General features: G+C 33.4%; 1 long non-coding RNA gene across 1 annotated transcript; it reads left to right on the top strand.

The window, feature by feature from the left end:
• The first annotated feature begins 14,965 nt into the window (after positions 1-14,965).
• On the top strand, positions 14,966-45,435 carry LOC145267333 (uncharacterized). The gene is made up of 2 exons (XR_013864840.1): positions 14,966-16,249; positions 43,931-45,435. It is a non-coding gene; the product is annotated as an uncharacterized LOC145267333 (long non-coding RNA).
• Positions 45,436-72,089: the final 26,654 nt, after the last annotated feature.

Genomic DNA, 72,089 nt, shown 5'->3' with positions numbered 1-72,089 from the left:
ATGTTTTTCAGCATCGCAATCTGTGTAAGATTATAAACAAGAGAGAAGCCGTGACAAAACCTTCCTTCACAATCTGTCTATTTATGTGAACTAAATATTTAACATTGAAAACATTAAAATGCCCACAAATGTGAATGTCCATAGAAGAAGGAGTATACCGAATATGGTCAATTTTATTAGAAATAATCTCTAAGGTAGAAACTGTGTTATTGTTAGAACGATAAAAGGCATGTATGAATGCTGTTTTGTAAGTAAGTGCTACTTGCAAACAGATCAAAGACAATGTTGGTCTTCTTTGGCGAGATCCGCGTCACATGAAAAACATGCATAATGTAGACAGATACTCCATGTGTAACGTTACACACGGGTTAACATATGGACACCGTCGCAAGGAAACCAAGACAAGGAATAACTCGACACACTTTTTTTCTGTTAAACCCCCCCCAAACAGACAATTATTTCCAAGTACTTTCAAAACGTCTTGTCTTTTGTTCAAACCTATCGCTCTCGGCCCATGTGTGTAACACGTCTATCTCTGTCCTCTCTCTAACGTCATCCCCGATATGCGCACACGTTCTTTTTTTCATAATCTTTTTCCTTCTTCCTTGCCGTGACGTCACCTCGCACACGGCTCACTTATTTGCATAAAGCTGCGATACGCGCGTCCGCACTCCGTTAAACATGTCCACGACGATCTTGAGAGTCAGATTTTTATTTTATAATCGAGGAAATTTTATTCATGAAGCCATCTACAGAAAAGATGGATAAATGCCAATCTCGCACATGAATAAAAGGTCGGGGTTTGTTTCTGGAAGGTTGGAACGTAAATCCCTGATGTTAGAAAAAAGTCAATAGCGAGGGTCGACCTTAGAATTTGGTATACTTTTGCTGTTTTGCGTTGCTTCTCATGTTAACCGTCTAGGACCGCCCGTGTCATATACGGCAGAATCCTAATCAGTAAGATTAGAGCTTAAGGGGACAGATAACTTTCAAGTTTTTAAATGAATTCACTTTTTTTTTGTTCAGATTAATAATTCCAATAAAATCTATAATTTCAAATTTCAGAACTTTTATTAATATGTATTAATAAGTATTAATATGTTCAGGCCCTAGAGGGTTAGGGTTGGACGATTTTTCGAAAAGAGATTAACAGCAAGGCAAGGAGAGTACATGAGTTTGAAAAGGAGATATGCTTTAAATATCACCGAAGCAAAAGAAGCCGTAGCAGTTCCTAATAAAATAACATGGAGAGGTCCCATTGAAAACGGCTTCATTGTTCAAACCTAATTCACCAAGGGGCCTTACAGCAGCCTTGGTATTATGGACTTACTGATAGGACAGCGAGAAGACATCCTACCTTTCTTTATTAGTCAGAAATATCGCTCATGGAAAATGAAGACAACGACGCAAAATAGGGGAATATGGAGTTATGCAGCTCCCGAAAATGGATCCATAATGCGGTTTCTCTCTTTATTTTATATAAATATTCTACCAACTAGACAAAAAAGGATTATTCTCACAGCATCAAACATGTTTTTATCTCTGGAAAGCGCATTACGTGGGAAGCATTTTACCAATAAAAACGCCGTAATCGCAACTGTGAAAAATACTGTCTCGAAAAGGGATGACTAATACGACCGACGCATCAATCACCATGCTCATCGTTGACAAAAAGTGCATTGAGAATTGTGGTAACTATGTAGAAAAATAAATTCTGGGACACAGAAGATGGCTTATTTTAATTGCACCACTCCTTTCGTCGTAACTCTTCAACTTTTTGAGGGATTACTTTTAGACCGACTCTTGAAGTACATATTTTATTGACCATGACTTATGATAAAAAATGCAGAATGTAAAGGTTCGGTTAGACTTGATTGTTTCTCTTATATATTTATCTTTTTCTTTATACTTGACTTTAATCATAAATTGGAGAGCTGAAGAATATGGTGTTTACATATCTATCTAAAATTCCACAGTATGTTAGTTATATATTGGAGTGAGGATTCGTTTCTCGCATCTGAAAATAAATATTTGAGCTGTCTCAAAAATAAAAAAAAGCAGCCTTCATGCGAGGAAAATCGAAAATGAAAATTAATATATTTTAGGATATTAATATGAAAAGATGAGAAAGAAACAGGGATTGGAGTGCGAGAAAGCGGGCGTCAAAAAGTAGAGATTAACGACTACTTTTTTTCGGATTTAGAATGCAGATGTCCATGTATATTATACACAATTGGTGATAGTTGTTACCTTCAACCATACTGTCTTTACTATATATAGATTACTATATTTGGGCATCAGTTTTCTCTTATGCATGTTTCGTTGAATAGCAGGAATAGTGTAAAAAGAATCACCATCGCCACGAACGTGTTTACTGAATTTGTTTTAAAAAAAGTCGATAAAATAACATAAAAGCACTTAAGCATACATTCTCCTTTATACTGAGTTTGCTTGATCGTCGGTTTGTGAATGTGAATATATAGGACTTCTATGATGAATAGGCGCAGGTTAAATCGACTTTTTCAATATATTCACTAAACGCAGTGTATTTTAATTCATTAAGCGCCTGAAGACATCTCATGGGAGTTGAAAACGTTCGCGACCATGGCGTATTTCTTTTTACGCTCGAACAGAACGTTCGAACATTGACCCGCAAAACAGAAAGGACGGATCTCAAGAGAAACAAACAGGAATTAGCCCTGGAATTCAATGAAACTATATATATATATATATATATATATATATATATATATATATATATATATATATATATATATATATATTCTTAAACTACATCATAAAATTTATTTGGTTATATATATATATATATTCTTAAACTACATTATAAATTTATTTGGTTATATATATATATATATGTATAGCCAAAAAAATTTATAATGTAGTTTATATATATATATATATATATATATATATATATATATAACACTAATGTATGTAGGTATTAAATAATAATTATAGTAAATAATTATATATATATATATATATATATATATATATATAAGTTAAATAACTAAAAGTTCAGTAACTTATATTATTACAAGTTCAAAGTAGACGTACTCGAGCCGACCTATTTCGTTTTCTTCTGCAATGTTCAATATTAAGGAAAAATAAAGATGGAAGATTACATTAATTCCAGGACTCCCTTTTTGAAGAAGAAACACCTGTTGTGTTTTCGCTCTCATGGGGAGGTTAATAAATCGAGACACTGACTTTATTTCTGCTTTTGTTGTTTAGTTCCCATTTGTAAACAGGTATTTAGGTTAAATATTATCAGTAATTCCATTCTCAAATTAAAGTAAAGACTAACATATATTCTTCATTTCTTAATTTGAGATTTAGGCCATGCGTTATCTTTATATTCTGAAATTAAAACCGAGCATCGTACAGTTTTACATGTATCTATTATTATACTAAATGTGAGTTAATCAAAATGTTTCCCTAAGGTGGTTTTTGTAACATTCATCATAAAATATACTTTAGTTATGGGATTGCGGTATGCTGAAAATATTTTCTTTTATTATAATTGACTAAAAGAGGCCTTTTTTATAAGTTTCTTTGGAATATCATCACATATTCCTGCCTTGATAGAGTATATAATCGATTCGCAATCTAAAGCGTGACGAGCTCTGTTTCCCTAAAACCGATTTTCACGCAAAAAATATAGTGCTAACACATCTCTAATGTTATGCTCATAGCCGTAATCCCTGTTTTCTTTACTGTAAGATATTAGCAGCAAGAACTTTTTTAGTTGCTATAACCATAGCAATTCACTTCTTTTCTCCCCCACTCCTCTCTCAATAACATAAACAGTTCGAACTTCATTAAAAAAAGTTACTTTCGTAGCATTTCTGTCTTTTTTACAAGTACTTTACTGATAACTGCTCCCATGCCATGCTTGTATACCGCCGACGTAAATACCCCACGAGTAGTTAAATTCCACCCCTACACATGAGCATATATATATATATATATATATATATATATATATATATATATATATATATATATATATACACACATATATATATATACATATATATATATGTATATACAGGGTGTGTCGTAAGTCGCGCTCCAAAGGATTTTAAATAATTCTGATAGTAATAAACGTTATTTATTAAAACCAAACTTAACCAATAAACTTAAAAAGCACGTTGAACCTACTGATACAATCATAAAAGAAGATGAACCTGATACCCAAAGAAAATACAATATATTTTCCCCCGCAGATTTGACAGTTTCACATCACTTAATTCTTTGGTGCGTGACTTGTGACACACCCTATATATATATATATATATATATATATATATATATATATATATATATACGTGTATGTATATATGCATACATCTCTTCATATGGGTGTATATGTGTGTATATGTATATATATATATGCATATATATATATGAATATGTATACATATATATATATATATGTATGTATATGTATATATATGTACACATTTATATGTTCAGTTTCATTATACAAAAAAGAGCTCCGTAAATTCTTTCTCTCTCTTTACACACACACACACACACACACACACACACACACACACACACACACACACACACACACACACACACACACACACGCACACATACACACAATATATATATATACATATATGTATTTATACATATATATATATGTATATATATATATCTGTATGTATATATGCATACATCTCTACATATGTATATTTGTGTATATGTGTATATATGCATATATATGCATATGTATACACACACATGATACCTTGGTATGTGTCTAAAAATGCGTTCACTTATCAATATTTATAAATATTATATACTAGCATTTCAGCCCGGAGTTGCCCAGATATTTGGAGGTGTATGTTGAGCAACAAAAAAATGGTGTAGTAAGAAGGCAGGCTCGAACCTGTACCGTAAAGGGGGAAAGGAGCGGGAAAAAACCCTGACGTGTTTACTGTACGACCAATGCCAAACCGGAAGTTACGTAGGTTTAAATTAAGGGAAGACAATAAAAAGGAGAGCATGACTTTTGAAAATATCGGCGAAAAAAGCGACACCCATGTAGAAAAGTGGCCAGTTGAAGGTAAACATACTTACTTACATACATATGTTTGTATGCTGGAAACTAAAATTTTTCGACCCAAACCGATTAAAATGCTTGCCCTATCTCTGAATACCCTTTATGTCAAATTTCAAATGTTTAGACCAGGAAGTAATTTTGTAGAAACGGCAGAGATAATTTTTTTTTAACTTTGATCCCTATTATGACCCCTTAACATGTATTGTTTTGGGCTCAAATCAAGTTATTAAGATCCATGTCCAAAGAACATATATCTAAAATTTAAAGTGTTTAGACCCAAAATTGGCGGAGGAGTTTGGTAGAGTTCTCAAAGGGCAAATCGTTAAACTTTGACCCCCTAATCGCCAAATTTCTGGCCGAAAACTAATTACCCATATTTCTCCAAATTTCAGTACTCTGTATATCAAATTTCGCGTCTCTAAACTAAAAATTGACAGAGTTATTGCGTAGGAGAATGTACATATACACACACACACAGACACACACACAGACACCTTCACTTTTATAGATATACTATCATTTCAGCCCAGCGTTGCCCGGGTGTTTAGACGTGTGTGCTGAGCAATAAAAGAAAAAACGGCCAATTTTTTCAACTTTGATCCCTATTATGACCCCTTAAAGTTTATTGCTTTGGTTTCAAATTGCATTATTAAGTTAGATCCATGTCGAATGGACCTATATCTAAAAGTTCAAGTTTTTAGACTCAACATTTTCGGAGGAGTTTGGTAGAGTTCTCAAAAGTCAAATCGTTGAATTTTGACCTTTTAACAGCTCAATTTCTGGGCGAAAATGGATCACGTAGGTTTTCCCAAATCTCAGTACTCTGTATCTCAAATTTTGAGTCTGTAGACCGCAAATTAACAGCGTTATTGCGAATGAAAATGTACACAGACACACAGACAGACACACACACAGACACGTTCACTTTTATATATATATATATATATATATATATATATATATATATATATATATATATATATATAGATAGATATATAGATAGATAGATGGATAGATAGATTAAGCAAAAATATATACGTACACATACATATATATGTAAACAATTTTGTGTTTACTATAAACTTTTTACGCAAATATTATGCAAGTATAAATCATGTAGAATATCTGCATGGATATAATTACACGTAATAGTTAACTAAAGATGATCATCCCATAAGAAAACCGAAAAAACTAATAGGGAATTAATTGAAATGAATGTTTAAAAGAATATGCAAATTAGCTAGATCTTTTGCTAGTGAATGCAATCCTACAACCCATATATAAGAAAATTGTACAGAAAAGAGGCTCGCCTTTTTTCTATTGTTCCTGATATTTGGGCTGGGATCAAAGTGTAGTATCTGTTCCGGCAGATACTGCACTTAAGATAATTTGTACCAGTCAATGGAGGGGAAACCCTCTATACTGGGACAATTATTATTTTTGGTAACCAGAGTGCCCCCTTTTTGCCTACTTTTAGGGGAGCTGGTTTTACCTTACATTAAAAACGGCCTTGTGCCTAATTTGCTCAGTGGGGGAGCAAATAAATACCATCTGTTCCGGCAGATACTGCAAGCTATGACTAGCAAAGACCAGATGTGGGGGCAACCCCACATGCCTGACCTTTAACCAGCTCCCATTTCCCACCTCTCGGGAGCTGGTCCCCTTTTTTCCCCTTCCCCCTCACTTCACTCCTCACATTAAAAATTGGTCTTGTGCCTAATTTGCTCGGTGGGGGAGCAAATAAATACCATATGTTCCGGCAGATACTGCAAGCAAAGACCATATGTGGGTTGCCCCCACATATAAGTAGGGCAACCCTTCATACCAATTGTTACTATCCAGCTCCCCTACTCCCCCGGGAGTTGGTCCCCATTTCCCCTTCACTCCTCACATTAAAAATCGGTCTTGTGCCTAATTTGCTTGCTGGGGGAGCAAATAAATACCTTGCCGTTTTTTCAGTTGTTCCTGGCCTTGGGACGAGGTTAAAGTGTAGTATCTGTTCCGGCAGATACTGCAAGCAAAGACCATATGTGGGGGCGAACTCACATATAAGACCTTAGTCAATGTAGGGGCAACCCTTCATACCAATTGTCACTATCCATCATCCCTAATCCTCGGGGAGTTGGTCCCCATTACTCCTTCACTCCTCACTTTAAAAATCGGCCTTGTGCCTAATTTGCTCGGTGGGGGAGCAAATAAATACCTTGCCTTTTTTCTGTTGTTCTCGGCCTTCGGGCTGGGATGAAAGTGTAGTATCTGTTCCGGCAGATACTGCAAGCTATGACTAGCTATGACTAGCAAAGACCAGATGTGGGGGCAACCCCACATGCCTGACCTTTAACCAGCTCCCATTTTCCACCTCTCGGGAGCTGGTCCCCTTTTTCCCTTCCCCCTCCCTTCACTCCTCACATTAAAAATCGGCCTTGTGCCTAATTTGCTCGGTGGGGGAGCAAATAAATACCATCTGTTCCGGCAGATACTGCAAGTAAAGACTAGCTATGACTAGCAAAGACCATATGTGGGTGTAACCCCACATATCTTAACTTGGTCAATGTAGGGATCACCCTACATACCACAGTTACTATCCAGCTCCCATTTCCCACCTCTCGGGAGCTGGATCCCCCTTTCCCTCCCCCTCCCTCTCTATCTCCACATTAAAAAACGGCCTTGTGCCTAATTTGCTCAGTGGGGAAGCAAATAAACAAATATTGCAAGTAAAGACAATATGTGAGTGTAACCCCACAAATAAGACCTTGGTCTCCATTTCCCCCTCACTCCTCACATTAAAAATCGGCCGTGTGCCTAATTTGCTCAGTGGGGGAGCAAATAAATACCTCAAAGTGTAGTATCTGTTCCGACAGATACTGCAAGCAAAAACCATATGTGGGGGCAACCCCACATATAAGACCTTGGTCAATGTAGGGGCAACCCTTCATACCAATTGTCACTATCCAGCTCCCCTACTCGCCGGGGAGTTGGTCTCCATTTCCCCCTCACTCCTCACTTTAAAAATCGGCCTTGTGCCTAATTTGCTCGGTGGGGGAGCAAATAAATACCTTCTTAGCCTTCGGACCGAGATCAAAGTGTAGCATCTGTTCTGCAGATGCTGCACTTACGGTAATTTGTCGCAGTCAATGGAGGGGAAACCCTCTATACTGGGACAATTACTATTTTTGGACCCAACCTGAGTCCCTCTTTTGCCTTTTTTTCGGGGAGCTGGTTTATCCCCACTTTAAAAACGACCTCCTGTCACATTTTGCTTTGGTGGGAAAGCAAATAAATACTAATAAAATAGAGGGTTGCCCTTTTTCTGTTGTTCTTGGCCTTCGGGCCGGATCAAATTTTAGTATCTGTTCCGGCAGATACTGCAAGCAAAGACCATATGTGGGGGCAACCCCGCATATAAGACCTTGGTCAATGTAAGGGCAACCCTGCATACCAATTGTCACTATCCAGCTCCCCTACTCCCCAGGGATTTCGTCCCATTTCCCCTTCACTCCTCACTTTAAAAATCCATTTGTGCCTAATTTGCCCGGTGGGGGAGCAAATAAATACCCTGTTGTTATTGGCCTTCGGGACGGGATGAAAGTGTAGTATCTGTTCTGCAGATGCTGCATTTAAGATAAGTTGTTCCAGTCAATGGGGGGGGGGGCTCTACACTGGGACAATTACTATTTTTGGACCCAAGCAGAGTGCCCCTTTTGCCATTTTTTCGGGGAGCTGTTTTAACCCCGCATAAAAACGACCTCGTGTCACATTTTGCTTTGGATGGAAACCAAATAAATACTAATAGAAAAGAGAGTTTATGAATATCTTGTATGAATATCAATGCACACAAAAGAAAAACGAATTTATAGGAGTATAGATTATTTAATTATTTTAATCTGTATATGCGTGCTCTATTGAATTTAATTATGTAATTTGCCATAAACGCACCGACTCTATTTTAAAAGAATATCTTATGTATGAGGAACCTATATGATAAATCAGAAATTAGCATTCAGATAAACGCCATGAGTGTACGTTGTCCAAAGTGCAACGAGAAATTTGATCTACAGTTGATAAGTCGGACCATCCCGTACCAGTGTTAGAATGCTTTTTTTTTTCAGATACGTTAGTGGCTGTGTCAAGAGAAAATGTGCCTGTTGGTTGTAAATACTTTAAAAAATAAGCATCGCTTACTAACAATTTATTTGTCGCGAGGGAAGTCAATATTATATACGGCGGAAATTATATAAAAATATAAATTAAAATGAAGTAAAGAAATTGATACATTGCTAAACTTGTCCACGGCGACACACAGTTCAAGATTTCTGAGTTACCTTCTATGCTAATTGTAAGTACTTTCATAATTATTTTTTTATATAGATATTCGAAATCGAACTTTCATAAACGTTATAATTTTTAATTAATTTTTGGTAAATTTTTACTTCAACAGTAACTCAACACTCACCTGCGTAATGACGACTTTTTTTTTTTTAGGTTTTCGGGTTTGCTAAAAACGAATATCACATCAAAACTTGGGACAGATAAGTAGTGTTCTGGATATCAAGTAATTTTTCTAATGCATTAATTAAGGAATGTATATAGCGATGGCCATACTTAACATAGGGGGAAGAGGTGTTTTATAACACGCATGCGCATTAATACTTGTTCAGTTGGAAAAACATGACCGCCAATGAAAACATAATGATTTACATTCGATAATAAATGCTTATCATCCAAAAAACTGCTTGTCTGCCCCAGATTTGAATGCGATATTCGTTTTCAGCATACGGGAAAACCTACGAAAGTCGTCAAATTAAAGGTAAATTCTGAATCGTCCGTTAAAGTAAATTAAAAAAAAAACTAGTTTTTAAACAGTCCTTTATGCTTTTAACTAATATAACAATCAAATGATCTTCTTTTATTTGTGTAATCACTAGGATTATGACAACAGCATATTCTTTTCATTGCTTTGACTCTCGAGTCTATATCCGACACAATTAGACACAGTTAATCAACTGAGAACCACATCACTTTATATAAAAACATATAAAATATCAACGGATACACACTCGAGAGTCAGAACAATGAAAAGATTATTCCGTTGTTATAGCCATAGTCATCACATCACTTTCTTAATCGGTCGATCGGTCACACTAGAATTAGAAATTACATTTTCTTTAGTCTAAAACGCATTAGCTAGTTAGAAATATATTTTATTTGGTCGCTAATGCTTTAGTTCCAAAAGACATTTTTGGTCTGTATAATTTTAGTTAGAATTAGCGTTTTACCTGGTCAATAAGTCAGGAGAAAAATAACATTTTCTTTGCACTGTAACTCCTTAGTTAGAAATATATTTTTGGTCTGTAATGCTTTGGTTATAAGTGGCGTTTTTTTTTGGGGGGGGGGGCTCTAACGTTTTAGTTTGAAATGTAATATTTTGGATAGTAACGCTTGATTTTGCAATAGCAATTTCTGTGGTTTGTAACGCTTAGAAATATAATTTTTGGTATGTAACGCTTTAGTAAAAAATAACACTTTTTTATGTTTGTTACACTACAATTCAAAATAGTTTTTTTTTATATAACACTTCATTTTGAATATAAAAATAACATTTTGTTATGTCTGTACTAATTCAATTTGAAAAGGCACATTTCTATATTCGATAATTTTTAATTTGAAATAGAATGTTTTAAAAATTTATAAAAATATTTAGTTAGAAATAACATTTTGGGGGAGGGGGTAAAAAACATTTTCTATCGTCTGTGACGACACAATTTGGAATAGCATTTACATCTCTAACGTGTCAATTTGAAGTATCGTTTTTATTTTATCTTTCTTCCGTCACTTTGAAATAGCGTTTTTAGTGGGTTGTATTGCTTAAGTCAGAAACATCGTTTTGAATAGTTTGTCTTACTTCAGTTTAATAAAAGATTTTCTTTCGTTTGTCACATCTTATCATATTTTTTGACTATATAACCTTGTCCACATACTTTTTGACTATATAACCTTGTCCACATACTTTTTGACTATATGACCTTGTTCACATACTTTTTGACTATATAACCTTGCTCACATACTTTTTGACTATATAACCTTGTCCACATACTTTTTGACTATATGACCTTGTTCACATACTTTTTGACTATATAACCTTGTTCACATACTTTTTGACTATATAACCTTGTTCACATACTTTTTGACTATATAACCTTGTCCACATACTTTTTGACTATATAACCTGGTTCACATACTTTTTGACTATATAACCTTGTTCACATACTTTTTGACTATATAACCTTGTCCACATACTTTTTGACTATATGACCTTGTTCACATACTTTTTGACTATATAACCTTGTTAACATACTTTTTGACTATATAACCTTGTCCACATACTTTTTGACTATATAACCTTGTTCACATACTTTTTGACTATATAACCTTGTCCACATACTTTTTGACTATATAACCTTGTTCACATACTTTTTGACTATATAACCTTGTTCACATACTTTTTGACTATATAACCTTGTTCACATACTTTTTGACTATATAACCTTGTTCACATACTTTTTGACTATATAACCTTGTCCACATACTTTTTGACTATATAACCTTGTTCACATACTTTTTGACTATATAACCTTGTTCACATACTTTTTGACTATATAACCTTGTTCACATACTTTTTGACTATATAACCTTGTTCACATACTTTTTGACTATATAACCTTGTTCACATACTTTTTGACTATATAACCTTGTTCACATACTTTTTGACTATATAACCTTGTTCACATACTTTTTGACTATATAACCTTGTCCACATACTTTTTGACTATATAACCTTGTTCACATACTTTTTGACTATATAACCTTGTTCACATACTTTTTGACTATATAACCTTGTTCACATACTTTTTGACTATATAACCTTGTTCACATACTTTTTGACTATATAACCTTGTTCACATACTTTTTGACTATATAACCTTGTTCACATACTTTTTGACTATATAACCTTGTCCACATACTTTTTGACTATATAACCTTGTTCACATACTTTTTGACTATATAACCTTGTTCACATACTTTTTGACTATATAACCTTGTTCACATACTTTTTGACTATATAACCTTGTTCACATACTTTTTGACTATATAACTTTGTTCACATACTTTTTGACTATATAACCTTGTCCACATACTTTTTGACTATATAACCTTGTTCACATACTTTTTGACTATATAACCTTGTCCACATACTTTTTGACTATATAACCTTGTTCACATACTTTTTTACTATATAACCTTGTTCACATACTTTTTGACTATATAACCTTGTTCACATACTTTTTGACTATATAACCTTGTCCACATACTTTTTGACTATATAACCTTGTTCACATACTTTTTGACTATATAACCTTGTCCACATACTTTTTGACTATATGACCTTGTTCACATACTTTTTGACTATATCACCTTGTTCACAGACTTTTTGACTATATAACCTTGTTCACATACTTTTTGACTATATGACCTTGTCCACATACTTTTTGACTATATAACCTTGTTCACATACTTTTTTACTATATAACCTTGTCCACATACTTTTTGACTATATGACCTTGTTCACATACTTTTTGACTATATCACCTTGTCCACATACTTTTTGACTATATGACCTTGTTCACATACTTTTTGACTATATAACCTTGTTCACATACTTTTTGACTATATAACCTTGTCCACATACTTTTTGACTATATAACCCTGTTCACATACTTTTTGACTATATGACCTTGTTCACATACTTTTTGACTATATGACCTTGTCCACATACTTTTTGACTGTATAACCTTGTTCACATACTTTTTGACTATATAACCTTGTCCACATACTTTTTGACTATATGACCTTGTTCACATACTTTTTGACTATATAACCTTGTTCACATACTTTTTGACTATATAACCTTGTTCACATACTTTTTGACTATATAACCTTGTCCACATACTTTTTGACTATATAACCTTGTTCACATATTTTTTGACTATATAACCTTGCTCACATACTTTTTGACTATATAACCTTTTCCACATACTTTTTGACTATATAACCTTGTTCACATACTTTTTGACTATATAACCTTGTCCACATACTTTTTGACTATATCACCTTGTCCACATACTTTTTGACTATATCACCTTGTCCACATACTTTTTGACTATATAACCTTGTTCACATACTTTTTGACTATATAACCTTGTCCACATACTTTTTGACTATATAACCTTGTCACATACTTTTTGACTATATAACCTTGTCCACATACTTTTTGACTATATGACCTTGTTCACATACTTTTTGACTATATAACCTTGTTCACATACTTTTTGACTATATAACCTTGTTCACATACCTTTTGACTATATAACCTTGTCCACATACTTTTTGACTATATAACCTTGTTCACATACTTTTTGACTATATAACCTTGCTCACATACTTTTTGACTATATAACCTTGTCCACATACGTTTTGACTATATAACCTTTTCCACATACTTTTTGACTATATAACCTTGTCCACATATTTTTTGACTATATAACCTTGTCCACATACTTTTTGACTATATAACCTTGTCCACATATTTTTGACTATATAACCTTGTTATTTAGTTTGTTACGGCTTTTTCATCGTAAAACGCACAGGCTGAATGGACGAATCTTAAAATAGGTCTGGTTTTTGCATTTTTTGGTACTAATGCACTTATTTATCCGTGCTGAAATAATAACGTTATTATTTAGAAAGCCATTCTTAGCATTGGGAGGGGGATGTTTTGTACCTATTATATACCCCAACCATAAAATTTCGTAAAAACAGATATCAGAAAACTTTAATTAAACTTGAAAATACTAATAAAACAACAGAGCGGATCAGTAAAGGCACTAGAACCCTTTTTGTTCAGGTAATTATATTATTTCAATTAATACTAGCGGAGGTGCCCGGCCTTGCTTTATCATAAAATATGCTTAAATATATTTTAATTTATGCAGCTTTCGTATTTCTTATGACATAACTAATTCTTTATTGAATATTATACCTAATATATATACTCCTGATTTAAAAATATTAAAAACATACTGGGCGGCATCAGCTAGAATCGAAACCAAACATTTAACTCTCCAGTCGCTTTCCCTACCGTTTGAGTTATCGACATATAATAAAAACGTTTGAATTAGACTACTTACAGATCTGAATGAATGTTCGAATGCATAAAAGTAATAAGAAATATATCGACAAGTAGAAATGAACATTTTGCGTTTTAACTGTCAAACATATATCTGTACACGTTATTCATAAAGCCAAACAAAGATTTTACCCGTTATAAACCGTCGTTGATGCATGATTTATATTTCCTGTGAATTTCTATTGTTATGTGACCAGAAGTTTAAGGGTTTATCGGTTAAATATTTTCGCACAAACACACATACTTACGCCTACTGTTTTAGCTTCGTAGAGTTTTGCCTATAGAATGAATCACTTTCTTTCAAAAGGGATTTAAAAAAAAATCCTTTTTTGTTTGCAAAAATTGTGTTAATTGATAAGTTAATTTGTGAATTTCTATTGTTATGTGGCCAGTAGTTTAAGGGTTTATCGGTTAAATATTGTGTTAATTGATAAGTTAATTTGTGAATTTCTATTGTTATGTGACCAGTAGTTTAAGGGTTTATCGGTTAAATATTGTGTTAATTGATAAGTTAATTTGTGAATTTCTATTGTTATGTGACCAGTAGTTTAAGGGTTTATCGGTTAAATATTGTGTTAATTGATAAGTTAATTTGTGAATTTCTATTGTTATGTGACCAGTAATTTAAGGGTTTATCGGTTAAATATTGTGTTAATTGATAAGTTAATTTGTGAATTTCTATTGTTATGTGACCAGTAATTTAAGGGTTTATCGGTTAAATATTGTGTTAATTGATAAGTTATGACAAATCATTTTAGAAAAGCGAACGCAGACGTTTAAAAATTTAATTTCCAAATGGAGTGTGGAATTTACGCAATAAAGACAGATTGAAAAAAAACGACTCCTTTTTATGAGGCAAAAAAACATTTATGTGGAAAGAAAAGAAACAAGTGAAGCATGCATGGTCCCCCGTGAGTGCACAGTGGACGAGGCATAAAAAATGATTAAGTTCAGCACCCCTTCCCCGTTTAGCCCCAAAACTCCTCAAGGGACGGCAAATCCTAGTGAAAATGAACAAACGGTGCAGTTTTAGGCCTTAACATATGTAAATTTGAGTTCTGCATCATGCAAAAAAAAAAAAAGAAAGAAAAAGAAATGACTAAGTCATTTGCTCCAAAAGCCCCCAAAGCCTTAACATATTTAAATTTGAGTTTATCACCATGCAAAACTGCTAAATAGACATACACAGAAAATTTTGGACAAATATGGTAACATAGTTCCAAAAAAAGGAGTGTTTTTATTTGCCCTAAAAGAGCCCTTGGGACACACCAAAGAATTACCGGGAAGTATAGAGAAACAAAATTATATCGAAATCAGTTACAACTTTTCAGAAAATTTTATAAAAATCCAAGGCATCAATTTTTTTTTTTAATAAACACAAAAGTGTCAATTTGAGCCATTTATACCTGAAAGACCCTCTTAGGGGGTGGGGTAATCGCAGTTTTTTTCCGGAATATCCGTTCTGTTACTTTTTTTTACTCATATCATGTTTAATGTTTGTGCAAAATTTCAAACAAAAATCCAAGGCGTAGCTATTGAGAAAAGTGCGAACAGACGAACGGACAAAGATGAATTTACAGGTCCACCTTCTTTTGTTGAGGGACCAATAAACACAGACAACATGATTGATCTATAATTGACAGGTGGGATCGTCCGGTGCAAGTGGTAAATCCGCTTCGTAGACACGTCAGTGGCGTGCTCAGGAGACAAGGAGTCTCGTGGATGTGAATACTCTGAAAACAAGTCCCGTTTATTAACAATTTATGTGTCGCGAGAGAAATCAATATTATATACGGTGGAAATTATATAAAAATATAAATTAAAGGAAGTGAAGAAATTGACACATTGCTAACCTTGTCCACGGCGACACACAGTTCAAGATTTCTGAGTTACCTTCGATGCTAATTGTAAGTACTTGCATAATTTTTTTTTTATAGATATTCGGAATCTAAATTTGATACGCTTTCTAATTTTTAATTAATTTTTGGTGCATTTTTGCTTTAACGGCATCTTAACACTCAGCTTTTAAAATGACGACCTTTATTTAGGTTTTCGGATTTTCTGAAAACAGATATCACATCAAAACTTTGGGCAAATACGTAGTTTTCTGAATATGGGGACATTTTTTTCTAATGTATTACTTAATAAGTGTAAGTGGCTATTGCCATTCTTAACATGTGGAGGGGGTGTTTTTAGTAACAGGCTTACGCTTTAGTACTTGTGTAGTTAGAACGAATGGCCGTCAATGAAGACATAATGAATTACTTTATATAATAAAGTTTAAAAAAACTAAAAACTGAAAACTATTTGTCTGCTTCAAATGTAAAAGTACTTATTCGTTTGCAGTGTACGGAAAATCATATAAAAGTCGTAGAATGCTGAGTGGCTATTAAAGAAGAAAAAAAGAATGTACACTTTTAAACATTTCTGTAATCTGTTAAGAAAAATAATAACCCAGTGCGCTGCTTTTATTTGTGTCATCACTAGGGCTATGCCAAGAGCATATTCTTATCGTTGTTTTTACTCTCGAGTATATATCCTACACAGTTAGACACAGTTAATCAATCGAGAACCACACACCTCTATCTAGAACATATAAGATTATATATTATATATGATATATGATAATATACTCGAGAGTCAAAATAATGAAACGAATATTCTCTTGTCAAAGCCCTAGTCATCACATACCTTTCTTTATCACTCGCTCGATCCCACTAGGATTTAAAATTACCTTTTCTTTAGTCTAAAACGCGTTAGTTAGAAATAGTATTTGTGTTGGTCGTTAACGCTTTACTTGCAAAATACATTTTTGGTCTGCATCATTTTGGCTAGAAATAGGATTTTATCTGGTCAGAAAGATTAGTAAGAAATAGCATATTTTCTGGTTGGTAACGCTTCAGTTATAAATAGCGTTTTCTTTAGACTGTAACGTTATAGTTAGAAATGTAATTTTTGGTCTGAACGCTTTAGTTATAATTAGGGTTTTCTTTTCTGTAAAGTTATAGGAAAAAATATCATTTTTGGTCAGTAGCGCTTTAGCTATAAATATGGTTTTTTTTTTTACTATAAAGTTATAGTTAGAAATATAACTTTTGGTCTGTAACGCGTTAGTTATAAACTGTATTTTCTTAGGCTATAATGTTTTAGTTACGAATATATTGGTTTTGATAATAACGCTTGATTTTCGAAAGCATTTTTTTGTGATCGGTAAGGGTTTGAAAAGAAATATTAATTTTGGTTTGTGATGCTTTATTTTGAGATAGAATTTTCTGTGGTCTGTATATTTTTGGTCTGTAACGCATTGGTTAGAAATACAAAGTACTGATTTCAAAAGATTTTACACAAATGATTTTGGTGGCATCAGCTTGAATCTAAATCAAACATTTTTGGCTCCAGATGCTTTTCCTGCCATTTTTGCTATCGACGGATAGGTAAAATAAAGTTACAAATTAAACCGTTTCAGGCAATGAATGAATTTGCGCATGCGCAAAATTAATAGAAATATGTCGGCAAATTTAAATGAACATTTTTCATTTCAACTGTACGCGTTATTAACCGAGCCAAACAAAGATTTTACTTGTTATAAACCGTCCTTGGTATACGATTACTATTTCCTGTTAATTTCAATGTTATGTGACTAGTAGTTTAAGAGTTTATCGGTTAAATATTTTCACACAGACACACATACGTAATATACTGTTTATTTATAGATAGAACTGGTCTGCCTACCGAATGAATCACTACTTTCCAAAAGGATTTTAAAAAATCCATTTTTGCTTGCACGCATTCTGGTAACGTCAAAGGTATTTACGAATTTCACTAGAAAAGGGATTTTATTTTTATTTAGTTTTCAAATGAAATCTGGAATGTAAATAATTAAAGAACGTTGAAAAACGATCTCTCTTTTTATGAGGGAACACAACATTTATGGGGCAAGAAAAGAAAGGAGAAACTGGAATCAGATTAAATTTCACAATTAAAAGTAAATATAGTGCTGTACACATACAACTGCACACACACACACACAGACACACACACACAGACAAAGACACGCACATACACTGGGTGATTTTATGTTAAAATTCAGTTTTATTGTTTACTCAATGTCGTATATATATATATATATACATATATATATTTAGTTGGAAAGTGATATACAAATTACCATTAGCGTATGAAGCTATGCTCTTTGTGTAAACAAATTGAACTTAGGTACTTTGGACAATGTCAAAACATTATTAATTCACTGCCTGCATAGCAGCAGCTGTATAACGCAACGGATAGAAGCTCCGACTGTCGTTTGGGCGACCCAGTTTGGATCCTGGGTTGAGGTAGTTGCTTGTTTAGCCGCGCTGATGAGCTGTGAAACAGCGAAACAGTACTGTATGTTGATGACTATATATATATATATATATATATATATATATATATATATATATAAACTATTTCATTAAATCACATAAATTGATATACGAAGATATGCTTTTATGCGTAAATTTTCAGTATTTATTTCAACAGTGCTCAATACATATGTAGAGCTAAGTAGTAAGTTAGGAAAATATATATGCCAATTTAAGCTACACCGAATATTCCGCGTTTCATTCTCGCGGAATATTCTATGTAGCGTTTCATTTTCATGAGAATTCGTCAGCCTGACGATTTCTCCCGAGAATGAAACGCTGAATATTTTATGCAGCTTAAGTGCCATATATATTTTAATAACTTGTAAGTTAGGCATGTATATACGTTCATATATTTATATGGAAACCTCGTTTAATCTCAAAAGACAATGGATACTTCCGTGTAAAGGTAGCCGCACGTGTAATCGTGAGGTAAGAGTTGCGAAATCTCGAACCATACCTTTCCGGAAATGGCGCTGCTTGAGCTCAGAGGCAGGAAGAGGTCTTATACGGTTGGAAACAATGCCGAGATAATCGGAGAGAACATACAGCACTTGGAATTCCTAAATAATCACCTTTTTAGTACTGACCAGGCTTAACGGCGCTTAACTTCGATGATCTAACCGTAACTGGTGTGTAGATTTGTATATACAAATTAAATTATGAAGTTTTGAACCGAGTTGTTGGGTGACAGGTGGTCAAATGGAACATATTTAGTTTAATTTTTTTAGAAGGATTAAGAGGGTGATACAGGCTTTACGTGAAAATTCATATATGTGTTATTCTTTACTTAAGCCATAGGCATTAGGAATCAGTACATAGAAATTCCCCAAATTAAAGTTTCTTGTCAACATTTCAAATAAGTTTAAGATGACGTAATAGTAATAGTTCCACTGCAGACATTAAATATATCAATATTGCATTATATTTGCTCCCTAGACATTATACACTAATTACGTAAGACTTCGGAAAATCAATTTTTTTTAAAAAGGTTTTCATGGTAATCGCTAAAGACAAGGTGTAACGCTACTTAATGAAAGGAATAAATGAGAACTAAATATGATATATGTTAGATACCTATTGACATTAGTCTTGAAAAGACGAAGGCTAGGTAGGATTCAGAGAAAAATAGTCAGCAGAAAGGGAGTCCGAAAAAACTATACATTTATTAGTATATTTATCGATTAGTTTCACAAGCTTATATTTATAAGTCAATTTCATGTAATAGGTTTTGAAAAAATATAGTATTAGGGTTCTGGACTTATAGGTTTACTAGGGTTATAGTTAATTAACCTATGTTAGAAAGCATAATAGTTGCACAGCATTTCTTTCCAGAATTAATTTTACCTGATCTTTTGCAGATGGATATATGTGGTATATATATGCATGTCTATGTGTATGTGATGTATATATATATGCATATGTGGATATATATGCATATGTATGTATATATAATATAGTAATTAAAGAATGGAGATTAATTGATACTGTTTTTAGATCCGTAAAACTTGAAAATTCCTAGCTTATTAAATAATATTCTTGCTCTGAACGATTAAATCCCAAAACCAGGGCGGACCTCCACTTTCATTGGAGTAAAGCGTACATGGGGCTTAATAATATATTTATTATTAGAATACTTATTAATAGGATATGTATTATTATTAGATAAGTATTTAAGAGCTTAATTCCTGAATTGATATTTTGTATTAAAGCCACGCATAACCTCAGAAAATTATGGCTGGATGGCAAACGTAGGTTAAATCTTTGGTAATGAAATAAGTATCACGATTAAGATATGCATTACAAACTTATAATTGTAATAGGTTAGCCTAGATTTAATTGGTTTTGTTTAATTAGTATATAAATCATAAATGCATATTAGGAATTTGCCAAACTTAGAACTCTGCAAAAACATTAAAATATCGAACGTATTGTGTTACCTCCCTTTCAACGATATGGATACATATTAGGATTTTGGTAACTTATAATTCAACAAAACCTATAAAATTTCGAACGTACAGAGTTACCTCCCACCCAGCGTCTAAAATATCCGGTAATCGTAAATCTTAATATGTAGGAACGAAAAAAAATTTAAAATAAATTTATATCCTTTTATTTTAAATGAAGAATGAGACTGCACTGCATACAGAGTAATGTTAAACTTTTTTTTTTCCTTATGGAATAAGTCTTAAACAAAAACCGCTTTTTGAAATTACACAAACAGGTTAGCCGATATTTTTTAAATGAATCAAGCAGATTTCAGATAGGAAACTAATATAGAATCGAAAAAATATAGCTGAAGACTTAGTTGATTAGTCCGGATTAGAAAAAAAATAATTTAAATTAAATACAGAAATAAAGGAATTTAATTTAATAAATTAATGAATATTATTAGTAAAACATATTTAGTGAACATAGGTAATTAGTAGTAAAGTTGTAGGATAATTTGATTGATTTTTTAAAATTGAAATACGAAAATAGGTAAATACATAAATCTTAAAAAAAAAAAATTTGGAAGGATATTTATTGTTCTGTTTTTCGTGACATCCTCATTAAACAACGGAAATCAGACTATTCCCATTTTTATATGACAAGACTATACATCATTTTTATGAGTTTTCTTCTGCTTAGTTTTTTGGGTGTGTTATATAAAAATGCACAATACAGAGGCTCTATAATTTTCATTTTATACTGTGTGTTACTTTGAGTTTCAAATATCACGTTCATCTCGTTTGGGGAAAACTTTTTTGGACTATTATTCTCATCTTGTTTGTTACATTCTGAACGTGTCAGCCGATGTAACCTCTGTAGTGTCCTGGACAGCATTTATAACATTTTTCAGTTTCGAAAAGATACACCTGAAGAAGGTTGCGTTTGTATCGAACGAATATTTGTGATTATTAAAAGCCAAGTCTTGGGAATTAGAAGAATCGTAATAGTTCAATAATAGGTAGGTTTTATTTTGTTAATTAACAGAATTATTCACATTGTAATGTGTTTGGTTAGGCTAATACAATAATTGAGGCTTCCAGAATTATACGGTACTAAGCATCACTTAAAAAACCCGCTAGAAAACATATTCAAAGTTTCGCGACTTGTAATCTGTGTATCTCTAATAGAGATGGTGTTTTAAGATTTATTTTAAAATAACGTTTAACAGCTAAGCTATCACATTCTGTCATGGTTATTTCAATAATTTGGGATGTAATAATTATTATTTTAAGAACGGTGACAATGAAATATGTTATCATTATGCGTTAAATAATAATACCGTCAGATAAGGTTAAAGTATGACCGGTGCATTAGTGCTCCGGTCATACGTGTCCTAGATCTTAAATATTCTAGGTCTTAAATATCCTAGGTCTTAAATATCCTAGGTCTTAAATATCCTAGGTCTTATATATCTTAGGTCTTAAATATCCTAGGTAGTAAATATCTTAGGTCTTCAGTGTACCATTTCAATTCCGTTCCGGTAATGCCTGTTCTGTTGAGGTTTTAACTCCACCTTATGGCAGAACAATGACACTTCAGCCTGAAATAAAAAGTTCATACCAACCACCACTCTTTTGCTAATGGAAAAATATAAGATCAAACTTAATCCCATTTATTACAATTTACAATGCATGTTATATCGCTGTACATGTAAATACAATTTAAAACGATTCCATACAAAGCTTTAAAGCAATACAATTTATATATTCATCAAAATAAAGAGTACGTGTTATCACAGTCTGAATTCCATATCAAGCTTATAAGCAATGTTAACGCCATTCGAATTTACATGAATCCTTGATGGTATTCTCTTTGTGCTAGTGCCACACAAATGAAAAGGTACACTTAAGACCTAAAACACTAATGACCGGAACACTTATGACCAGAACACTAATAACCAGGATACTAATGACCTAGATCCAGTAAGAGAAATCAAATAAGCAAAGTTTTACTGCACTTGCATTGCTTCTTAGTCAGTGTGCTCTGCTGTCGATGACAATATACTCAATGAATGTGTTGCAATCATCCGGATCATTCACGTCATCATATTCTTCATTAACAGCCGCAATTGTCTGTAATGTAAGTTTTCTTCCATATTTTGACGAAAAGGTTCTTGCTCATCTATAATACAATGGGCATAATATGACTGCTACCATGTGCGCCGCGGGAAGAAAGCGTGGGACCAGAGTGTGTAGGCGTCACTCTGGCAAAGGTTTCTGAGAACTTCGACTGAAGCAAAATGAAACAAAGAAAACATTAAACGAGTGAAGCATGCATGCCCTCCCCCGTAAGTTCACAGTGAACGAGGCATAAAAAATGATTAAGTTCAGCATTTGCGCCCATCCCTATTAAGTAGCAAAAGTCATCAGGGGACGTTAAATCCTGGTGAAAATGAACAAACGGTGCAATTTTATGCCTTAATACAAATAAATTTGAGTCCTGCACCATGCAAAAAAAAAAAAAAAAGAATTGACTAAGTCCATCACTTTTCCCCAACCCTGATTTAGCTCCAAAACTCCCCAAGGCCTTAACATACTTAAATTTGAGTTCAGCACCATGCAAACCTGCTAAATACACATTCACGGAACATTTTGGACAAATATCGTAAAATAGTCCAAAAAATGGACGGTTTTTATAAGCCCTAAATGAGCCCCTGGGGCACACCCAAGAGTTATCGCGAAGTATAGACAAACAAAGTTATATAGAAATCAGTTAGTTACGACTTTTCAGAGAGTTTTATTAAAATGCAAACACAAAAGTGTGAATTTTAGCCATTTTAACATGAAAGGCACCCCTAGGGGTGGGGCAACCGGAGTTTTTCTGGAAAATCCGTTCTGTACTTTTTTACTTATATCATGTTTAATATTTGTGCAAAATTTCAAGTCATTGAGAAAAGTGCAGACACACGAACGGACGAACACACGAACGGACAAGGGTGAATTTAAAAGTTCACCTTCCTTTTGTCAAGAGACCAATGACCTAATCAAATACTAAACAATTTAATATAATCGATTAACTTAATATATACTAAGAAAATATATAATCCAATTAAATACAAGCTTATTGCCAATTTGCTTGCACCTTTGGTTTCATAGTTATTTCGGATTGAGCGTTCTATTAGACTATTCGATTTCACTAAAACAGCAACACACCTAACCTACTACTAATCAAGCTAACATATCTCTCAACCAGCTGCGCATTACAAAAAGCACAACACACACATAAAATGTAAATCAATGGCATGAAAGTAATACGCAAAAGAAAAGAAAATGATCGTTAAATTTAAATTTATTATTCAATGTTTAAAAAATACGGCGACACACCGGCTAAAATGCTAACTTAAGTGTAACTATATGCGAATAGCGGAAGTGTAGAAGTTGAAAGTTTTTATGATTACTTCCAGTTTCGGAACTGATCACTTTTCCTGTGATTTCCGATGTTGCAAGCTGGATATCTCGAGAGGTGACGCTAGTCAAGTGGTTAATCACACAGATTGACGATATGGGTGTTAAAGGACGATCACGGTTGGATATCGTCTTATGAATTCAATTTTGTGATCTTATGTGGTCTTCCATTGCCGGGTTTGTGCCGAATGGTATCATAAAATTTATGGGGGGGGGACAGTGAATAGAGGCATTTAGTCTCTATGGTTCCAGGTAAGAATTATCTGAGAGATAGCGGTTTCAATCCAACCCAAGCACGCCAGAGGATGTTGGCTAAAACGTGATGAGACAATATGGGAGGCAGTAATTATTAGGAATACAGTTACAAGTATAGGCATTCCTATCCCGTCGCGGTTAATCACCTAAAGAAGGTTAGAAAATGAGTTGGCCGAAACGTGGCGAAATAACAAAAAAGACGAGGATAACAGTCAGCCAAAGAATAAATGCAGTAGATCACCGGGATAGGGCATTAATCCGTTCCGGGGTAGGCGAAATCGCCGTAAATATTATATATTGTGTACAATATAATAATCGATAGATAATGTCGTCGATAATAATGAATAAGAAACCACCATAAATTAAAATATCATATCTATGCGTATTTTCCGACCGGGCAACGTTGGCTGCCCGGCTAGTATAAAAATAAAAAATAACATACTCAGTGACATGCAATATGGTTTCCGTTCTGCTAGATCTACAGCTTATGCGCTTACTGTAATATCACACATGATTAATGAATCTCTCGAAAGGGATTTGTTTCTAGAGCAATAGCTCTTGAAATATCAAAGGTCTTTGAGTGGGTATGGTATAAATGTCTACTTCATAAAATCGCCAACTACAGAATAGCTGAAAATGTACACTCAATTATTAATTATTTCTCTAATAGACTTATAAGAGTAGTGGTGGATGGGCAGAAATCAGAAACTCATAGTATCAACGCTGGTGACTCATGGTTCTATCCTGGAGCCAACTCTCTTCCTGATGTTCATCATCATTCTCTCAAATCACATTCTTAGATCATTTGTAGAGATGTATGCAGACTAAACCACAATTTATGACAACACTTCAACGGCCAGCAATAACAAAGATCTTTCTGATTCTCTCTTTTCTGATATTGATAAGGTGGTGCAAATCGGAAAAAAAGTGGCCGGTTAATCTTAATGCAGCTAAAACCAAGTTTCTCTCTTTTCTTTATAACCGTTCTTACCCTTATCAGACCCCAATTGAAATAAATGGCTTTCATCTTGGAAAAGCGCCATGTCTTGACAAGCTTCCAGGACAGACCTTCTCTCCTAATCTGAAACGGAACATTTACATCAAATCTGTTTTGTATAGTAATATTTTTTTTATTTGAAGATTATTTTTTCATGGGATAATAGAGGATGTTATGAAATGTTCGTTGTTTATTTGGTAAATAAAAACGATGCGCAGAAGCCAAACGTATACAATACTATGTTTTTCCCCTTATTCTCAATCACTAGACGCAATGGATACCGTATGTAAATGTCCCTGCTCGATGTGTCGAGAGTGAAGAAAAAGTTGCGCCACTACAAACCGCATCTATCTTGAACCGAAATTTCTTGCGCTCCTATGCAAGTAGATGGGCAGGACAACTGGAAACAAGACCGGGGGTCTGAAATGCTTTGTTTTGAAGGATTTTTATACTTCTTTTAGAATAAATGAAAATAAAGAGGCGAGAAAAATCCAAGAATGAAGTCGTAACACTGTTTCAAGACCAACGAATGTTCAGCTGCTTTTTAAATGCATTTGGACAGAAAGTGTTCATATGATTCAAAATTAAATACTTAAATGGAAATTTCTTCGGCAATATTGTATTTACGACGGTAACGAGGAAATGGTGAATGTTTTTTTTAATGGTGTCGCTAATGGCAACTAAATATAGAGAGAGAGTCTAAGAAGAGCCGGTGGTGAGAAGGCACCTTCCCATTTCCTCTCTCTATGAATTCTTCTTACCAATCTTACATTTCGTCTGTATATATATATATATATATATATATATATATATATATATATATATATGGAGAAAGAGAAGGAGAATAAGTTAAGGAAATAATTAGTAAGATTACATAAGAACTTTATAAAATTATCAAGTCAATAAGGGTTACAGCAACAGGAATAAAGGAGAAGCATTTTTAGACCATGCCATTTCGAAACTATTGTTTGATCCTTTTTACCGGGTAGAACTTTTTTTATCCAGATATGTTTGCCTTCTAATTGAAAATTCATTTTTCAACTTATATATAGTGACACTCCATTTACAAACGAATAACACCAACTTATATTTATATTTATATACAATAAAATGTTTAAAATAATTATGACAATTAAGCCTGCAATAGATGTATTAAAATCTTTGCTCTCTCTCTCTATAATTTTAAAAGACTACTTTTTACTCACGTTCAACCCCTAACAAAGCATGTCGCCAATTTGGGACCATACCTAGGAAAGATTAACAAGATTTTGTTTTACGTTATATTTACACTTCTGCAAATTAGTACAGCCAGAAAAGCAGGTAGCAGGAAGAGAATTCCAAAGCCTAGCTGTTCGAGGTAAGATGATATTAGAATAGAAATATTTCTGGCATTTAGGAGCCTCAACAGTGAAGGGATGAGATTTTGTTGCTAAATGGGTTTATCGAAGATAGGGCACAAATTCAACGAGTTCATCAGAGCAAATTCCATTAAAATATTTGTAAAACAGCCACAGAGATGCAATATTGTTTTGATGGAACAGGGGTTTGAGCTTAGTTGATAAAGTGGAACCTATTAGATTGAAAACTCTTTTGTAGACCTTATTCAAGAGGGAAAGGCTAGTGGTAGATGCACCAGCCGAGGTGTGACAAAAATACTCCATGCATGGGTTTATGGTGGCTTTGTAGAGGTAAAGTATTCTCTCAGGCGTGAGTAATCTTGTAGCTTGATAGAGGGAACCCACCTTCTTTGCAGCAGCTATCCTCAATGTATTTGTTTCAGTTCATATTGCCCGTAAATGTTAGGCCGAGGAGTTTGAAGGAAGCATTCTCAGGTAGGATGTTATTTGTCATGGATATACGCGGTTTGAGAGACGCCTTGTAATTGTTAAAGGAGCGCAGCTTAGTCTTACTAGCAATAAACGTTACCATTCCTTTGCGATCCCATTCCAATATGGTCTGGAGGTCATTTTCTAACGATTCTACTATTGTCTTAGATTTATGTACATCTGTCTTTCCCTCATAAGGTCGTTTAAGAATATCAGAAATAATAGTGATCCGAGGATCGACTCCTGCACTCTCTCATTAATTCTGTGCTACTTGGATGTACGTCCATCAATGACAACCTGCAAATAGGCGGAAGAGACTAATAGGACGTTAATTAAGTGTCAGTCCTTCAACCAGAATGCTTGTACACTGATACCACAGAGGCCTACTTTCAACTCTTAGGGAGCAAGATTAAGCAAAGCATTTATTGTAGAGCTTGGTAAATTCAGGGGTTATAAGAATTTGGGAGGGAGTTGTTTTTTGGCTCTAAGGTGGAGTTGGAAGCAAATCGCTTGGTAAGCATTTTTGCCTTCCTGGTTGCCGTGCATACGACCTTCTGGTTGTTGAATAGTAGAGGAATTACTGATTATCCTTTATTCACTACACTATTATAGATTTTTCTAGAAAGCACGAGTTCCTATCTTTTGTGCTTCTATGTGTTCCCTGATCATTTCAGCATGCCTTTTTTTTGGTTGTCGCTATTTTTCTTACAATGATTTCTAGCATTTACGAATTTTGCCTATTTTTATTTGACTTATGACGTACGAATCGCCTGAATGCATGCAGTATTTGTGCAATGGCAGCTGCACAGCCTGTAGTGAACCATGGACGTGAATTGAGCTTGCTATAATACTTCCGTGAGAGAATATGTGCTTTAATGCTCGCTTTGTACCAAAGCTGCTGCCACATCTGGAGAGGAGCTGCTAAAATCAGCATATCATGCCTTGACAGAGTACAAAATAAACTTCGTGGCTTAGTGGGGGATGCCCTTTTCTCTTCCCTGCAGCCTCTCTTCCACAGAAGAGACGTTGCGAGCTTATCTTTGTTTTATCATTATTTCTATGGCAAGTGCTCGTCTGAGCTCCAATCTATGGTCCCCCTCGCCAATCTTTCATGAAAAATACCCGTCTAGCTGAAACCACTGTCAATAATTTTCCCCACTCTAGATCTGTGCCTAAATCAAAACGTAGATTCCATGAACAAATCTTCTTTCTTAGAAGTGCACGCCTGTGGAATTCTCTTCCGTTTGCCTGTTTCCCACCTGACTACAACTTGGATGTCTTCAAGTCCAACATAAACAAATTCCTGATAAACCGCCCCCTTAATTAAGACACTTTATCAAATCTCCATTACCAACAATTACTACGATATTATCCCATTGATTACTGTACACGCAATAACCCTTATCCCCGAGTGGCTTCCGGGTCTTGATAAGTGGTGACTACCATGTAAAAAAAAATTCAGTTGTCTTATTGATGCACTGTTCAGTAGTAAGAGAGAAGATATCGATCCATGGGGCATCTCGAATGTGTTCTCTAATGGCTTCACAGTCAGCCCCTTTGTAGTAGCTTGTTGTGTTAAGCAATAGCTCCTCGCCTTGGGACTGGTATTTAAGTGCGATGTTAACTGATACCACTAGGTGGTCTGCGTTTCCAAGTAAACTGTGGGCGTTAGTCACACAATTCTCGGGTAGTGTGGTGAGGAAAAGGTCTAAACGTAAAGCCTGTTGAGGTTCACAATCTGGTAGGTCAGTTGGGAACATTACTGTCAGTGTGAAGGAATGAGCTATAGAGAAGCTATAAGTAGAGTGTAGTGCTGCATCTGTGAAACCAGAGAAACCAAGCTTATTTTTATAGTAGGCATTAAAGTCACCAAACACATGTATTTAGACATTACAGTCTAAAGAAAGTGCTGCATTTATACTATCAGACATGATAGATTACGGTACAAAACTGACTTGAAGGAAAACGGCGGAGAAAATATTAGAAAATAACGCAGTGTTGAAAGGCTAGTCGAAAGCACATACAAGGCTAGTAATCCGATTCAAGATGTTGCTCTTTAGTTAAAGGGAGGATGCTACGAATATCGACTCCAAGCCCGTGCCTATATCTATCCGAATCCTTAGGACAAAAGGGGAGGTACATATATTGTATAATTGACTTTACTAGTAGTTTTGATATAATAGAGATATTATAAAAGAAAAAAAAAACTTTCATATTCATAAATGCATGTGTGTGTGTGTGTGTGTGTGTGTGTGTGTGTGTGTGTGTGTGTGTGTGTGTGTGTGTGTGTGTGTGTGTGTGTGTGTGTGTGTGTGTGTAAGAAAAAGTTCAAGTTAACGGTAAAAACAATTGAAGATATGTCCGGGAGATAAGTTTATATAAATTAATTTTTCACAAGACATAAGTTATCAAACCCCCGTGCTATATCAAACACTTCAGATGAATAAAGCTCAATAGTTAACAGATTATGTCAAACAGAGCTTTTGCATAATAATTTAGGTAGATTGTAACATATAGAAGTCAAGTTTTATGATACAAGGTCATTTGCAAACTGGAATTATGTATAACAGCTTTACTTCTTTATTTGATGTTGTGATTATAATTTTTATGTTTTATTTGCCCTTTCATAATCCATCGAATTATTATATATAATATTCTTAAATAGCCATTAACACTATTTATATCATCAGATACTAGCGGTTTATGCTTATGCAATTATCAATGTAGGAAATTAATTATAATTACTGGTGTCGGGAGATTTAAACCAAGTCATAAATTCACCTTTAATTCGTAGACTACTATTCTATGTTACGGCCACTGGTAATTAACACACGAATCGAGGGGAATTAAGTACTTATGAATGTCACATCAGTGGGCATGCATAATGACAGTTAGAGATTATTCAACGACAGAAAGGTGAAACGTTGCACACACACACACACGCACATATATATACATCTATATTCAAGTAACTTTATATTCAGTTTAAAATCTTAGGTAATCCTTCCGTATTTATATAAATGTGCTCAATAAGTGCTGTTTATCATATACATACATTCTTTATTCATAAAAAATAACATTATTTGTTTATATATTTACAAAAATATTTCGGTTAGAGCCATCAAAAACCCAGAACTATTTCGTCCAACCTATTTTTACGGCTGCATTTTGTTGCTGGAGACAAAATTATTTTCTGACATTTAATACCTGATCCGCTCATAAAAAAAACAACAAAAAAAGTAAATTCACTACGACTAAAATATTATTTACTATCTGTTAAATTGATATCCTAACATTTTTAAGTTTATCGGTTTATTTTGAAGGAAGATCGGGTTAGCTCATGACTTAAATTACCTAAACGTGTTTGACAACACAAATATACGTGTGAATATTAATATTCTGTTTGCTCTGATGCAAGACATTTATAGTTATATATACATGTAAATTAATACATACCAAGCATATTCTTCAGCCAGGTGATCCTACGAACAAACAGACACACACATACACACACACATACAAATACAGACAACAGTCGAAGTTATGTGTTTTTTCTCGGGCAGCAAAACAAACATAGTCAACACTATTGTTGTGATGCTTTCTTCCTTGTATAGTGAGATATGGCTTTGGGGTATATAATTCTAATGCTGTGAAAAATAACAAAACAAAAAATTAGGCAAAAGGCCACTCAAAAATTGGGGAAGAGGATGTATGCCCATTCTCGTCCCGGTACATTCGTTTTTGTCTATGCTGAGCCTAGCTAAAGTTCTCATTCATCATAATACCACAAGCACACAGGGGGTCGTCCTACTTAAGATTCACAAATCATATTGCTCATTTTTTCGTTTTTTTTTTTATTAAGGTAAACTAATATATATATATATATATATATATATATATATATATATATATATATATATAATTGGTTGAGAGATTCCAACGAAGGAAAGATGTACATTTAAATGAGAAAGGTCACCAACAATTGGTATCTATTTTTTGATATTATTTTATTATTCCGTGTTTTGATTTTTAATTTAAAAAAAGGTATCATATTTAGATCTTTATAATAATGTTTTTAAATCATTGAAGTAGATTTTACTGTTTATTTTTAACCCCCCCACCTCCGCTATATTCTTTTTTTGTTGTTTAAATAGCATTTTCCTTGATTTAGCTCTGTTTAGCGAAGAACGAAACCTGGTTATCTAAGCTTTATTTTCATTTTTTATTTTTTTAAATCATTATATTGATTGGTCTGTATTTAGCCATTATTAAATTCTGTACCTCCCCCGAAAAAGTTTCAAATATTTTAAGACCAGTTACACACCTGATTTAATCAATAGATTAAATGCATTAATAAAAATTAAAATTAAAATCAAGACTGCCCGGGCAAATCAGGCCTTCTTAAATCCGTGCTTGAGAAACAAATTTTGTCTTGCTTTTATTTTATCTAAAATAAAGCGAGCTAAGTTACATCCTGGACAAAAAATTGAAAGTGATTTTATCTCCAATTTTTTGTCCAAGCTTTCTTGTAATTTGGCAAGTTTAAACAAAAAATATCATGAAACGTGGAAAGATTCCGTTGGCAGTTTGTCGTTTTTCGACAAAATTAGATTTTCTAGATATGCTGCAATAATTCACGAACGTAGCCTTTCTAGGTTATCGTTAAAATATCAAAAGAATTTGCAACGTTTGATCTTCAAAAAATACGGTTGTTCGACGAACCCTAGTGTAACATCCTAAATCTCTCTTCCGCGTAATTGCCTGAGCTCGAACTTAATATTATTTCACATGGCTTGGACTTCTGCATTCCTCCCAAAGCGTGAAAAGATATATGCTGAATTTGAAGTCTTTTTTTCTCAAATAGAAAGACTTTCTCCTGTTTCCGACTCTATGGTCAGGGACATTAAGGCGAAACTTAATGACGTCGCACATTCTTATGCGGGCACACCTATTTCGTTTTGTAAAGCAAAATGGCGAAGTAAACATTATCGTACAATCAAAGCACTTGACCATAATAAATCTTTCGTCATCACAAAACCCGATAAAGGCTCTGGCGTTGTCATAATGGATCACCACAATTATGTCAATAAAGTGATGACTATCCTGGGGGACACCTCTAAATTTGCTAAATTAGGTCTGGTAGATACTCATGATTCTACTATTTCTATCGAGACCAAGTTCCAAAAACGACTTGTCAAATGGGTCAAAAGTGGTGTTCTTCCCACTTTCATTTCTAATTTAATTCGACCCACCGGTTCTATTCGTCCCCGTTTGTATGGGTTGCTTAAGAATCATAAAGAGGGGGTCCTGTCAACATAAGTTAGCAAAATGGTTGACAAGTAATTTAGAACTCGTTATGGAACGTTATAGTTCATTTTGCATTAAAGACTCTTTTAGCTTTGCTTACTCTATGCAAAATTATACTAATTCTTTTTATATTTCTAGTCTTTTTTCTTGGATTCCATTGTTAGAGACTATTAATATTTGTGCTGACGCCTTATATCGGAGTAAACTTCCAACTCCCCGAATTCTAGAAAATATCTTTGTAGAATCGATGAAATTCGCCACCATGTCGGTAGAATTCAGTTTCAACGATATTATGTTCAGACAGACGGATGGTGTGGCCATGGGTTCCCCTTTGGGACCAACGTTGGCTAATATCTTTGCGGGTTTTAATGAAGAGAGTCTATTGTCTGGTTTATGCAAACCAGGCATTTATTTTCGTTACGTTGTATGGTTTGCCTAAGCCCATGAAGAGGGGGTACCGTTGAGACCCATGATATCTATGATAGGGTCTTGTCAACATAAGCCAGCAAAATGGTTGACAATTATTTTAGAACCTGTTTTGGAACTTTATAGTTCATATTGTATTAAAAAAATTCTTTTAGCTTTGTTAACTTTATACAAAATTATACTCATTCAGACAAATGTATGTGTTCCTTCGATATTTCCAGTCTTTTTACTTGCATTCCATTGTTAGAGGCTATTAATATTTGTGCTGATGCTTTATATCGGAGTACACTTCCAACTCCCCCATTACCAGAAAATATTTTCGCCACCATGTCGGTAGAATTCAGTTTCAATGATATTATGCACAGACAGACGGATGGTGTGGCCATGGGTTCCCCTTTGGGACCAACGTTGGCTAATATCTTCGTGGGTTTTCATGAGCAGGGTCTATTTTCTGGTTTATGCAAACCAGACATTTATTTTCGTTACGTTGACGACACTTTCTGCTTATTTTACAACGAAACGAATGTGGATGCTTTTTTTGTGTCCCTCAATAACGTGCATCCAGCCCTAAAGTTTACGGTTGAAAAAGAAACGAATTCTTCTCTTCCGTTTTTTGACGTCCTTGTGTGCAAGACATCCTCGTGTTTTCTTACTTCTGTTTATCGTAAACCAACCTTTACTGGTCTCTATACGCGTTGGGATACTTTTTGCCCTACAAACCAAAAATACAATTTAATTAAAACTTTAGGGCATAGGGCCTTGATGATTTGTCCTAAAGTTAATCTGGATGAGGAGCTTAAATTTAGTACTAAGATCTTTTGTAATGATGGTTACCTCTTAGATATTGTTGAAACTACTATTAATGAGAAAGTTTCCAATTTTAATAAACCTAAGGAAATCATAGTTAATAGATGTCCTGTTTACCTACGTCTACCTTTGCTATATATATATATATATATATATATATATATATATATATATTATTGATTATGTATATATATTTATTCTTAAATATATTTAAGATTATATATATATTTTATGATAATATATATATTATAATGAAATATATTTATGATTATATATATATATATATATATATATATGAATATATGTATTTTTATGATTATATATTCCTTTGTGATTATATATATTTATGATTATATATTTATATATATGATTACTTATATTTATTTTTATATATATATATACTTTATGATTATATATATATTTATGATTTTGTATATATTTATGATTATATATATATATGGATATTTATGATTATATATATATATATATGTATATTTGTGATTATATATTTATATATATATATATATATATATATATATAGTGCTGTTGTTTTTCTGTCGGAACGACGAGGACACTCTGATCATCCTGTTGGTTGTGTGTAGTGATCATCGGTGAGGGCAGAGATGGCTGATAAACCCAATCTGTGCTTGAAAAGTTTTACTGCAGTGGGAACAAGGAATGATAGCAGATGTCGAGTGTTTCAAAACATTGCCCTTTCTGCGTTTCTCTGCAGCAACTTCTTTGTTACTTTCATATTGTTATTCACCTCACTTCACTATAAGTTTGCTCCCATGATGACGGATCAACGTTGAAGGCCTTTAGTAATGCCTTCAGAGTATCTTTAAATAGTTTTCTGTGGCGGCCATGGGAGGGCTTGCCATGTTGGAGATCAGCAAACAGAAGCTTCTTGGGCAGATTGTAATCCGGCATTGAACCTTCATCAGGATAGTCGAGATGCTTGGGATCCCAGCACTAGACAGGATCTATATCAAGCAAATTCCTCAGTCGGGTGGTATGGACGTAAGGTGGTAAGTATGACAGCTTTACAGGCTTTGATCTTTGTCATAGAGGTGATGCCTCTTCTGTCCCATACATGCTTGTGGAGTTTGCCAAAGGCAGCGCTTGCTTTAGAGAGTCTGGTGTTGATTTCATCGTTAATGACTGCCAAGGTAGATGAACTTGTCAAACGCATCGAGTCTGTGTACCCCGATTGAAATATTGGGTTCTGCAAATGATTTTCCCAGAGCAGGCTGATACATCAACACGGTCTTTTTGATATCGATTGTGAGACCAAAGTGTTCACAAACATCCGTGAATATGCAAAACGACAAACATAGAATATATATATATATTATTATATTATATATATTAAATCCCCGAAACAGTGTTTCATGGTAAACAACTGATGATCCCTTGAAAAATAAAAAAAATTGGTATTATAGTAAATTCGAGAGAGTTGATGCAGTGATTGCAGGTGATTAAATGACTTACTGACTAAGTGTTTTTTTTTGTTTTGTTTTTTAACGAATGATAAAAAGTAGTTTTTTGTGTAGTTTCAAATGTTAAAAAAACTTCAAATACTATATATATATATATATAATTATTTTTACCGTTTTATGTGTTTGGCTACATATGTTTCTGATGTTGGACCATGTTTACGAACTGACAGCTTCGTCAGGCCTCGCAGAAGCGGTTGTTAGTCATTGGAAAAAAGGTGTTGACAATATTTTTGAAGGTTAAAGATACATTCGAAAGGTTGAAGGTTAAAGATACATTAACCTTTAAAACCGAAATATTGTCAACACCCGCCTATCCCCTCCCCTTTTCTTTTTCAGATACAACGGTAATATAAAAATAAAAACATGTTTGCTCTACAATAGTATTTAGCACTCTCTTTTAGTTTTTACTAATTACCAGTTTTACCAAATATATATACATTTCTCTAACAAACTACTCTGTCAATTTTCAGTCTGCAGACTCGAAATTTGACATAAGATGTATTAAGATTTGTGGAAATCTTTTTTATCGGTTTTCGGCCAGACAAGAAGTCAAGTTCAACGACTTGGCCTTTGAAAACTTTACCAAACTGCCGCTAATTATGGATTTAATCACTTACATTTTAGATAGATGGTACTTCGCCATGCATCAAACTTTTAAATTTGATTTGAGCACAAAACAATAAATATTAAGAGGTCAAAAATGAGGTCAAAGTTAAAGGATTGACCTTTGCCTCTCTACCAAATTACTCAGACAATTTTTGGTCTAAACATTTGAAATTTTACATAAATTGTATTCAGACATGAGCAAGCTTTAAAATCGGTTTTCTCCGAAAATTTGTCTGTCAAGGGGTCAGAGTTCAAAAACATTTGACCTTTGCGATCACTAGCAAACTATTGAGCCAATTTTGGGTTTAAACATTTGAAAATTGACATAAAGGGTACTCAGATATGCAGTATTTTAACATGTGTTTGGATGAAAATATGACTAACAAGATGTAAGAGTTAAAAGAGTTGACCTTTGCAGACTCTACCAAACTCCTCCGCCAATTTTGAATCTAAACTCTTGAAATTTTTGGTGTAAATTACCTGAACATGAGTCATACTTTTTTATGTATATATATACTAGCATGGGTGTCCGGCGTTGCCCGGATGTTTGAAGGTGTATGCCGAGCAAAAAAATAACCTAAAAAAACGGTCAAATTTTTTAACTTTTACCCCTATTATTACCCCTTAAAATGTATTGTTTTGGGCTCAAATCAAGTTATAAAGTTAGATCCATGCCGAAAGAGCCTATATCTAAAATTTCAAGTGGTAAGACCCAAAATTGTCGGAGGGGGAGTTTACTAGAGTTCTCAAAAGTCAAATTGTTGAACTTTGACCGCTTAACAGCCAAATTTCTGGTCGATAACCGATCACATATATTTTCCCAAATCTCAGTACCCTGTATATCAAATTTCGAGTCTGTAGACTGAAAATTAACAGTTATTGCGAAGGAAAATGTACACAGACCAACAGACAGACATACACACACACAGACACGTTCACGTTTATATATATATATATATATATAGATATATATATATATATCTGCACATAAAGTTATGAATAGTACATAGGATCCGAGCAAAGCCGTATAAACTGCTAGTATATATATATATATATATATATATATATATATATATATAATCATCCACATACAGTACTGTTTCGCTGTTTCACAGCTCATTAGTGAGGCTAGACAGGCGACTTCCTCAAGCCAGGATCGAGACCCGACCGCCCAAATGACAGTCAAGCTTCTCACCATTGATCTATACGACTGCTGCTGTGTGGGTAATGAATTAGCGATGTTTTGACATCGTCCAAATGCCTCCGCTCGGTTTATTTACACAAAGACCGTCCTTTAATACGCTGAAGGTAGTTTGTATATCATTTCCCAATATGCTCAACCCAAGAAAGGGGGCATTATAGTCATTCACATACACTACTGTTTCGCTGTTTCACAGCTCATCAGTACGGCTAGACAGGCAACTGCCTCAAGCCAGGATCGAGACCCGACCGCCCAAATAGCAGGCCACCCGGCATTGCCAGGTCGTAGAATACGCTTTAATATGATATTTGATAATACTGAGTTCGTATTATTATTATATTATATTAGATCCAATATATAGTAATGATTTAAAAAGTTTCAAAATAAAATGACTTGTACGCAACCACCGAGAATCGAAACAGAAACATTTAGCTACGATTTACTTTTACTTTCGCGTTACTGCCTGAGCTATGAAGACATGTTTGCTTCAAGGCTAAAACTTAAAATGTGAACCAATAGCTATTACGTTACTCATGCATATTTGAAATGCGGTCGTTCGACTTCACCTGGCAAATTCCATTTTTAAAATTTTTACACTTTTGTACCGATTTTCCTCCGCTAAAACCCAAATGTAAAGTTTAACTTGGGTTCGAATAATTTATCTATAAAGTTTCATGACTGTGAACCTTAAACTGGCAGGAGTTTGATAGACAAATTTTTTTAAACAAATATATATACGCATACATAAATATATATACGCATACATAAATATATATACGCATACATAAATATATATACGTATACATAAATTGTATTTATTAGAACCTTTTTACGCAAATAATATGCAAGTATAAATTATGTAGAATATCTGCATGAATAAGATTACACGTAATAGTTAATTAAATGTGATGATCCCACATGAAAACCAAAAAAATAATAGGGAATTAATTAAAATGAATGTTTCAAGGAATATGCAAATTAGCTAGATCTTTTGCAGATGAATGCAATCCCCCGGCCCATATATAACAAAGCTGTCTTTTTTTAAGTAAATAAAAAACGTGGTTTTTAATATGCGTATCACTACACACACACACACACACAAAAAAAACAATTTATACGCGAATAGATATATAACATGTATATATCTATGAAACATGTATATAAATGCAGTGTGTATATATAGATGTGTATATATATAACGTGTGTATACATGCATATATAAAATGTATGTATATATATATTATGTATGTGTATCTACATATATATTATGCATATACGATGTCTATGCATGTATAGTGTGCGTATATATATGTACGTATTATAATGTGTATATATACGCATATTTATGTATATATATATATATATGTATCTGTATGTGTTTATATAATGTGTGTATATCCCTCCATATATAATGCATATATATGTTTAAATAAGCACACATTATGTATATATATATATGTATGTATGCACACTTTCCATATATGCATATATATAATGTATGCTTTATATATATATATATATATATATATATATATATATATATATATATATATATATATATATATATATATATACATAAAGTCCTGGTCAAAATCATAAGACCACTTAAGAAAGTAAGCGTTTACGCATATTATCGAATTTTTAACCAAACAAATGGTTGAAACCATTGCCAAAAGGGTAAATATGATGAACAAAAAAAAAAAAAAAAATGAAATCTGCTTCATTCGAAACCTTAACCCTGATCTAATAATTATTTAAAAAAAAAAAACATTTTCACGTGGTCCAAATGATGAGACCACTTTAATAAAATCAGCTAGTTTTGAAAAAATGTATACGAAAAGCTTTCTATGTTACTAAAAGACATTTGTTAGTGGTTAAAAAACATCTTACTAAATTATAAATGGCAAAAGGGAAATCATTATCAGAGTTTGAGAGAGGAAGGATTTTTTAACTTAATAGTTATCATTTAAAGCGACTGCAGAAACCACGTCTTCTTGAACAGCACAAAACTAACCGACTTAAATATGCAGCCAAATACCAGACTTGGGATGAAGAGAAGTGGGAAAATGTAATTTTCTCCGATGAGAAAAAGTTTAATCTAGATGGTCCAGATGGATTTCAATACTATTGGCATGATAAAAGGTTTGCCCAAAGAGACTTTTTCAACTTAAATTGAATTTTCCAGCAAGACAACGCTGTGATACACACTTCCTGACAAGCACGAGAATACTTTTCTTCAAATAATATAGAATTGTTAGATAATCCAGTATGTTTTCCGGACCTCAAACCCATTGAAAATCTTTGGGGATGGATGGCAAAAGAAGTGTTCAAGGATGGAACCCAGTATGATTCGATAAAGGAACTTTCTGATTCAGTTTTCAGTACATGGGATAAAATTCCTTCGCAACTGATAAAAAAACTTAGTTGCAAGCATGCCGAAGAGAATTTTTGAAGTAATTCGTAATAACGGAGACTATACTAAATACCGAGACCCTTTTTAGTAATTTATAATTGCCTTTTGTTTGATAAATTATCAGTGGTCTTATCGACCAGGTGAAAATGTTTGTTTTTTAAAAAATAATTATTAGATCAGGGTTAAGGTTTCGAATGAAGCAGATTTCATTTTTTCCATCATATTTTCCCCTTTGGCAATGGTTTCAACCATTTGTTTGATTAAGAATTAGATACGCATTAACGCTTACTTTCTTAAGTGGTCTTATGATTTTGATCAGGACTGTATATATATATATATATATATATATATATATATATATATATATATATATATATATATAATTTTTAAGAGATGGCTTAATAAAACACTTTTTAAAATATTAAACTCATGTAATTTTTTCCAAAGATTAAATTTGGGCATTTATTACCAAAATACAATGTCAGCCATATGATCCGCCGATCGCGCGAGTATGGTGTAACCTAGAGCTCTAATTTTCGTAAACTGTATATATTAAATTATTTCGGCAATAACGCGTCGAATATACTCATTAAGTCTTGTTGTCTATTTAGTCATATTTACCAGTGTAAATACCTATCCCTCCAAATAATTTAATGGAGTTTAATCGCACCAACAATATAGACAATTGATAGATTCACTATGTGAAATGATTCATTGATCAAGTGTTCTTCTCAATAAATTAATCCTATCATTTTCACTTTGCAACCGTTGTTCGGGTCTCAGTTCTTTCGTGATAAATTCTAAATAACTGATGTTTGCAAAAAATGCAATTAAGAAAAATGTTTGTGAATTTAATGCTCGCAGCATCTAAAAATGAGGCACACACATGAATATATATATATATATATATATATATATATAACATTAGTATTTGCATTATATATATACAAGTTAGAAAGATGAACTTCCCAGACCCCCCACAAACACCTAATGACCTTAAACGCCAAAACTAAAACATTACCGACATGCCAAGAACCTCCTCCCACCTCTCCCCCTTGTTCCCTTCCTCCTTTTCCGCTTTTCTCTCGCACCCCTCCCCTGACACCATTCACCCTTTCATTCCACCATAAACGAACATTTCTGTAAAAGTCTGAGGAAGCTACATGACGGCCAAAAAACGGCCGTGTAGCCGAAACAATAATGTAACTTAACAGAAAAATACACTAATAAAAAATAAAACGCATATTTGCTCTACAACATTATTGAGCACTTTCTTCAGGTTTTTATTAATTACCATTTCTACTATATATATATATATATATATATATATAACAGTAGTATTTGCATCATATATGTAACAGTAGTATTTGTATTATATCTACAACATTAGTATTTGTATTATATATATAACAGTAGTATTTGCATTATTTATATAACATTAGTATTTGCATTATATATATAACATTAGTATTTGTATTATATATAACATTAGTATTTGCATTATATATATAACATTAGTATTTGTATTATATATAACATTAGTATTTGCATTATATATATAACATTAGTATTTGCATTATATCTGCAACATTAGTATTTGCATTATATATATATAACAGTAGTATTTGCATTATTTATATAACAGTAGTATTTGCATTATATCAACAACATTAGTATTTGCGTTATATATATGTATATTACAGTAGTATTTGCGTTATATATATATATACATAACAGTAGTATTTGCATTATATCTACAACATTACTATTTGTATTATATATAACATTAGTATTTGCATTATATATATAATATTAGTATTTGCATTATATATATAATATTAGTATTTGCATTATATATATATAACATTACTATATATTATATATATATAACATTAGTATTTGCATTGTATATATATAATTTTAGTATTTGCATTGTATATATATATATATACTTTGACTATTTGCATTGTGTATATATATATATATACTTTGACTTTGACATATAGATGTTTGAAGTCCAGGTTTTGGACCTGTTTATCGCTCCAAGGGAAAAATTTCCTAGACAACTTTGTGGCATGCCTGGCTCAGAAACCCAGGAATTTGTATTTCCATTTAGGAGGATGGACAATATAAACTCGACAGCAATATCTAATGGGCCTCAAGTCTGCTTTTGAATGCGTTTACCGTTTGTGCTTGTACAATTGCATCTGGGAGATCATTCCATATGTTGGCAACCCTCTGTGTACTTGTAGAGATCGATCATGTCACCACGATTTCTCTTTTAGTATTAGTATTAGTATTTTCATTATATATATATATATATATATATATATAACATTAGTATTTGCATTATATATATATATAACATTAGTATTTGCATTATATATATATAACATTAGTATTTGCATTATATATACATAACATTAGCATTTGCATTATATATACAGAACGTTAGTATTTGCATTATATATGTATAACATTAGTATTTGCATTATATATATATTACATTAGTATTTGCATTATATATTGTCACAGGAAAACAGGGCATAATGCAGAAGTGACCATTCTCCCTGTCTCTCTTTTAAAGTTTTATTTTGAATATCTATTGGTCAGGCACCTCCACCCCACCCCATTGCTATTGAGTCATTCGAAAACGAAATATCTAGTCGTCACCCATAAAAGAAAGCGAGTTAGACACCCCATCCTCATCCCCTCATGAAGTCATTCGTCAAAAACACAGGCCAATGCCACGACGAGAAACCATCCGGAAACCCAACCTTCACCTGAAACGAAGCAGCGTGCGGGGAAAAAGTAGGAAGAAAACTCTTTTTGGGGGGCGTTAGTGACGTACGAGGAGAAACAAGATGTCGAGTCAATTAAAAAAATGGAGCTGATCACATCGCCGAACGAATGTTGATAATAAAAAAGCGACAGATACCAGCCAATAGGGTTCGCTTGATAAATTGGAAGGTCACTCAACTTAAGTCTCATTCCTGGAGTCGAAAACGAAACACAGCAAAACTATGAAAACACCTTGACTCAGAGATATCGGAATGGGATACACCACGATGAACACCAGCAACGCGATTATGCGGTGCAAAACAAGGAAAGACATGTGGACAAACAAACTTCGGAGGATATCGACTCGCGCGTCGGCGAAATGGGACTGCCTCACATTGTAACATCGGAACATTGAATTTTATACCTAATCATTGGTTGAATGCACGTTCTCCTATTGTTTAAATTCCCCTCACCCCCACATATTTCACAAACCTCCAGTTGCTGGAATGAACTGTTTTTTTTTAATTTTTAATAATTTCTACTGTTTCATATGACACAACCATTTTTCAACATGAAAAAAAGTAGAAAAGATAAAAAGAGAAGGAAAGAAAAGAGGCTATGTTTATCTGAAGTGTTTTCTTTATTATTGCCCCCCCTTTTGACCCGTTGGACACTGTCTGCATGTTTTCTTGTTATTATTATTTCCTTTTAATATTTTATCTTGGTTGTTGAATCTTGATGCGCAATAAACGACATGTGTATAATGCATATATAACCATGTTGTTTCGTTATTCATTGGCTGGTATTTCGTCAACTGTACATCTCATAAGAACGTTCCACGACGGAAGTACTGTCCAGAATCTAGGTAGGTGCTACTTGGTCGTGATGATTCTACAACCGGCACGTGCGTCATTTTTTATATTTTACGATACATTTTGGAGATAAGTTATTTTGGGATTTTTCAGCCGGGATGTATCGTCACAATATATAATGTTAGTATTTACATTATATATATAATATTAGTATTTGCATTATATATATAATATTAGTATTTGCATTATATATATAATATTAGTATATGCATTATATATATAACATTAGTATTTGTATTATATAGATAGATTAGTATTTGCATTATATATATATAAGTGGATTATATATATATATATATATATATATATATATATATATATATATACATAATATGAGTATTTGCATTATATATATTTTAGTATTTACGTTATATATAATATAATTATTTGCGTTATATATATAATATTAGTATTTGCGTTATATATATAATATCAGTATTTGCATTATATATATAATATTAGTATTTGCATTATATATATAATATTAGTATTTGCATTATATACACATATATTAGTATTTGGAATATATATATATATATATATATATATATATATATATAATATTGGTATTTGCATTATATATGAGTAATTGCATTATATATAACATTAGTATTTGCATTATATATGTATATAATATTAGTAATTGCATTATATATATATATATATATATGTTAGTACTTACATTGATATAATTGCATAGTATTTGCATATAATAATTGCATTGCCGTAATTAGAGGGTGAGAGATATATTGATTATTCATTTTGGTTTTATACACTTCTTCCTTTCTTTTTCTTTCAGATTCCTTGTTAAAGCGGTAATAAAAAAAAAAACCCATAAAACCCCGAGGTTTTCAACCGGACGAAACATATAATCTCTACATAATGCCAAGATTAGTTCCTTTCTTCAAATGAGCAGATTCAAATGTCGCCAACTGACAACGGTTCAGCGAGAAACATCGTTGGTATCAACCTTCAGAATCTGGCACTCCTGAAACTTCTCCAGACGAATGGAATATTCGACTAAATAAGAAACACTTTAATTACTGCCCCGGCACAATTACTAACGCGATAATGCTGTTTGTTTGCATGTCAGAAGCAGAAACACCCATTTTAAATATTCTGTGATAGTCCTTGTGGAGGAAGCATTACTGTGTTTGAAAATTGAGCTTTCAGCAAAAAATTATTGCGTGTTTAATTGGCAGCCTTTCAACTATGGACGTAACGGCGATAGGTTAAGTAGGATACTCTAGTATGTACTCTGTCTCATTTCAAGGAAGATAAATAAATTAACAACGATCAGGTATTTGGTATGAGAAGTTCATAAATATCCCGTTACCATCAATAATCCAAGAGGATAACCTTTTTGCTGACTAAAAGTGCTCTTCGATGCACAATGAAGTTTAAATTATTCAATTTCCTTCTCGCATTCGTGATATTCAGCTGCGGGTTATACATGTTGAAAATAAGATCCATCAGCAATTTTAGTAGCTCAAATAAAACGGACATTAACTTTCCCAAAGCAACTATTTATAACACGATTCCCCTGCGGATTAATTTTACTTTCAGGTCGAACGAGGTCCGCGTTACTGTTCCCTACCCTGAACACAAATCACCTCTCCAGTTGTTTCCTGTGGCTTTAAACTCGGATGAGCGAAAGATCTTTTATTTCACGATATCGACGTTTGCGAATACGTTGTACAAAGCGAAAATAACGTTCATGCTGTACGGCGGTTCATTGCTCGGTTCACAGAGACACCATGGCTTTGTTCCCTGGGATGACGATGTTGACGTTTGGATCAACGGGACAGAAAAGCATCGGGTGCAAAAGCTATTAAATTCCGTGAAAGATTTTGCAGTCTACTCACCGTTTAACTTCCAGTGGAAATTCTTTTACAAAAAGTTGAAAACGCTAAAGAATTTGAACTTTCGGTGGCCGTACATTGATATATTCTTTTTCAGTGAGAACGCGACACATGTGTGGGAGGAACAGAAAGTGCACCGCCACAGATATTATAAGCGATCATTCGTCTTCCCGTTGGTCTTGCGACCATTCGATATATTCCGTTTGCCAACGCCGTGCGCAATCGAGAAATTCGTTGGAAAATATAATCTTCACAATTGCCAGACGACAAATTTCATTCACAGAACCGAAAGCTATTTACCGCAGTTTTATAGAACCGTTGTCCCTTGTAAGATCCTATATAATGATTATCCATTTGTTTTCGAAGTTCCATTTAATACAACGTATTCAATTGAACTATTAAAGCGGGGAAATAAAACCATCAGTCGGTTTCTTGTACCAAATGATGCGTGTAATTTTTGAATTTATATTTAAGATGTTATCTGTTAGATTATTTTTCAGATGCGGATCGATTATTTATTTCCTTTAGGTTGGTCAGACAACTGTTCTCATTTTGGTTTTTATTCTTAGGATATCCAAGTGCCCTTTGTCGAACTCGGGAATTTGTACGGAATTTCTAATGGAATCCTCGGTCGTAGTTTTCTTCTCCTCTGTCAGTCATAATTGACAAAGAAGTCTAAATATATATAAATGCATACATTATATATATATATATATATATATATATATATATATATATATATGTATGGTTTTATCGAACTTTTACATCAGGTTGAGATTACTTTATAAATATTGATTCTTTAATATTTATAATTTACTTTAGTTTTGCCATCTTGGATCATTTTGGTAAACTTAACTGTAATTCTTATTTTATTTTATATATATATATATATATAAGTGTGCATATATACACACATATATAAATATACATAAAGTGTGCATGTATAAACATATATATATATATATATATATATATACATATATATATACATTATATATGGACATATATGCACATATTATATATCGACATATATACACACATTTTATAAACACACACACTACTAAACATATATACATATACCCCCTTTTTATTATATATATACATATATATATAATGAACTCATTATCCCCTCAGATTTTGACATTAATAGGATTAAAATCAAGATATGTCATGCAAATGTAATATGCACAAACTGTTGCACAATATCTGAGGTGTGTTATAGGCCTATTACCTATTCACTTCCTCGATAATCGTAGCTCCTATATTCTATCTGCTGAGAGCTCACGGCCAAAATCGGTTAAGATCAATGGAAGTGGTAAAATCTTTTCTCTCTCTCTCATAAATTCCTCCTTCCCCCGCCATTACTTTACACCGTTGCGGGATCGTTCACAAGAGACAGTTACGAAGGAACACCGGTTTAGGGTTTCTTTACTTCGTAGTTGCTTAAAAAACTGGAATGAAATTTTAACTCTACAGGGTAAAACGCACCATGGATTTAACCGAAACGAAGGGTCATTTATACTATTTTTTCGCTTTATTTCGTTTTGTAGTTGATTAAAAAAAACTGGAATTGACTGGGTGAAACGCACCATGAAGTTAACCGAATCGAAGGGTTATTTATGTCATTTTTTTTCGCTTTTCGCTGTATTTTTTGTTTTTGTTTTATTGTTCATCATTTTCCCCTAATTTATGTTTTCTGTTTTTTTCCGATTTCTTTTTTAAAGGTGTTTTACGTTTGTTCGCTGTGTTTTTTTGTTTGGGTTTGCCGACTATCTTAAAGAATTTTAACATCGTTTTTATTTTTATATTTAAACATGGTTATTATTTTTACTTTACCCCCCCCCTTACAAACACACCTAAAAAAAACGGGCAACGCCGGGAACCCCCGCTAGTATATATATATATATATATATGTATTTTTTAGTACTATCATATTGAAGATTCTATTTTAACCGCCAGAATACTGTCGTTTGGAACTGATTATTTCTTACCAATTTTCTCCTCTTGTTTTCGCTTATCTCGGCATTGGTTTCCAGTCGTCCTGAACATACATTCCACTTGCAACTGGTATCTAACAATGTCGACTCAGGGGAACGGTAGTTGGAGATTGCGCACCTCCTGCCAAAAAGTTACACGCGCAGGCACCCCTGCGGTTGGTATCCATAGTCTGTCAAAGACTGAAGGAACCTTAAAAAAATTCTTAGCAATTGTATTCGTTGTGCTACAGTTCTTTGCAAATAACGATGCAAAGTGAGTGATACTCAGTTACAGTGTTCTGGAGGTTTATGTTTCAATCATTAGTATGGGCGATATTAAGTATACAACTATGAAATACTTCAATCTTATACCAGGAGATGGCTAAGAGAACGAGAATAATCTACTCCGGATTAAAAATAAAGTTTTCGGTTTAAAATTAAGTGTGTACTTATTAATTCGACGATACGCACACAGAGAAGGTCGGAAATGTACTTTAATGGAATGTGCTCTGATAAACTCATAGCCCTAGTGTCTCATCGATGCACATTCTCCTGACTAACCCACAGAGTAGCAGAATATCATATCTTCACTGTTGATGTCACTATATGCCGGAAAGCCTTCATCCCTCGGGCTGTTAGACCTCAGAATTCTTTCCCTATTTCTTGGTTAGCTAAATGCACTAACATGCAGAAGTTTAACTGTAACGATAAAATATATCTCGCTGCTAAATTCCCCACACAGTCCCCTTGTAAACATGATCTCAATTAGTAGTTACTCGCGTCCAAATGGCAACAGGTTTATTTTAGGATGAAAAAAAGAGTAAAATACGAAAAGAAAGTATAACATTCAAGACGAGAAGTCCGAATAATTTGCATTAAATTTGCGTGATTGTATTATTAATAGTCTAACGTTTAAAATGACAAAATTATATATAAACATCATTTAGTTTATAAGGAATACTCGTCTAGCCGTAAATACATTCAATAAGTTCCCCTATTCTTTATCTGTGCCTAAACCTAAACCTAGATTCCATGAACAAAGTTTCTTTCTTAGAATTGCACACCTGTTGAACTGCTTTCCGTTTGCCTTCTTTCCAGCAAACTACAATATGATTGCCTTCAAATCCTACGTAAACAAGTTCTTGATGAGCTGTTGTACTTAAGTTAAATTTACCGAATTTCCATTGCTATCTATTACTATATTGCCAAATTGACTACTGTATACTCTTTAATCCTTATCCTCGAGTGGCCTCTGGGTCTTGATAAGTGGTGATGCTCATAGAAAGAATACATATTTTCTACAATTTGGAAATATTTTAGGGAAATTTATCAAATCGGAAACTTTGTAAATGTAATTAAGAACTTACGCCAATTGTTCATCGTTTATTGCCTCTCCACAATAGCAGCGTTAGATACAACGTCGGTGTAAAATGTAGAGAAAGTCCAGCTTCCTCAAACTAGCACTCTAGATTGTAAGAAAAATGTTACAAAACATCTCAGTCTAGAAAGAAATCTCCTTCACTGAACGAGAATAGAAAGATGAAGTGCAGTGCCTCAGTATACACTACATTTTGCTTCTAGTCCAGAGAATACGAAACGAACAAATTATACTTATTGTTGTCACTTAGTTTGCGATGTGTACATTTTGGAAAATCCGCAATTCTTATTTTCTCCATCAAAACTATTACTGAAGAAAATGAATTCAAGATATACTCCAGAATGACATCATTATTTTGTTTTGAATAGAAATACATTTTCACGCGAAACAAATTATTTTTATATCAATTAAAATTTGTTTACCTAAATTATTTTTTATATACACCTGTTTCCGATCCGAACTAAACAATGTTTGCCATATGATTATTGATAACATAATAATGCAAACATCTAACTCCGTACTTTCCTATTTCCTTCTTGAAGGGCTTAATATTTGGCTAAAACGGTTTTGAATGCAATGGATTGCATGTGTCACTTTAAACTTGGTTCGTCGAATAATTAACACATCTGTCGTTCTCTTTTTCGGGTGAAAATCAGATTATTTTCTTGTTGGCATTGGTTTCCCTGATATATTTCTACTTAGAATTCTTCATAGAAATAGAGGGATCATGTGAAAGTTATCAAAATCCTAAATGAAAGTGTTTCTGTGAAACGAACTAGAATCGAATTTTGCACACTAACGTATTAGTCCGTGACATTAATCACCGTCACTTTTCATTGAAAGGCAATCGAGTATTCTTGATATAGAGTGAGTGCATAGTTCTACTGATGATAGGGTTAACTACTGCAACGTAGTTGCGTAGTTCCGTCAGCGTTTGATGGCGTGATTAAGATCGGTAGGAGGAGGAGAAGAAAAAGAAAACGACGCGGAGCAATTGCCAAGTTAAATTCGGAAAATGCGCGAGTCTTCTCTCTCCTACTATTCTTTCAGAGAGTCGAACAATTGTGACAATTGTCGGCATGACAGTGAGTTTTACGGGGTAAGTTTGTCTGGTGTCGTGTTCTGACAGCCAGCACTGTTGGGTACGTGAAATTAACAAAATAATTACCTTTTTCTCTCCACCATGAATAATTCGTGTCCAAATCTCATTTACCTTTGCGACTGCTTCTACATACAGCGTTTGGACCCGTTAGAGAGACCAACAACATTACACTACATCAGAACTCATGATTCATTGGGGTATTCTTAAGTGCCACGTTGTGCATGGATGTATGTGCTTCGAGGTATTTCCGGCGTTAATACGTCATTGTCGTGCTTCTGTTTCGGTTTTATTTTGTCTTTCAATTTATCGTCAATTAAAAAAAAACTACCTTGTTTTGAAGTGATAGCACTTTTCTTCGCCCTTATGTTTTTTTATATAACGTAATAATCTTTACTTATTTTTACCTCCTTAAATTAAGTGGCTTCATGCTGTGTCTGCAGCGATGTCTATGAAAAAAAAGAAAGAAAACACAAAATGTTACCATGGAACTACCACTGAAACATATTTAGTGATATGAACAATGGCAATTATTTTACGGGGCGGTACATGCGTATTAAAAAGAACCACTGAGACAACTTAGTTTGATTTAAACATGTCTATTATCTGATAAGACACACATTTAAAAATGCTTTCTGTGATAAAGACTTATTGGGTTGACCTCTCACTTTATAATAAAGTGCATGAATTAATTGTTTGTTGAAGTAAAACATAAAATAAAAAAAGGGTAAAAAAAATCAAAGGTAAAACATCATCAGTATTTTGCTGGTGATTTTGCTTTCTTTTTTTATATTGCTTCTTTGTTATTTATTGTTTTACATGATTTGTGTTTTTGTTTTCTCAAGATTATGCAACAAATTTGGACCCTGCAACTTCCGGATTACTACTGGCATCATTGGTTTTGTTTAAAAATCATATGGCCTTTTCTACTTAGTGGCCACTTGTCTGTAGATGTGTGTATCTGTGAGTAGGGAGGTAGAAATAGTCGCTATCAGTAAGTGGAAAAATAGACAACTGTATTTCGGTTACTTGAATCCGAATGGGTTTTTTCCGTTTGTGGGGATAGAAAATTTAAAGATAATTACGTGATTTTTTATGGAAGAACCTTGCCAAAAATACCCAGAACAGACGTGAGTTGCATTGAAAAAAAAACGTTACACACACACACACACACACACACACACACACACCCACACACACACACACACACACACACACACGCACATATATATATATATTTCATTTCATCTCGCTATTTTCATTTTTCAATATTATATTTTACTTTTTACTACTCGCCTGAGGATGACCAATGGAGATCGAAAACGTTCGCGATTATGGGAAATTTCTTTTTGCACTCGGAAAACCGTTCGGAAAATGGTCCAACAAAGAGAAAAGGAGGATTACAAGAAAAACAAGCAAGAGTTATCTGTGCTATTTAATGAAACGTCTATATATATATCTATATATCTATATATATATATATATATATATATATATATATATATATATATATATATATATATACTCATAAACAAAATACAATCCTGGGATTTTTCTCTCCCATCCACCTATCCAGGTCAAACCCAATAGATCCCAAAGATACCTGCTGTGTTGGCCATCTCTATAACCCCACTTGTTTTTGTTCATCTGGTCGAGATTCCTCATCGGTACTGACCTGAAAATTTTCCTGCAATGTGAATAAAATTCTGTTTAGAATCGACATAAGTCTTGCTGGCCACCCCTATATCATTATTCGAGTACGGGGCATCTTTCTCTCTTGTCTAATTGTAAAAATCTTCCATCTACATCATATTAAACCCCTGGTATTTTATAACCTGAAAAGATGGTTATAACAGAATGGTTATATCAAGTCAGGCTCTATTAAACGAGGTTAACCCCGGTATATAAGTTCATGTTAAGCCTTTCCGATGACAGAAGAGCCAAAGAAAAGTTCAACGGTTAATCTGGTGACCCAGAACACATTTTATATCACGTCAGTTTGGCTTTATCGTTTACACGGGAACAGTGTTTTACGAGTGATTCTGGTTATTCTGTTTCAACAATTTAAGGAGGCGGGTGTGTCCTACGCCACGTTATGATTTTTGTTGTTGATCCGCCGGCCATAGTCCTTTCTCCGGCATCGAAGTAAGCACTCTTCTACTGATAGATGGAACCTGAAAAATTACTCAAGTTATTCATATATGTTATAGAAAATCAAGTTATATATATATTTTAGGTTTTACATGCAAACTTTTCTCCCCTGAAGGCCCGGCTCACGTTCGTAACAAAACATTTTTTTTTTGTAGATTTCGGTGTGCTAAAAACGAAACTGTAAACCATTTCCATCGCAAAAAATACTTATATGATATGAGGAATTTACTTTTCCGAAAACTTGGTCATCACTTTTCCATGTAAATTTAACTTAACATGAGCACCCACTTTCTGGCCACCTGAGAGAGAGGAGGCATTTTCTTTCGTGTTTATTGCATATAATTTTTTTTTGACAAGGCAGTTTGATATGCGAGTGCATATTTACCAGCCTTCGTTTATGCTCGCATGTAGCGTAGACGATGGCTAGGGCTATGAAATAGAAAATAGTCCCAGAGTCCAGGGGTTATTACCATGCAAAGGAAATCAAACAAAAATAAACACACAAAAAATGCCGCTCTCTCACGTGGCCACAAAGTGGGTTCTCATTCCAAATTGCATTTACATCGCAAAGTGATCACCCACTTTTCGAAAAAGTGATTTCTTCATATCATGAAAACTACTTTTTTTGTGACGGAAACGGTCTGCAGATTCGTTTTCAGCACACTGAAATAAATCCATAAAGCACTATTTTCTTATATACGAACGTGAGACAGGCCTTAAAGTAAAATTATACCGGATTTTTTTGCGCAGATTGGCGGTTTAGTTGTACATATATCCTCACACCAGGTAATCACTAAAAGGGACTCTTAAAGGTCGTCACCCGTATCGAGCAAAAGTTTGTTTACATGTTTAACAACCTTTAAATGGGTAAAATATAATAACATACTTATTGGAAATGTGATCATGTGCTTAACAAATTAAAAAAAAAACTACAAGATGAAGTTTTGAAATGATTACATGTCTTTCATTTTATTTAGAATGACGAACATTCACCAATAAAAATGAAATTTTCGGTTCTTATGTAGTTTTGGTGCCGTGCTTAAATATATCGTTATTATTTGGAAAACCATTCTTACGGAGTAGGTGAGGGTGTTTTCTAAATATTTTGTGCTTCCACCTTACATTTATTAGATATTAAAAAAATATATGTAAACATAGTACATTACCATCTGCCATCGTATGCACCCGGAAACAATATCTCCTGTAAAATTAAACTACATTTTGGTGCTTATGCATTTTTGATATCACACTATTTTTACATAGCTTTTTTTTTTTGGTTAAATTAAACTTTCACGATATCTTTTTTCATTTTTACTATTTTTACTATCCTTCCCATGTTACGAATGCCTTTCAAAATATTAACATTATTATTTCAGCACAGTAACAAAAATATATACGTACCCAAAATTTTATTTTTATTACTAAAACTACAAATTGTTAGGTGAAAGTACAGTTTATTATGCTGAAATAATAACTTTTTTATTTTTTATTTTTTACATTAGCGAGCGGAGGGTGTTTTATAACTATATTGTGCTTTCAGCTAACAATTTATTATTAAACAATAAAAAAGGCAGATTTGCCATTTAGTTGTACAAATAACTTCCAACCCTGTTATCAAAAAAAGGGACACGTTGAGTCGACACCGGTGTACATATATCGTAAAAAGAAAGATTGTTTATATTTACGTGAATATTGAAAATATAATCCTGTGATAAAAATTTAATTAAAATTAACAACATTTTTTAACAAAGAAAACAGAGAAATAATGAAAGATGAAGTTTTAAAACGATTAAATGTGTTTTATTTTTATAATTTAAAAATAAAAACATTAAACAATATAAATAGAATTTTGGTTTTGTTCTCGAAAAAAAATAAGGAAAGATGAAGTTAAATCATATGCATCCGAGTACAATATAAAATGTAAAATCAACCCAAATCTTATTTGTATTGTTCAATGCTTTAAATTTTAAATTATAAAAGAAAAATTTTAAATTATAAAAGAAAACACATTTAATCATTTTAAAATTTCATTTTTCATTTCTTTTTTATTTGTTAAACAACGTATTATTTGTATTGTTTAATGTTTAAAATGTTTATTTATAAAATAAAAAGGTTAAATTATAAAATAAATCATATTTAATCCTTTTATTTGTTAAACAATCTGGTTAATCTAAAATAAATTATACGTAAACAAATTTATTGATATATTCCGGTGACGACCCAACGTATCCATTTTTTATATAACAGTGTTGTAGGCTATTTGTACAACTAAACGGCAAATCTGCCCCCACGTCAGTCGATTGTTGGGGTTTTGCTTTTTTACCATAAATTGTTAAAGCTTTCTTTTTTTTCAGGAAACTTTTAACAGTGAAAATACACTTTTTTTTTTACAAGAAGTTGATTTTTATAAAAAAAATATGAATGCTTTTCCTTCATTAAAGAAATGTTTAGGTGACACACAGATACGTTTCTACAAAGAAATCCGTTATTTTCTTTAGCCATAGTTAAATACAAAATTTATTTTTTTAAAAGATTGTAATTGAATGAAAAGAGAAGATAAGACTGCGACTGAGGTGATTGAATGAAAAGATGTAGAAAAATGAATGTTCTTTTTACAAAGAATTAAACAATATAAAAAGTCCCCCGCTTACTTAGCGGGGAGATAGAAAAGGGTAAAAATAAAAAGTCCATTAGGGTTGCAAGTCCGTGTCCACGTGGAGGAATTCATTGTATGGGGAGGGGGTGTTTGGTAACTATTCTGTGCTTTCAACTTACAATTTATTACAAAAAAAACCCCAAAAGTCTTAACGTGGGGAGAACTGTAGTATTCATTCCAAAAGCCATTTTTAATATGGCGTTCTTAATATGGGGATTTTGCCATTACACCAAATTGAGCCACAGCAACGTGTGGCAGGGTACAGCTAGTATATATATATATATATATATATATAATAAAAATAATGAAAAAAGAGATTAAACACTGTTTACCTGATATAAGCAACAGTAAACTTCAATCTAATATAAAAACCAGTATTTATATATAGATATTTTAATCCCAACCAGATAAAAAGCTCAATGCACACACAATATATAATAGAGCTTATTATAAGAGAAAAATATAAAAACTGTAAGTTGAAATGTACAATCAAATTTATTTTCCGACTGAATACTCTAAAAAACAATTTACAAAAAATGATATTCTTGCTATTTTTTCATCAGAGGACAGAAAGAGGTCAGCAAATTGTATTTTTAGCAATGTTAGAATTTGCTGTTTATGGAATTACAGCAATATATTTAGTCATAAATTGCGAAAATGTACATGTCCTTTAAACAACGAGTGAAAAAATGTAGTAAATATAAAAAATAATAAAGATAAACCGGGCATAACATCGCAGCTTCCATGAAAAATCTTTCAGAGTTTATCCGAAAGGAAAAAAACATTCTTTAGAAAGAATCAAATCCAAATTTAAATCCAGTTGAATATAATAAATCTGGTTGGAATATTTTCAACGCAACTGATATTATGGAAAATGTTGTTTTTTTTTGGATAGTGCAGTAGTCCAAAGATAGGTTTATCCCAGTTGAGTGGATTCGAGAAATAAAATGGACAGAAAATCAACATGTCATCTCACATCGTTGGTTTTATTAGAAAAGACGACTTCAGACTAATTTTAAAAATTAAGGTCAGCTTAAAAAGATGTCAGCATGTGAATCCAGAAATTTGCAATCGTAACATTTTTATTGACAGTTTATGAAGTCAATAATTGTTTTTTTTCTGGTTAAGTTCAGACATTTCCACTTTTTGTAGAATAGAAAAGTTTTAGCAGTAAATATTTCTGTTAATAGTTTAACAGCTTCAACAAAAGTCAAGTCGTTACTTTTATAGAATAAAGTATAGTCCATAGCTATATACGGTCGTCCCATATTTTCGGAATATTAGATGAACTTTGTGAGAAATGGGCAAATTCTTACAATCTATTTTATATAGATCTTAACAGTGTCTTAAATATAAAGTGAAGGTTTTACCCTCCTCTGGGAATAAGAGAAATTTCCAAATGCGCTCACAATTGCCTTTTTAGAAAAAGCGTTTTCATTTTCGGTAGTTTGACATCAAATTGGTAATGTTTGTCGGAATAATTCTTCAAACTTTTACTGTCTTTCTTCGGTTTTCTATTGTTTTATATTAACCAAGCAATGAAAAGCTTCCAAAGTTACTATAAAAATTGTCGAATTTTGGATTCAATCAGTTCGCCGTTGTCTACGTCACGAATCGGATTTGATTCTTCGCCGCCATCTTTGTTACTGACAATTACTTCACACTCAGTATCGAGACTGCAATGTTTCTTCAACGCCATCTTTGTTCAACATAATGTCTCAACACTTAACAATTTTTTAAATTTATTTTCCTTGTTTTCGTTTTCGAATTTTACTTCGTTGTTTAATTGTTCCATTTGAAATTTAACCAGTCTTGTCATTAGAGACTGAAAGTCTTCAATGTTTAAAAAAAATCTTTACAAGTATGGCTCCTGTAAATTAAGCTGTTTATGTAAGAAAGCAAGGAAAGTATAAAATATTTTTCGACAAGTATACATTTCGTGTAAAGATTTTACGGTTAGACGTTAGTTAAAAGTGCAATAAATGTGGGGTATATGCGAAAGGGAAAAAGTTACCATTTAAGGCTAGGTAATGGTTAGAAACAAAAACAAAAATAAGTAATATACAACGTACTGGGCGTATCTGCATCGCTCTTTGGGAAAGAAGAGGGAAAAGATGGCTACCTCGTTTATATACTCGATGGGCATCTTGGGAAGGCAGGGCATGATAGGAGAAGCTATTTTTTTCTTGTCTCTTCCTTTTTTTTTTTTTGATAGAAGGATATAAAAGCCGGGAAAAATTCCCTGGAAGAGACACAAAAAAGAAAAGAGTCGTGAACATCTTCTCTTGAAAAGAATTTTGTATTTCTGACGTTCGGAATGTGCGGTATGACATTGGTGATGAGAGGCCAGGTGTAGTCGATTGGAAAAGAAGAGGGCAGAAACGTGCTGTTGTCGAGCGAGTGATTCACTCCTTCCCGAACCCCAGAACCGAATCCTGATCGTAACCTCACGATAAAGTTTTAGAATTTCGACGGTGATACATTTTTACTTCCGACAAAAGGGCAAATATCTTCTTCTCTTGTTAAAAAATTAAGACAGTACCGGAATAAAATGAAATCGCTGAAGTTTTCTTTGTAGAAAAAAAGAAGAGAATTCATTTTAACTAAAAATTCACCTTACAGATTGGATTCAAGTCTGTTAATAAAAAGCTGTTTTTAGCATTTAGAATTGTCGGGAAATTACACTGTAGCTTCCCCATCTTTCTTCTTTTTAAGGCTGTCAAGCCAAAAATCTATTAATGATCCTTTTCACCCATGTTGTGTCGTCCGTTTAAAAGTGTTTAGTAAAGGTTCCTTAAAAATCCTCTGTCGTCAGTGTTGCGGGTGACATGTTCGAATTTCTTTTAGATTCGTCTTTGCCAGTGTTGTGTATGAAAAAATGGTTCATGTTCCTTGATAATACTTTATCTCCAGTGACACACGTTTAGTAATCCTCGTCGCCAGTGTTGTGATCTCATAAGTGTCTGGTGGAAAGAGACAACTCGTTAATTACTAGAAACAAAACATATTGAACAGAAAAGCAAATGCAACAAATAAAGGATGTGGATATATCCGACTGCCAAATGTGCATGACTTATGCATGTCTTATGTATACACGCCAAGAGAATATTCACTCGGTTTTTATAGTAAGTGGGAGAGTTCATTGTTATCCGTAAGGTGGACACCACAACAGCAAATATTAATAATCACAGTATATTATATATTATTTATGTAACTCTATATCCTCAAATGAAATATAATAGTAGCTAAACTGAATATTTTTTAACCAAATCAAAACCTCTAATTATATATTTAAATGAAATATAATATTGACTATTGATTTGTGTGGATCATGCGTGCGTAAAACCTTTTTAATAAACCTATAATTACCTCAATACTTCAATAAGTATCACTGGAGTGCAGTTGGTTTTTCTCTTCCTCTTTTCGAAGTTTCCTTAAAACACCTATATGTTTACTTTTTTTTTCTTGCAAAATAAAACACAAAATATACACACTAATGGAAAATTTACTGAAAATTTAAAGACAAGATCACAGTTCTATACTTGGTGTACATAAACTGAAACTAACTGGTTTGTATGTTTGCGAATTGAATGTTTTAGATATTCTACTTGAAATCATTCAACCGAAGGTTATCGATAAAAAAGAGGAGCACAAAACTAGAAGGAAACCAAACTAATCAATAAGACAAAGATGTAATTAATCGATAAGGAGACAAGACTAATCGATAAGAAAAAATATAAACTTCCTAAATAAGAAGGAAGATTTAATCGATGAAAAATGGATAATTTCATTTGATTAGGGATCAAAGATAAAATTAGTCGATAAAAGATATAACTGATTGAAAAAGAGGAGACACAAAAAATAAGAAAACTAACCAATAAGAAAATATATATTCGAAGCCTACGCTGGTGTCTGGCTACAATGATGATTAGTATGGATTTCAAAATCTGGCTCATGAGGTACATGTCGGGGCGGCATGGCGGAGAATGGAAATAGACCAACTGCACTTAGCGTGATTGATACGGGAGTTCAAAGGTCAGCTCCCTAGACAAAACGCGCTAGAAGCTGGTGTTGATGATATTACATAAATGATCACGTGTCGAGGAACAGGGGCATATTTTAGAAAGATTCTGAAACCATGTGCGGCGACGACGAGGTCAGTCCAGACGTGCCGATAATGTTGAAATCGAAGAGGAATTTCCTCGAGACCTGTCTGTTTGTCGAACATTTTTAAGACTAAAGTAAGAGAATTAAGAAGGAATTAAATTTAGCCGCTATTTTATAAGGAATTCATTTTTAATCTCTCCCCTTTGTGAACGAAAGCTTCTCCACAATAAAACCTTTGAAACCGCAACAAATCTCCATTGTTCCATGCATGAGTTTTATCCGCTTGAGTTAGAAAACCGATGAGCAGCCACTAGACGATGCATCTATCCAGACCAACAGTCACTTATATGGAGGAGCAAAGATCAATAATGAAGACCAGATAGCACTATGTAAAACACGCTTTAATAATTGCTTTTTGTTTCTTGATCGTTCACTGACAACACCTCACAAGTACAGTGGGTACTTCCTATGTTTTTCAGTTGTGTAATATTTTGTTTGTGAAAACGTTACAAAAAAAAACACTAATCGCAAAGGAAAACACAACACTAATGGATGAGGAAAAAAAGGAAAATTAACTGATAAGAACAAAAAATTAAAACAAATCGACAGATGAAACTAACCAATAAAAAATAATGTAATGTTTTCCGTTTGCCCGCTCTCCAGCTGACTACAACATTCAAGTCCAACGTAAACAAGTTATTGATTATCCATTCAACTTAAGTTAACAAATATACCGAATTTCCATTACTAACGAGTACTATATTGTCCAATTGACTACTGTACACTCTTTACCCCTTATCCTCAAGTGGCCTCTGGACTTTGATAAAAGGTGATGCCTATGTAAAAAAAATAAATCAAAATAATGGACAAGAACAGACTTATCGATCAGAGGACAAAACTAATCGATAGCAAGACAAACGTCGATCACTTTGTGACATCAGAAGATACCACTCTTAATTTTCAACAATAAATTTAGGAGCCATTGCTCAAAACAACAAAACAACAAAATATCAAAACAACAAGGTAATATTTTAAAAAGAAGTTGATTGGGAAGCCATAAAAGAACACATCAAAGATGCTCCATGGATAAATACCTTTTCTCTTCCTACTCGACAGTGTGCCCATGAGACAATCGGATGGTGCCACACAGGAATTAATGCACATGTTCTCATATGGAAGTGTTATAGTAAACCCCACTTTCGCAATAGTTCACTTCAAATTGTGTTGCTATCATGTCACAAAGACAGCACGCATTCTGTCGGCTTCTACATCATAAGTTAATTACAAACAGGCAAAATATATAGTTCGTAGACATCATTGTAAGAGTAAAATAGCTACAATCATAAGAAGACATGTCGAATTAATTAGAAAACGTGTAGAGTCGCAATAAGAACTCATAATGTTTGGAAAGTGAACAATAGTACAATTAATAAAGGACAGTCAGTCATTCTTCTATTATCCAATAGCCAGGAGATTCGTTAGCGCGCGAATAGATAAGGCTAAACTGCTTGTCCGGCGATTCGCATCCAATTCCATGTAAGACCCAACACACAACTCTCAAAGTTCCCTATAAAAACTGAAGCCACGCTTTATGACTTGAAAATCCCACATTCTCGTGTCTACGATAACAAAAACTTTGACACCTCCAAGATGTGTGGACCTGATATCATCCACGCTATACTAATGAAGAAATGCTTAGTTAAACCCACCTCTGTACTTTTCAAACTCTGCAACAAATCACTTGCTGGATTCCGCTTCCCTAACAATTGGAAAATTGCTTTTGCTGTACCAGTGTACAAAGATTCTAGTGAAAGAACTGACCCGCTCAATAATCGCCTTATCAGTTTCCTCTCCCTTTTCGCTAAATTCTTGAGTCATCAATCAAGTCAACCATTTTGCAAAAGCTAATCTTCTCTCTGAACGACGGTATTGATTTAGGCAATACTGTTTTACTTCAGATCTGTTAACAATAATCTCTGACCACATATACCATGCACTGGGTACGGCGGGTGTAGCTAGAGCTTAATATATCAAAAGTCTTTGACAAGGTCTGGTATGAAGAACGTTTTATGAAAATTCTATAATACGGTATTACTGGACAACATTGTATCCTTCTTAGACAAGAGGAACTCACATTTTTCCTTTATAAACGTACATCCAAACGGCACAATATGAATGCGAGACTGCCTCAAAGTAGATCACTGAAACTCATTTATTCCGGATATTCACAAACAACCTCTCTAATAACATTGTGCCTAAGATAGGTATATTTGCCGAGGATATAACGCTCTATAAAACGCATGTACACGTATCGAAGATAAAGGCAAAATTCATAGAAAACTACCTCTTGTCCATCGTGGAATGGGGTGTAAATAGATGGTAATATTAAATGCTACTAAGACTAAATTCATTTTCTTAAAAATTACAAGAAGCGACCCCAATCACCGATAGCCATGACTAATACTATCCTATCTGATAGCTCTTCTTTAAAACTCCATGGCTTTACCTTCACAGACAAAATGAATGGAAGCAAATACATTGAGAGCATTGTAAAAGCCGTTGCAAAGATGGGTTCTCTCTATCGTGCTAGAAAATTACTCGCACCTGAGAGTATACTGTACTTGTACACAACCAGTGTTCGCACATGTTAGAAAGGGGAGAGAGAGAAAGGGGAGAGAGAGAAAGGGGAGAGAGAGAAAGGGGAGAAAGAGAGAAAGGGAAGAGAAAGAAGAAAGAGAGATAGAAGAAAGAGAGAGGAAAGAAAAAGAGAAACACTAATGAAAAGCAATGAACCCCATGCAGAATCTCAATGCACTCCCACTTTAACATAAAAACTTTCACTAAATGTGTTTTTAATTCCAATGCAAGTTTGAGCATTTATATAAATTGCTGGAACAACTTCCCCCAATTATTTTCCTCTCGTCTACATAAAGTCCATCAGAGGCAACCTCTCTTAGAACTATAAAAAAGCTTTCTCTAAATCCACGAAAGCAAAATATATAATCTTACAGTGTTACATTTAGGCTAGAGCATCTAGCACTTGTCTCTCTCCCTTTGACAGGCCCCAAAACATGTCTCCAATCTAATAGGTTCCGCATTGTCAACTAAACTCTAACCTCTGTCCCATCGCCCAAATGTTGAATCTTTGTGCCTGTTCTATAAGTATTTTAATGGAATGTGCTCTGCTGAACTCATCCCAATTGTACACTTTCGACATACATACCCTAGTCAGATTCGTTTAGTAAAAACATTGGACCCATTTCACTGTAGAGATCTCTTGATGCTTGAAAGCCTTCTTCTTTCGTCGCTAAGCATGATCTCAAATAGTAGGGTCTTATGTCAAAGTGACAATACATCTTGTTTGGCGTGAACAATCCTTACTTAAACACTCAATTCCCATAGGTGATCACTTTTCCGTTTTATTATCATTAGTTATTTTTAAGATACCGACTATCTTTCTTTTCTCCTAAAAATAAATTCGCATATGTAATTATATATACGACGAAGTAAGCCGGGCACTCATGCATTCACAATTTATTATATAGACTAGCAGCCATATGCTTCTTTCGGTCACATGATTTTTCCAGCTTAGAACTTTAGTATCACGAGTAAAATGCAATATCTCTTTTCAGAATCAGAACAGCACTTGACTAATGTTGAAAACCGGAAGTTTTAATGTTGGAAACCGGAAGTTTGCATGTTGTAAACCCTAAATTTTCATATAACATAGCTATCTTGCAAATTAATGAAAGAGAAATTCTACAAACGGTTCGGAAATATAATCACATTTTTTGATTATTAATTTGCTTTAATTAATGAGTATTATTAATACACACACATACATACACACACATATCAAAGGCTTCCTTCAACCGTGACAGATTATGGATACCCACTGTAAGGGTGCCTGTGCATAAAATTTTTGTGGCAAGAGTTGCGCAATCACAAACTGCACCTCTCCTGAGTCGATACTGTTAAATACCAGTGGCAAGTGGAGGTTCAGAACGATTGGAAACAATGCCGAGATAAGCGGAAAGCGCATACAGCGCCTCAGATTCCTAAATGGCCACCCGTCTGGTACTAACCAGGTTCAACGTTGCTTAACTTCAGAAACCGGTGTGTCAACGTGATTATGCCCTACGCACACACACACACACACACATATATATATATATATATACAGGGTTACCCACAAAAAACAGAGGACATTCAATTGTTTTTCTGAGTATTTTACAGTCAACAGCGAAAAAAAGGCGAAAGACCCTAATGTTTTGATGTGATGTTTTGAATATAATAAACTAGTTATGACTAAAGTTTCATTTCATTCGGACAAAACACTAAGAAACGAGGCCTAATTAGAATTGGGACCCTTTTTTTTGGGGGGTCACCCTATATATATATATATATATATATATATATATATATAAAGGCTATGTGTCTCTCTGTCTGTCTGTCCGTCTGTCTTTCTGTCGCCATATTTTCTAACTCTATTTCTCCGAAATTAAGGGCCACAAATGATTAGATTTTCTTATGAGCCGTTCTGTTATGGGTGTTTAGCCGGTTAAAATAGTTGTTAAGTAGTCAAAAAAAAGGGTCAACATTGAAAAAAAACATCGTTATACATTATGTACATTCATCTTAGTGTTTTTAATCAGTTCATATGTGTGCCACGTTGGTACAGTAGTAACGTTACCAGCTTTGAATGCTACAGTTTTGCTTACGGTTTCGATTCTATCTGATGGCACTCAAATCCTTTTTTTTTTAACTTTTGAAATCACGACTCGATAATAATATATAAGAAATCTATTTTACGACTGTTCAGCTGATTCATATAACGTTGTTATTTTTATTATTTATTTTTGAGCTGAATAATTCATTCTAATAGACAAGAACAAAAAATAGAACGACATCTTTTTTTCTGGACTAAGGTAAATAGGTATTAGCTGCCGTTCAGGTGATCATCTTTAGATTTTTTTAATACTTATATCAAAGGGACTTCTATATAAACTAGCCAAGTGACTCTTAAATTAATGAATTCGATTAAAAACGATTCTGGAAACGAAATGATCTTTTGATTAAAGGGAATACATTATTACAATCGACTAGGAAATATATGAAACGATTCTATTATTTGATTGATTAAACTCTATTCGTAAAATAATAGAAAAGTAAGAAAATTAAGGATTTCATGATGATTATCTTAAGAGAGATGAAACCTTCTTGTGTAATGAAATTATTTTTTATCTACAAACCACTGTTGATGTGGTCTTTCATTTTGCATCTGTATGCTTCGCTCGGTTATTTTACGACAATGCTGATCTAAACTTAAACAACGTGTCATATAGTCGTGCTAATATTTCTTAATTTTCTTTATATATACGTTACGAGAATGTGGAGAGGTACTGTTTGTGTTGTAGATTCATGTAATTCTGTTCATGGGAATAATTCCTTAAACAAAAATATCCCCTATTATTGGAACAATGTATTTAAACACACACACACACACACACACACACACACACACACACACACACACACATATATATATATGTGTGTGTGTGTGTATATATATATATTAGTGATGGGACGATTCCAATATTTTTCCGATTCCGATATAATTACCGATTCCGTGCTAAATTACTGATTTCAATACAATTACCGATTCCGATAAATCTCTAATTATAACTATAAGATTGTTATTTTCCCCGATCTTCGTAAAAAAACACATGTTAAATATGCAGATATTTTCTCAAAACGTCAAAATACACTTGTGGAGAGTGATCTATCGATTTTAGCTTTACTGATATTATAGAATCAATAAATATTTATTATTTTATCATTATAATCAGCAATGGAAGATTTTACTTTAAAAAAATCAAATAAAAAGACAATTAAAAGAATCGTTTTGGCATCGGAAAATAGGCATCAATTTTTCCGATTTTGATACCGATTCCAATACCTCGAAATCTGTCGGTTTCCCGATTAATCGTTCCAACACTGATAAATATATGTATATATATATATATATATATATATATATATATATATATATATATATATATATGAGGTTATTTCCAGTGTAGCTCAATTATTTGGCTTTTCCAGATATTCTATAAGAAAATATATCTATACATCTAGATTGCTATTAACTTTTGTAAATGTGAATGTTTTAGTGTATTATTGCAAACTTGTCGACACAAATTACATTATGAAGGTTGTACGAATCTTGTAGCACGAGCAACATACCAGAAACGAATCGAAATTTTAAGTGCAACGTGCCTTAAAGAAGTTTCCAGACAGGCATTGTAATTTGTCCTTGCAAGCTTGAAAATTCAGTGTGTTATTGCTATACATCTTACGAGATGACTGACGAATTTTTATTATTTTAGGTTCAAATGAACAACTACAGCAAAAATTTAAATACACCCTATTAAAGCCTGGTTGTCACAACTAGTGAATTTTAAAATCGCAAGCTGAACGTGAAGACACTTTAGAAGAACGATATGCAATAACATTCTGTTTGAAACTTGTAAAAATGCCACAGAAACGTATGAAATGTCCCAGACTGCTTCTATACCATCTTACATGAATTGAGCATCAGTTTTTGAGTGGCATAAGAGATTCAAGGAAGGCATGGAGTCTATGGTGGTAATAAGAGGTGTGAGAGGATTAAGGAACTCAAAACACCAGAGTTGATTGACAAATAAAGTATTTCATGGATAAGGACCATCGTGTGTCTATAGTGATAATAAGTGCACAGTGTGACTTCTGTGTGGTAACTGTACACATAATTATTCGATAGGAACTGAGGATACAGAAGATTTGCACGAAGTTGTCCTAAGAGTGCTCAAAGAACATTAGAAAGAAAAACGGTGTTATTTTCGAGTTGATACATTCGGATCACTATATTTAAAACCTTGCTCCCCATGACTTATCATTATTCCCTAAGCTCAAGGAAAACCTCAGAGGCTGTAGTTATGAGACAATTGAGGAGATGAAAGAGGCTGTGACGAGGGTCATTGAAACGCTCACACAAGCAGACTCCCATGGGGACTTCCAGAAGTTGTTGGAACGGTACAACATATGCATTGCAGCCGGAGGAGATTACTTTGAAAGGGGAATTGTGTTTCATGTGTCTGCTGTCATTAAAAGTGGCCATACGAAGAAAAAGGTTTGGAAACTTATTGAACGCACCTTGTATATGTTATTATAGAGAAAACTAAACAGTGTATAACATTCGGTGTAGTTTCTCCTTATAATGGTTACAAGTAGAGCCTCAGAACTTGAATTTCTACTGGTAATCTAGCGTGGGTTGATATCTATCAATCTAAGCGTTATCGGTTATTAATTTTGGATCTAGAAGTAATATATATTTTAGCTGATTACATCAAGTGTCTTTATACTTTGTCTGCTACGACTTTCATATAAATCAGTATTTTGTTCACTCCATGCATTAAATTAACTCTTCATAATGTTGTACATATTACATTATGATTTACCATAAGTAAGTGAATATCTTGATGGATAGATTTGTTTATATTTGTCTGCGTCCGTGCTTATGGATATACATTTTTAGATATGTATATGCCACGTGTGTGTTAATATGCAGTGGCTCAGATATAGGCAACTATTTGCATATTATCCAGCAATATTCATTTCGACAGCGCCGCTGTCGTGTCAAAGTCCCAACTGTTGATTTTATACATCAGACTCTTCTGCTTGTGAAGTGATAAAACTTCGCCTCTGCACCTGTGATGTAAGGTTGTATAAGGGTTTTGAATTCGGTGAAATTTCTTTTTGCACATACATTAACTAGCGTGATCGTAAAGCTCTCCTCTCCCTGAACAATTTATCTTCTTTCTTTATTTACCTGTATTTCCCACCCATTCGCCATTTTATGATGGAAGGGTTGATTGCCAATTTCGTCCAATTCCATATCTAGCTATTTTTATCTCTTCTCCATTTGAACTCTATATATATATATATATATATATATATATATATATATATATACACATTTTTTTTTAAATAAGACCTATCATGTTTCTCTACGCATTAACATTTAATTTCCATGGATTAGATTTTTCCTCCAATATTCAATAAAAGACTCGTTTGCAAGAACTTTTCATTTTTTCTTCACCCCTTGATATTTTTTAAGAGATTCCAAAGGATATCTCATTGAACTATTCGATATTCTCAGTATTCCTTTCCATTTTCCTATAAACTTTTTCTCGGCCATTTTCCAAAATTGAGCTGAGAAGCAAAAATAGATTTTCATCTATACTTACATATTTATCTGAGGAGAAGGGCATATCTCTGAAACTCCATTGAATAAGGAATAAGGAACTTTTTTTAGATTTATCTCGTATTCCTTGTTTTGGATAAAATATTGTAAATGTAATCCTACAATATCTTGACGTCTTCTACTTATACTAGACCCTATCACTGATACTGAGCCTTGTAAATCTGGATAAGGTTGTTTGTTCTATAAATATATTTCTCTCTATATATATTCATACACTTTCGAATTTGAAAAGTTTTCACTGGCCTACATGGTCCTTCGCAGTTTATTTCGTCTTTTTACTCTTCTTAATAACTTAATAACATGGTTTCTTCCATTTTGCTATCCCTGCAGTTTTGTCTTCTGTCATACGCGTGTGCCGCTGCTACAACTTCGCCATTGTGCTGCTTTGGCTACTTGGCCGCTTCTATGTGCTGGCTTGCCTGTCACATTCCACTCTCTCTATTAGTTCTGTCTCTCCCTTTTCCTGCAAGTCATAGATTCTCTCTCTCCCTTTCTCTCTCTCTCTCTCTCTTCTCCTCTCTTTTCTGTTTACACATTCTTTTTACGCAGGCGATCTCTTTGATTACATTTTTCTACGCGCACAAAAAATAAATAAAAGTAAACAAGAACCTAGATATATTTTCTTCTCGGAAAATAATTCAAATAAAGGTACGTATTAATATTATCTAAAAATATATATAAACAATATTATATGAAAGCCACTTTTTATGTGAGTTCCTTCCTCATAGATTCCGAAACGGCTGGTCCTATCTTTTAAAAATTTCACACCAAGGTCATTTTTTATGTTTGGCAGTGTTCTTAGATATGTTATGCAGAAATTAATCCGATAAGTATAAAATTTTTAAAAAAATCTTATCTTAGATAGTCTTTCTCTCTTATAGATACATCAACAAAGGGAAATAATAAAATTTTAGCAAATCATTTTCGAAAATCAAAAAAATCCGAACTTTAAAAATAGCTGTTCCTTCTTATAGTTAAAAAGAAGAATTTTTCAGGGGAATATTTTACGTTACATCGGCTAAGGAAGATAATAAAATATCAGTAAATCATTCTTCTTAAAAAAATAAACATTACTTGTCATATAGAGACATAGCTGAGTGGTAGAGCTGTCGACTACAGATCGAATAATTCCCCTGTTCAAACCCGCGTGTACCTCACCACTTTATTTTATTTCATTTTTATTAATGAGTTCAATTTACGATAAAAGAAGAGGTACCATTTAAAATTGCCGCAAATATATTTTTGTTTGCATATTTTCAAACTAAACATTAATCAGTCGTGACTTTTCTAGGGCATTCATCGTCAAGTCAAAATATCTGCTGACGCTATATTGTAAACAAACACAAACGGAATTTGATGAACAAAATAATCCACCGGGAAAATTATACCTCATAATATATAATAATCAATAGAGAATTGTTTCTATAGTACTCAATATGCATGAATGAAATACGTTTAAACGTACTGTACGACCGGTCAACAACGGGCGACCAGTTCCCTATCTTGGGTTGAGCATATTGGGAAGTGATATTCAAACTGTCATTAGCGTATTAAGCGACGCTCGTTGTGTACACAAATCGAGCGGAGGCAATTGGACAATGCCAAAACATCGTTAATTCATTACCCTCACAGCAGCAGCTGAATAGCGCAATGGTGAGAAACTTTGATTGTCATTTGGGCGGTCGGGTTTCGATCCTGGCTTGAAGCAGTTGCCTGTCCAACCGCACTGATGAGCTGTGAAACAGCGAAACATTATTATATGTGGATGACTACACACACACACACACACATACACACACACACATATATATATATATATATATATATATATATATGTATATATATATATATATATATATATATAATAAAAGAGGCGTAGTTTTCCCCTCTGGACCAAAATATCCTAAGTTTACAGCAACATAAAAATTTATCATATTTACACTATCATGCTGCTGCCCTTAATTTCGTGGAGATGAACGATGGTCCTGAGGTAGATTCCGTGCTAGTGGAGCCAATATTGACTTCGTGCGTGGTTCGCCATTACCTTATTTAACTATAAAACGACATTATAGACACATAATTCGTAATATTAAACTATTGCATTTATTCCTAGGAGCGACATTATCGTTATCGTCATAACCTACTAAGGGAGTTGTTCCAATTTTAACCCCTATTCTATGAGTCCTCTTACGATCCCATTCTTTACCGCGTGAATTTATACCTTTTCCTACTTTTTTGTGTCTACGCCGTCATTAACTGGTTAATAAATTCATACACATCGCATACACTTACCACTTTACATCTACAAAAATAATAATTTCTGCCTCCCGAAATCCAGCTGATTGGCTGAGAAGTAGTCATTCTCGAATTTCGCTATTCGTTCTTCCACAATTAAACGAATGGTTCGCCACTTTAACACACGCCGCCATTTTTACATGCCAATTCGTTTCTTTAAAACCTTTTGCTCTACATTTACTATTTATTAATTAGCTACAATAACTTTGCCTCTCTGGACCTTTCCGCTGTTAGATTAATTCATTCATTATGTTATTATATTCATTCATCATCACCGGACATACGAGACATTACACAGCTACGTGAAACTACTTCTCATTCCATTCACTCCCGTCTTCGTTATTTATACATATTTCTTATACTCTTCATAACCATAATTGATTTTTTTTTTACTTTTCCCTTGCTTCATAATCATAATATGTCCTTTACGCCATTAGAAAGAGAGAGAGAGATAGATAGAGAGAGAGAGAGAGAGAGAGAGATAGAGGAAGAGAGATATACAGAGAGAGATTAGGGGAGAGAGTTAGAGTTAGAGAGATAAAGAGAGTGAGAGCGATAGACAGAGAGAGAGAGAGAGATCAGCCGTGTTACACTTTTATTTAGGTCAGTAATTCATTCACACGTTATAAGGGTTAATTCGAAGTAACAATTTACCGTGGCCAATTCGCTAAAAGTGTTTAATTTTTCGTCGCCTCCTTTTCCATTTCGCGTTCCGCATTCCGCGTTTACGCCTTGGAACTGCCGGTAACTTTTTTCTTTTTTAAAACATTTTTTGTTTGCTCGAACCGACACCAGATGCTATTTGCACTTTTCCATATGGGTTTGCTTAATTTTTAAACTTTTTTTGCACCTCTGGGCTCGCAAAGCAAATAACTATTATTAAATGTTTTGCTTCTATTTATAAATCCACGTAGGTCACAAATCAAAATACGATTGTAGTTTTTTATATATATTTGAAAGATACCTGCGTTTAATTTAGATACTTTTAATTAATTTGCTGGTAAATATATTTCTGCCATATATAAATAAAATGACCAACCCCTCTCCCACTCAACAAAGGGGGTGTTTATTCCCAAAGGCGTTCTTAACATAGAGAGGGTGGTGTCCATTTTGAAAGCCGGTCTAAACGTGAGGAGGTTGATGATTGGACTACAACAACAACGCCAACAGAAGTACTTTAAATTTTTACGCAAGGGGCATACTAACACCGGGTAACGTCGGTTAACTGGTCCTGCTTTATATATATATATATATATATATATATATATATATATATATATATATATATATATATATATATATATATATATATTAGTTTAAAACACAAATGTTGATAGGCCATGGATGATTAATATATTCATATACATATTAGCCGCGGTTAAAAAGTTAATATTTTTGCAATTGAGTCATAAGAAATTTAAATAAATAAACTTGGAAGCGTGTGGATAATTGTGCTCGAAAATTAGACACGCTTGACACTTAATCATCTCTTATTTAAATTCAACAGCGTAAAAATCTATGTTAAGAACTCACTGTTTTTAACGACGTAATTTTTTTTTAATTGCGTTGCTATTATATCGAAAAATAAGTTTTATAAATTATTGATTGAATAGAATCCACCCAACGAACGTTTCTGTTTACACCTAGTTCATTGTAATGTCCGGCATATTTTCACCCATGCATAAATACACATTATAAATGTAACTTTACGTAGTGACTACACAAGATCTGGCAATATATTTTAATTGCATAAGCGATTCAACAAACCGGTCATGCACGGCCACTTCAAGTAATATTAGCGCTTGAGCTACGAATATTGAATAGACCGAAGAAAACGAAAGTTAACTTATCAATATATATATATATATATATATATATATATATATATATATATATATATATATATATATATATATATATACTAGCATTTCAGACCGGCGTTGCCCGGGTGTTTGGAGGTGTATGTTGAGCAAAACAAAAGTCAATTTTTTAAACTTTATTATATGACCCCTTAAAATTTATTGTTTTGTGATCAAATCATTGAACTTTGACCCTTTAACAGCCAAATTTCTCGCCGAAAACCTATCACAAAGATTTTCCCAAACCTCAGTACCCTGTATATCAGATTTCGAGTCTGTAGACTTAACAGTGACAGAGTTATTGCGTAGGAAAATGTACACACACACACACATAGACACCCACACAGACACGTTCACTTTTATAGATATATTAGCATTTCAGCCCGGTGTTGCCCGGATGTTTGGATGTTTCTGTTGAACAAAATAAAAAGCAAAAGCAAAAGTGGTAGTAGGAAGGCAGGCTCGAACCCGTACCGTGAAGGAGGAAAAAAAAACGGGGGAAAACCTGACGTCTATGCTGTTACGACCACCTGAAGTGGCATTTTTTTAAATTAAGGCCAGACAATCGAAAGAAGATAACTTTAAAAAATATCGGCGAAGAAAACTACACCCTCTATAGAAAAGTGCCTAATCAAAGGTGAAGATATTAATGTTTTTAGCCAATTTTTCGATATTTGTCGTATGAAAGATTGAACTTTAAAACGAAAAATATCTTGGTATAATCCGTTGCATCTGGCAAAAGTGTTAGGCACACATGCAAAGATACATACATACATTTGTATATTGGTAACGAAAAATTTTCGACACATACATTTATATATTGGTAACTAAAAATTTTCGACACATACATTTATATATTGGTAACTAAAAATTGTCGATTGATTAAAAAGATTGCACTATCTCTGAATACCGTTTATGTAAAATTTAAAATGTTTAGACCAGAAATTGTCTGAGTAATTTGGTAGAGACCGCAGAGGTCAATTTTTTTAAAACTTTGACCACTATTATGAGCCCTTAACATTTATTGTTTGGGGCTCAAATAAGTTATTAAGTTAGATCCATGTCAAAGGAATCTATATACAAAATTTCAAGTGTTTATACCCAACATTGTCGGAAGAGTTTGGTAGAGTTCTCAAGAGTCAAATCGTTGAAGTTAACAGCCAGATTTCTGGCAGAAACCCATCGCAAAGATTTCCCCAAATCTCAGTACGCTGTATATCAATTTTCGAGTCTGTAGACTAAAAATTAACAAAGTTATTGCGTAGGAAAA

This window comes from Euprymna scolopes, chromosome 4 (assembly GCF_053919585.1).
Source record: "Euprymna scolopes isolate OS-2025 chromosome 4, ASM5391958v1, whole genome shotgun sequence".
NCBI lineage: Eukaryota > Metazoa > Mollusca > Cephalopoda > Sepiida > Sepiolidae > Euprymna > Euprymna scolopes.
This window is presented reverse-complemented; position numbering and strand designations above follow the sequence as displayed.